The sequence below is a fragment of the Lissotriton helveticus genome, chromosome 10, assembly GCF_964261635.1.
Source record: "Lissotriton helveticus chromosome 10, aLisHel1.1, whole genome shotgun sequence".
Taxonomy (NCBI): Eukaryota; Metazoa; Chordata; class Amphibia; order Caudata; family Salamandridae; genus Lissotriton; species Lissotriton helveticus.
In genome coordinates, this window is record NC_136071.1 from 665,201,546 (window position 1) to 665,273,634 (window position 72,089).

At 47.0% G+C, this 72,089-nt stretch overlaps 1 protein-coding gene across 1 annotated transcript; it reads left to right on the forward strand.

Annotated features, from left to right (window-relative positions):
* The first annotated feature begins 32,242 nt into the window (after positions 1 to 32,242).
* On the forward strand, positions 32,243 to 39,965 carry LOC144785447 (uncharacterized). Its single transcript, XM_078664345.1, has 2 exons — positions 32,243 to 34,599; positions 38,551 to 39,965. The coding sequence occupies exons 1-2, from the start codon at positions 33,163 to 33,165 to the stop codon at positions 38,842 to 38,844; spliced, it is 1,731 nt and encodes a 576-aa protein (XP_078520471.1). The 5' UTR covers positions 32,243 to 33,162; the 3' UTR covers positions 38,845 to 39,965.
* The last annotated feature ends 32,124 nt before the right edge of the window (positions 39,966 to 72,089 follow it).

Genomic DNA, 72,089 nt, shown 5'->3' on the forward strand with positions numbered 1-72,089 from the left:
CTCCGCAATCTCCACTGACTCCCAGTCGAAAGAAGAATAACCTTCACACTCCTCACTAACGCATGCTAGGCCCTCCATAACACCGGAACCACATACCTCAACAACAGCCTCTCCTTCCACATACCCAAAAGACACCTCCGATCAGCTGATCTCTCTCTGGTCAACGTCCCAAGCATCTACAGGTCCACAACGGAGGAAAGCTCTTCTCCAACCTCGCAGCAAAGGGCTGAAATGGCCTCCACCTCCAGAAAGATCCCACATTGTCCCAGTTCAGGATTTGAGGAAGAACCTTAAGACCTGGCTCTTCGGATGACCCTAGATCTCAACAGGAACTTGCCTTCCTGCCCCCTTCCCCCCTTCCCCCCCGGTGCCTTGAGACCCTCACGGGTGAGTTGTTGCGCTTTACCAACCCTGATTGATTGATTGAGAGTGTGTTTGTCGCTCACTGTTCTGTTCGATAAAATGCAATAGATCTGTGCTGGCTGAACTTGGAAGTAAATGCAGAGCACCCATGCTTATCTTACTGGTGGATTTTTATTCATACCCTACTGGTATGCTCCTAACCACAAATCTTATTTTTAAAGTGACATCCTTTTAGGAACCCTCATAAAAAAGAGTTCACTGTAAAACAGCCCACACATAATACAATATCTGCATATCTCTCTGAAAATGATCTAAAATCCTTAAATGCTAATTGCATTCTTGAGTGTGTGGAATCGTTAAGTTGGAAAAACTGTGTTCAGTGTGATGTGCTCCATTTATTTACTCATAGATCAGTCTTATAAAAATGTTTTTGTCAGCTTTCAGCCATTTCAGAGAGTGATAGATTTCATTTTCCAGAGTTTGTACTTTTTGAAGACAGGGGAGGCGATGCTTCCCCCATGTAAATATAAAGTGTGCACTCGCTCGCTATTTACTCACAGAAATGTAAGTCTCAAACTAGTTCACCGCTCAGAATTGAGCACTTGTACCCGCCATTGCATAACTGAAAGTCAAGGTTTGCACCTGTAATTGGTAAATATACAAAATAGCATTAATGCTTAAAAACGTTTTGTGAGTCTAGTTAAATGATGTTTGAGTAGTTCCTAAAATGTGATGGATTAGATGGCAAAGCACAATTTATTCTCAACTGGTGTGGTTTAATTAGGGCTCACTTTTAGTGAGGTCTCGAAGCTCAACAATCTGATTTACATGTGATAAAGTCTACCAGTGCATACTGAGGATCAGGATCAGTTTCACTACAGTTGTGAAACAGTTGGAAGATCCACTTTTTTCACTTTTGATGGGGATCGAGTTGGGGAAAGAAGCACCAATCCAGGATTCCTTGGTCATGGCCCCTGGTTGTATGTAGTTTTGTTTTAGGCAAGTTCAAGGATACAGATTCTTGTTTTCTGTAGGCACCCATAGTTTGCCAATCTTCAGATTTGGGATTAGTGAAGGTTGCTCTGCCATCAGTTGTAGGCGAGCCAGAATAGCTCAGTGAACAGGTTTTATCTAAAGCATACTTCATTTTTAGATCTTGACCTTCAGTTCAGGGCAATATACAGTCTCTGGACCTAGAATGCCGGAGTTGTGCCTAATGGGGAGTTAGGTTTTGTACTTCTTTATGCCCTTTGGTAACAATAGTCCTCATTTACAATGCAAATGACCTGGTCCTTGCATTTATCAGGCGCCAGCGAAGCAATTCCAGGACTCTTTTACTTGGCCCCACTTTTGGATACTGAGGAAAAATATAGCTACTTGGTGGTGGATTTAATAACATTTGACGCAGCGCAACACAATGCAGCAAGACAACTTGCTGGCCTGCGTCAAATGGAGAGGGGAGGAATGCGCCATCAATCAATCAATCATATCATTTGTAAAGCGCACTACTCACCCGTGAGGGTCTCAAGGCGCTGGGGTGGGGGATGCTGCTACTGCTCAAAAAGCCAGGTCTTGAGGAGTTTTCTGAAGGTCAGTAGGTCTTGGGTCTGCCGTAGGTGGATGGGGAGGGTGTTCCATGTCTTGGCGGCGAGGTGGGAGAACGATCTGCCACCTGAGGTTGCTCTTCGGAAGCGGGGGACTGTAGGCAGGGCGAGGTCGGCGGAGCTGGCGAGTGGGGGTGTAGAAGCTGAGTCGTCTGTTGAGGTATGTTGGTCCGGTGTTGTGGAGTGCCTTGTGTGCGTGGTGAGGAGCTTGAAGGTTATCCTCTTGTTGACCGGGAGCTAGTGCAGGTCTCTCAGGTGGGGTGTGATGTGGCTGCAGCGAGGGATGTCGAGGATCAGGCGTGCAGAGGCGTTCTGGATGCGTTGGAGCCGTCTCAGGAGTTTGGCCGAGGCTCCTGCGTAGAGGGCGTTTCCATAGTCCAACCTGCCGCTGACAAGGGCCTGGGTGACTGTTCTTCTCGTTTCAGTGTGGATCCACTTGTAGATCCTACGGAGCATGCGGATGGTGTTGAAGCAGGAGGAGGAGACGGCGTTGGCCTGTTTAGTCATGGAGAGGGTGGAGTCGAGGATGACCCCTAGGTTGCGTGCGTGGTCGGTGGGTGTTGGAGCGGTTCCCAGTGCGGTCGGCCACCAGGAGTCGTCCCAGGCCGAAGGGTTGGATCCGAGGATGAGGACCTCCGTCTTGTCCGAGTTCAGCTTCAGTCGGCTGTTCCTCATCCATTCAGCAACGGCTTTCATTCCTTCGTGAAGGTTGGTTTTGGCGGTGTGGGGGTCCTTGGTGAGGGAGAGTATCAGCTGGGTGTCATCAGCATAGGAGAGGATGTTGAGGTCGTGGCGACGGGCGACGTGGGCGAGCGGTGCCATGTAGATGTTAAACAGGGTTGGGATGAGGGATGAGCCCTGGGGTACGCCACAGATGATCTCGGTGGCTTCGGAGCGGAAGCCATATCTACTAAGACATGGCACATTCCTGCTTGCTCTCTGCACTGGTGCACAACTGGCTACCAAGCTCCAATGCATGCATCCTTGTACAATGGTGCAAGGGTGACTTCATTGCAGGCAGAATTGTTTTTGTGCAGGAAGGGAATATCGAGCATAGAATCTCGAGTGGCCACAATATTTTGCCCAAAATATCTAAAACAAAACTATCAAGAAGGTAAGTGCATGTAGCTAAGTATAAATTTACTATTCTTAACTCCTCATCAACAAACCTTGATGATACATATTGTCCAGGTACATAGATACGAAAGTAGGTATGGAAAATCTATAGATACTTACCCGTCTATATTTTGGTCCTTAATATTTTGGTGGATATATCACGGCTACTCGTTATTCTATAGTCGATATTCCAGATACGCACCCATGTCATCAGTCGAACACTTGTCATCTTTATCTAGAAAATGTGTATTCCTTATCTGTGCTATGAGTGATTATGCTACCCTTAAGTGCCTCTGCTTTTACTTCGCAATTTTCTGTCAATGAATCCCAGATTGTATAACTCTACCTACAATATAGAAATGACTCCGTTTTGTGTGTTGTGTGTCATTCTTATTCCTTTCGATATTGCTGTGTTATTGACAAACTTATCCTCTTATTTGATGTCTTAGGAACTAGGGAGTCAGCCTGGCCCAAAGAAAAACCAGGAGAACTGGTGAATATTCAATGTGTTTGAAAAGCAGAAGGGCTGGGACCGGATCAACCGCCTGTCAGTCCTCGAGCTTGAATCTGCCCCAGCCTTCTGAGCACCAGCACTTCATCTTCTTCCTCACAGTCATGACAGCAGCAGTGCATGTCATGGTAAGGAAAGTGACACCTGCACTCGCACTTTAAAGTTAAAGAACTATTTTGCCTCCTTCCCTAGACCTGAGGATATACATACCTGATCTTTCCCCTTGTAGCATTACTTTCTATCGAGCTGCTTTACCTCATTTCTCAAACTGTGGTGCCAGATACTTTCTTCGGGTGTTTTATAGATCTTGTACAAACCCTGGAGGGTGTCATGGCCCATGACGAATAAATATAAGGACATTCTGGGTACACCTTTGAATGATGTTTACATACATCTATACAGCAGTCAAGCAGTTAATGCTCTTTCTTCTTCTTAATGGCCCTCTGCATATTAAGTGATGATTATTTGTGCACCTCTGGTGTAGCAGTTTCTTACATCAATCTTCAAAACTTCTTTATGGAAATGTTAAATGCTGCACTCCAGGATATGTTGAGCTTCCAGGGGCGGTCCGCCATACTTCCAAACTGGTTGCTCATGTTTGTATCGCTGTGATTTTATTGTCCTCTTTGTGTACTGGTGGTGGCAGTTAACCATTGGATCTATTTTCATCTATTTCAAATGGCTTTCTCTGGGAAGGTACAGATTGTCAGATTGTACAGGTGTCTTGGTCTAGGCTTGCTCCTGTCAGTGCTTAAATAGAGCAGGTGGTTCCTGGTGCTCAGCACTGGCACTTAATCGCCAACACCACCGCTATAGTTTCTTAAGCACCAGTTAAGGACAAACTCATTTTTGGTGAGGCACTGTCGTGTTCTGGTTGTGCGCCGGGAGGTACACCATACACAGGACGCATGTTAGTCTCACGTTTCTTTATTTACATCTTTCATTACTGTTGGGTAGCACCTCGTGCAGCTGCTGGTCAGCACATCCGTCCCCGTCCATGTCCTTGTCGTTGTCCCTTCCCCTTCCTGTCTCGTCACCGGATCTGGTGTCCGGTGACTTGGTCACTCTGCCTGAGGACCCACAGGGTCCTAATGCCCTACTGTTCGTCGCCCACACTGTCGGGTCACGACACCTCCCCCCTTGTTGCAAACAAATGTTCGTGACACATTTACCATAGTCCTCATTCACAGTTATATTGATGGGGGTGAGCGAGCAAGAGAGAGAGAGAGAGAGAGAGAGAGGGAGAGAGAGAGAGAGAGAGAGAGAGAGTACTTGTCATTCTACATTTCTTCAATGAGTCTCTGTTGTTTACTGCATGTTCTTCGTGAATCTAGTGTCTCCATCGCTTCCTTGTCCTCTATCTTCCACCGTCCATGTGGCTGCAGTTGTCGCTGCCATTTCTTCTTTCTCCGCCTTCTCTGTCCTTGAAATGCTATCTGTTTCTTGTTATTCGTTGTTGGTCGTAGGCAGCCATTGTCATCGATCCTTTCACTTTCGTCACCGCCAGTGACTCTTTGGAGAACTTGTTGTCTTATTATCAATCTTCTTTCTGTCTCAACACCTTTGGTCCTGGCCATGCGGTGCCTCTTGCCTTTGTTTCCTTGGTGGCGCCTGTCCACTCTGCTTATTGTATGTCTTTGTCTTTTCTCTTTTGCTGCGGTTTCTCCTGCGCCAAAGTCCTCTCGTGTTACTCTTTTTTACTCTTTTTTACCCATTTTGTTTCCTTTGTCTTTGTGTCTTTCCTTTTGTTTTCTTTTCTTTTATGTTCTCCTTTTCTCTCTTCTGTTTCTCTGAGTGGTCTTTGTCCCTCTTTTCTTTATTCTTTCTCTTTTCTGTCCTTTGTTTAGCCTTATCTCTGGCTTTCCTTTATCTTTACTTCTTTCTTATTTGTCCTTCTTTCTTTTCTTTATTTCTACTTGTTTGGCTTCTTCTGGGTCCTTCTTTCTTTTCTTTATTTCTACTTGTTTGGCCTCTTCTGGGCAGTCTTTTCTTCTTTATTTCCTTGTTTTCTTATATTTGCGTCTTTCCTGCGACTTATTTCTTATGTTTGTGTCTTTCCTTTTGTTTTCTTTTCTTCTCTTTCTCTTTTCTTCTTTTCTTTATTTCTACTTGTTTGGCCTCTACTGGGTCCTTCTTTCTTTTCTTTATTTCTACTTGTTTGGCCTCTTCTGGGCTTTCCTAGTCTTTTCTTCTTTATTTCCTTGTTTTCTTATATTTGCGTCTTTCCTGCGATTTATTTCTTATGTTTGTGTCTTTCCTTTTGTTTTCTTTTCTTCTCTTTCTCTTTTCTTCTTTTCTTTATTTTCTTGTCACTTCTCCTTTGCTCTTTCTTTGTCCTTGTGCGATCTTTGTCCTTTTGTTTCTCTTTGTTGTTCTGCTTTGCTTCCTTTCTTTTCCTTTCTTTTCTTTGTTGTTTCTCCTTTCTCGATTTGTCCTTTTGTTATTCTTTGGTTTTCTCTTTTCTTATTGCACCATCATTTTCCTTTGCCTTATTGCTCTTTTTCCACTTGTGTGCTCTTTTGCGCTTTATTTATCCTTTATTCTTCAATCAAAACATTTATTTTGCTTTGTTTCTCTTTTCAGACGTTTTCCGTGCTTATCTTCCTTTTCTGCTTTGTCTTCGTTTTCTTCCCGTCTTTTCTTCTTTATTCCTTTTTATTGCTCGCGTTCTCCTTAATTCACCTTCTTTTATGTTATTCTTCTTCTTTGCGTACGTTAAAGTTTTACTTTGGCACTTGCCTTTGCTCGTGCTTGTTGTGTTTCAGACCTGCATTTGCTTGTTTTTGTTATTTCTGTTGCATGTGCCAATGCTTGTTTTTTCTTCTGTTGCATTTACCAATGCTTGTTTGTTACAGCTGTTGTATTTGCCAAGGCTTGTTTGTTACTTGCCAATGCTTGTTTGTTGCTTGTCAGTGCTTATTTGTTACTTCTATTGCTTTGCCAATGTTTGTTTGTTATTTCTGTTGCATTTGCCAATGCTTGTTTGTTCCTTCTGTTGCATTTGCCAATGTTTGTTTGTTACTCCTGTTGCATTTACCAATGCTTGTTTGTTACAGCTGTTGTATTTGCCAATGTTTGTTTGTTACTTGCCAATGCTTGTTTGTTGCTTGTCAGTGCTTACTTGCTGTTTCAGGCTCTTTGCCTGACTTCAAAATGGCCGCCTATGATCCCTCGCAGGGGATTGGTCAATATTGCCTGACTTCAAGATGGCCGCCGGAAATCTCGTTTTCGGCGAGATTTCGGTCGTTTCTGCTCGTTTCTTCGGCGGGGGGGCAGTTAGGCGGCGATTTCACTCACCGGAGCCGTGGTCCACCGCTTGAGTCACCAATCAAGGTAGGGCAAGTTCCTTCACTTCTGCCGCCGAGGTGGGCACTCGGTAGGCGTTTTCTTTGGCCACACGTTTCCGCCGCCGAGGTGGGCACTCGGTAGGCGCTTTGTTTAACGCTATTCCGCCGCCGAGGTGGGCACTCAGTGGGCGTTTTTCGCAGCGCACTCGAGCCTCCCGACGTGGGGCGAGTTCCGGGCCAGTCGGTCGCCGGTTGCTGCTGTGGCTGTCCACACGCTTGGGGTTTCCTTCATCCCACCTTCGTCGCCAGTTGTCGTGTTCTGGTTGTGCGCCGGGAGGTACACCATACACAGGACGCATGTTAGTCTCACGTTTCTTTATTTACATCTTTCATTACTGTTGGGTAGCACCTCATGCAGCTGCTGGGCAGCACATCCGTCCCCGTCCATGTCCTTGTCGTTGTCCCTTCCCCTTCCTGTCTTGTCACCGGATCTGGTGTCCGGTGACTTGGTCACTCTGCCTGAGGACCCACAGGGTCCTAATGCCCTACTGTTCGTCGCCCACACTGTCGGGTCACGACAGGCACTGGGAGATTAAGTGATTTGCCCTGAATCACGGGATGGTGAGCGGATGCCGAGACTCTAACTTGGTTCCCAAGCGCCAAAGTCTGCAGCTCTGGCCATTCTGCCACATCCTCGCCCTACTTCCTGGTTTGTAGTTGGCTCTGTTTTAGGAGGCGTTACAGGAGAAATGGGCTGGTGCAAGATGCCTCCTGACGAGAGCCCCGGCACTTATATTTTTACAAATGAACCACTGTCCAGTGGTGAGGGCATCCTCTTGAAAGTGCCTGTACTTAATCTTGTGTGTAGTGAACCATAAGTGGCGGCTGTTCCCACTCTACTTTTCAGACACTTATAAAGGCATCTGTTACTGCTGTCTGTCAGGCAGCCACCTTCAAGCTGCCCTGAGTGACAGGCAGCAAACCTGTAGCAGCTACAATTAATCCTTGAACTGCCAGGCAGTCATTTTGTGGCTGTAGGAGTGACATTTCTCTATATTCAGTTTACAGCTGTAAGTGGAGGTTTCCATGGCAGGTAGTCAGCCTGTAGAGTATGTGTTCTAATATCAGGCGGTGGGTGAAACTGGACACTGTGTACGCAAAAGTTCAGTGAAAGACAACAAATCAACAGACAATTGTGTGAAGCATTTTCAGTGAGCCGTACTTTGTTGTAGGGAGGCCTCCTAATGCCAGAGAGTGAGTCTGAGGGTTTATTTGTCAGGAATTGATTTTGAAGAGGATGTGCTTACAGCTGTAAATAGCAGGAAACCAGTTCATAGTTGTCACGATTTCTGCTCCAAGTATTAGACACTTTGGGCCAGATGTAGGTAGCTTAATACCGGTCGGTAACGGCCAAAAATCGGTGATTTTCCCGTTACCGACCGATATTTAGCCCTTTCTAATGTAGGAGGCCGGTTTTAAGGATTCAGTAATTTACCGATTCCTTATTTTAAGGAATCAGTAAATTACCAAATCCTTAAAACCTATGTAGGTAGCACTCAAGTGAGTGAATTTTTGCTTTAAGGATTCATTATTTACTACCGACTACAAGTTGGTGGTAAATACCGAATACCTTTAAAAAAGCAATACGTTGCTTTTTTCAAAGTGCCATGTGGCAGACGCCACATGTGCACACATGCACGATTCAGGGATGCAACAGGGTGTCATTGTGCCACCCTGCCACCCTTGAATATGCTCCTGCTATTACCGATTCGGTAAATACCGAATCGGTAATAGTGAATGGCTTCCCATTCATTCCAGTGGGCCTCCAGGCCCATAGGAATGAATGGGAAGGTATTTCTTATTACCGAATCGGTATTACCGAATCAGTAATAAGAAATATTACCGAATCGGTAAATTTTACAGATTTATTACCCACATCATATTTACCGATTCCTAAATACTGAATCAGTACAATTCGGTATTTAGGAATCTGTAAAATGAGATTACCTACATCTACCCCAAAGAGTCTAATTTACAACCTATTAAATGTTGCTTACACGTATAAAATGCCTTTTGCCGATGTACAATATTTTATGAATTCACAAATGTTGGTTTTGTACTTGTAAATCTACTCACAGTGGAAGAGTGGTTGGGAGTGGCCATCTAGGACTTCGACAGCTGACGCCTGTGAGTTTGTGCACTCCCACAAACCTGGAAGTTTCTCAGCATCAGAAATTCCTCACCTTCTCCCACGTTGCAAAAAGTGGAAATTTACTCCCGATAAGGGAAGAAGTAAATCCCTTTTAATAGCCAGAAATGGGTCAGTGCATCACCAAAATTGGTAGTGATGTAAGGGAAGGAGTTCCCCAGAGGGGAGAGTATTTTGTCTGAGGAGAAACTGAAAAAAACTAAATAAAATGTTCATATATTTGTATGTGCAAATATAAATGTGTATATTTGATTCAAAAGCAGATATCGAATTTTCCAGGAGCACCTACTTTTGTAAACCTTTGTGAATTCCAACGTGTCATAAATCTGCATTTATATGAGACCCATGGGGCCTGATTTACAACTTTCCTTAGGAATCAAAACAGAGTGCGTGATGCTTTTTTCCATTCTGAATTACCTTGAGGTAATTCCCTGCAGCATAGTTTGTGAATATTAACCCAGATTATTTCTTTCTAAACTGCAATGAAAATTGAACACTATATTTAATCCTGTAATTCGTGTTGATCATATGTTTCAACAAAAGAAAACAGTTGCTGCTACCAGGGGGAGAGGATTTCACCACAACCCCAATCACTGGAAACATCAACAACTGCCCTACTGATAGCACCGCTTGTCAGTGACCACTTCCGGTGTCATTGCTGGATTGTGGCTCCAAAACGTGGCTGGCGAACAGGCAGAAAAAAACGATTCTGACCCAGCACCAATTCGTCAAGACACAGAATGTAATGGAGGTCAGTAGGTCAGGAATAATTGCCTTGGTCGGGTGACCAAACGTCCTGTCCTGGATTTCACCCCCCCCCCCACCCCACCCCCGGGCAGTCTTGGTTTTCAGAGGATTTTCCCAGTGTCCCGATGCTTCTGATAATTTTAAATAAATATCCTGTTTTTTAGGACAAAGGTCAGGTCAACTTGCGAATCAGAAGTGAAAGGTATGCTCTCCTTTCACATGCATCTCTAAAGTCTTAAGTAATTTAAGTGTTTTATTAGTTTCTGCCCAGAAGCACAGGAGGAGGTCTGCTGCCTGCTCCCAGCAGCAGAGAGACAGAGAAGGGAGGAGGGCAGGTTTGTGCAGGGTGGAGATCTTGTCATATATAATATTATGTAAACATAGCCTTTTAAATGTGTGTGTGTATAGATTTTGGCAGAAAGGTAGATGTTGGTCCAGGCATGTGCTTTTTTGTGATTATGTGTAAATCCATTCAGTAGTTGCAGAGTTATTAAAGAATTTGATATTTGTATATATAGGATCGCGGAGATGTGATTGTTATGTTATGTTATTTTAATCTTATAAGGCGCACAGCTACCCAAGGGTTTCCCGGCGCGGCCTGATAGGAACAAAATGAAAAAGAAAGTGCTCTACATATTAAACAACCAGGTTTTTTAAACACATACGAAAAATCTCATAAACAGTTTCAGTCCGAAGTGACGTAGGGAGGGAGTTCCGTAGAGAGGGACCTAGACAAGATAAGGACCGGACGCCCATACACAACAATCTGGTCCTAGACACCGTAAATTAAGCCTGAGTGGCAGAACGTAAGAGACGTGGTGGGAGGTAAGGATGAACTAAAGCATTTAAGTATTGGGGTGCCTTACCAACTTTGATTTTGAACATATAGCTCAGGGCTTTGAATTTAATACGATTCTCAACCCTGAGCCAATGAAGATCCCTAAGAGAATCTGAGATGGAAACTGTTTTAGGAACCTTACAATTGGATGTCAACACTTCAAACCTTGAAGTGGTGACAGCCATCTTGAGATTTGGCTTGAGCCGGGTCCCAGAAAAACATTAAAAAACAAGCATTTACAATGCAATGGTTTCGCCTTTGGAAAAGTTAGAGCTATTGGCATTGTCTCAGAGCCACACACACACCCACACACTAAGAGCCACACACACCCACACCCAGAGCCACACACACACCCACACACCCAGAGCTACACACACCCACACACCCAGAGCCACACACAAACCCACACACCCAGATCCACACACACACACTCAGCCACACACCCACACACCCAGAGCCACACACACCCACACACCCAGAGCCACAGAACAAGACGTTTGAAGCAGCACCGATATCCTGTTTTTAGAAACTTTATCGCTTGTTATTTTAAAAGTACAGCTAACATGTTGGCAACGTCATACCGGTACCCGACACCAATCCCGCTCGATCACAAATGACAAATACATTTACATTTATCCTTCATGTACTACATTTGCACCTCTGTATCCACGCTATTCCAGTTTAATCCAAAAAATGAACAGTAAAGTAACTATCGTGCACCGTTTGCCTTATTTGTGGCTCTTTCTATGTCCTATTGTAAAACACTTCTCCGTACGTTTGAAATACATTAGCATCGCCAAACAGGGAATGCTGGAGCCGTTTCCTGAATCTCAGTTAGATAAACATATACATCAGTCAAGGCTCTTTGAATTGGAAGCAAGGAGTTAGCTGAATTTTGCCACAAAGACAAACATCACTTGATAGACTTTCAGGTAGTGTGGTTTCCGCAGTCTACGGTTTAAATAAAAACTTCAACAACACTGGAGAATTCATTTAAAGAGAAGGCGAGTCTTGGCTGCTGCGTTGCATAATTTAGCTACACATCATGATAAAGGCCCTTTAAGGGGTGATTGTCTATGCTCGATGCATGGGCGGCATGGCTCCTAAACAGGCCCTACAAAAGGAAGCATGACTATGGTTCATGAAGGGCACACTTTCATTTATTAACATACATCACTGGACAGGACAGGGGGGCGAAGTGATGTTTCTATTGCAGCGTTTAGCTGAAGCACACGAACACATTTCAAGACATACTCTTTAAAAGGAACAATGAAGGTACATCACAGATGGCAGTGCTTGTTGAAAACACATGGAGGTCTCCTGACATCTTTAAAATGGAAGCATGGGGGTGCTTACCGCCTTGCACAATTTAGCTAACCTCTGAAAAAATGAAACAAGCCATGCAAGCATAAGGCGGGGTGTTGATCGTACATTTCACAGTTTAGAGAATAAATTAGCATAATGAGACGGACAATTTAAATGGAAGGGTGAACGTGTATTGTGCCATGCAGAGAACACCCTAACACGTGAACATCAGCAAACAGACCCTTTAGGCGAACAGAAGCTGCAAGAATTGGCTGCAATGAACACTTTTCTAGCTGAAGTTAAGGCGACAATAGTGAAGTGAAACACGGCAGACACAGAGGAACTGTTGTAATGAGAGGAGGGTAAAAGTGGAGACCATACAGTGTCTGTGACTAAAGAGCTGACAGGAAACATGCAGCTGTGCGCGCTTATCGGCTCTCCCAGGCTCGGCGTGTGGTTGGTGCTCACTCCTTCGCCCCCATCTGAGCGGAGCTCTGAAATATTTCTGCTCTGTCCTCAGATGTTTGTAGATGAGGCTTCCTGTGTGAGGTTGCGGAGACCGCGCACCGAAAACACCCATGGAGATGGTGCTGTCAAATAATAAAAAACATGAACTCGCCCCCGCCTTCTTTAATAACACACACTGGTCTTTCAACACATCACCTTGCGTCCTTCCTGGTCAGCCCATTTCTTTTGCACATCTCCATATCGTTTATATCCTGTAGTTGCTCCCCGCTTGTCCATAGCCCCAGCCATAGAACTCACCTCTCGTTCCCGTTCCTCAAACCCTTGACGCCCTCATTCCATATTTGTCCATGCAACCCCTGCTTTGCCCACCCCTTCAGACTTATTTTCACAAGCCCCCACTCCCTACTCACCCCTTCTCCTCTGCGCCGCCCGTCTCTTTCAGCGCTCTGAGGTAGCTTCAAGGCGCAGTGCCTACGGCCATTAAGTACGATAAATAAACCCTCTCCGCTCAGAGCGAGAACAGCCCCCACAGGAAACGACGGCACGGAGCCCCTCCCCCTCCCAGGACTGCAGCTTCCATCTTGGAAAGGTAGTCTGGGAAACAGCGTTCGAGGCTAAAGGGACCTCGCTGGGCGCTACTATACACACATGCCCCTACTGCGTGCGTCCACAGGACGACACTTTTGTATCCACCAACGCGCAACGTGGGGTTTCTACAAGGCGTTTGTGCTGCACTTGAGAACCACCATGATATAAAGCTGTTTTCTACACTTCTATGTGTTATTGAGCTCAGAAGAGGGGGAAAGGCACACTGTTTTTTTAAACAAATGTGTCAAAGCAGGTATAAATACACTTTTGTAGGGAGTAAACAAAATGCGCTTATATAGTTTGTTAAATAGCCTACGAGCGGTTCATGCAGGGAGGAGGGTGGGAGAGGACACGGTCGGCGGGAGGAGGGCGGGAGAGGACACGGACGGCGGGAGGAGGGCGGGAGAGGACACGGTCGGCGGGAGGAGGGCGGGAGAGGACACGGAGGGCGGGAGGAGGGCGGGAGAGGACACGGAGGGCGGGAGAGGACACGGACGGCGGGAGGAGGGCGGGAGAGGACACGGACGGCGGGAGGGAGGCGGAAAACGTGCACAGGACAGCGAGGGGGCGGGGAGGCACACGGAGGGGGCGGGAGGGGAGGGAACGGGAAAAAACGTAACTCCGCCCTGGGAAAAAATCTCGGGAACGCCCCCGAATCTGGTCCGGCCTTGACGGACAGATCCGGCACTCAATGGCTAGCCTCCATTTATGGAGCTAGCCAATGAGAGCCGGGGGACGTTCCCGAAGTGCTTAGTGTCGACATAGGATTTCACCTGCGCTGAAAAGCTGCGCAGAGCGCAGCCTTTCGGCAGGCGAAACCCAAAAAGAAGGGGGGTAGGATAGGAATACCCTGACCCCTAGGCCTCTTGGGAGGTCCAACAGGGAACCCGCACGGCAAAAAAACATTTTGTTTTGTTTCATTTTTGGCGGGAGCTATGTTGAATCTGCAGATCCTATATGAAAATAAACAAGGACCCCCTGATTTGGATCAATTTCCTGGGTCAGGGCAAAACAGTATATGTGAGTAAAATACCCAGGCAAATCCTCAATTGAACACTAGGACATGAACAGTGACATTAACTCCCCAAAAATGTTTGAGAAAATAATCAGAAAAAGTTTTTGCACATTAAGTGGATTTTAATTTCTATTATAAAACATGATTCAATGATAAAAAAAGGTTTTAAGTACATTTGTATCGATACATGATAAAATATTCCAGCATTATACCATATGCGTGAATTTAGACATGAGTAGGTACATATATATTACAATAAAAAGATGGTTTCCTGTCTATGCGTTTCGACACAACTGTGTCTTCCTCAGGACTGTACCATCATATTTCTATAGATACCAACACTTGGTACCGGAATAAAAGCCAATATGAGGCAGATTATACGGCAATGGATCCCAGGGTAAAGTGAGAGTTGATAGGTTCTCCAAAGATGATATTCTGAGATCAGCAGCTTTGTCACGTTTAAAAACAAATATTTCCTCCTGTTTTGGTGACAGTTATTGTGAGCCGGCTGCGTATGGTTCCCGGCGTCCTTATTTGTATATCGTAGTTAGCACCCTCTCTCTCAGTCGGCTAGCTTGGCTCGGCTTCAGAAGTTAATCTACGTAGCCTTGCTGCATGTAGTTTCCAGCGTCTTTGGATGCGTGAATTGCAGGGCTGAGCACGGACCGGTGGCAAATGGATCCCGGCGGTTTCTTGAAATTCGGCAAAGAAAATTAAAATCCACTTAATGTGCAAAAACGTTTTTCTGATTATTTTCTCAAAAAAATTTTGGGAGTTAATGTCACTGTTCATGTCCTAGTGTTCAATTGAGGATTTGCCTGGGTATTTTACTCACATATACTGAATCTGCAGATCCTGCCACAAATGTAAAAAATTAAAACGCATAGCCTCCTGTGCTTTTTTAGTAATTACCCCCCAGTTGGGCTACCTTTATAACTCCGGCCAAGCCACAGCAAACGCTCTGCTACCAGCAAGCGAGAGCTCAGGAATGCTCTCACTTGCTGGAAGCAGAGCAGAATTGTTTTCAGACACAGGGAGCTGCATGTTTAGCAGCTACCTATGTGTGAAAGCAATGCTGGCTCCCGCAGAAGGTGGGGAGCCGGCTGGGACCGTGGGGACCTTCAGGCTCCCCATGGTCCCAGTGGAGAGTGGGTGCTCTGGGGCACCCACAGAAAAGTAGCCAGGCCCTGGGGGATAGGGTCGGCCTGGGGAGCGGGGCCATGCAGCCCCCTCCCCATTTGTAAATAGCCGGGCCCCGGGACCAAATTCAGCCATGGGAGGGGGGTCCCTCCGAAAGTAGTATTAAAATATTTTTTAAAAAGCCAGGCGCTGGCGGATGGCCTTCCCGGGCCGAAATTGGCCCAGGGAGGGGAGCAGTGCATCTCTCATGGCATCATCCACAGAACTAATCACACACCCACTCACACCCCCATACAACCTCTCGTACACTCACTCAAACGCACACACAACCACTCACATGCCCATTCCCAGACCCATACTAGTACTCATTAACCCACTTACTCCTCCATGGAGCCACTCACGCACCCACTCCCTCATATAGCCACTCAACCATTCATGTACCCATACAGCCACTCATACAACCAGTCACTCAGCCTCACAGCCATTCACACAGCCACACACTTACCCATACAGCTACTCACGCACAGACTTATTCATCTATACAGCCACTTACACAACCATACAGGCTCTCAACACAGACACTCACCCACCCATACATATAATTCCACACTCATTCCTACGACCATGCAAGCACTCTCATGTCTGCTCACTCACCCATACAGTCATTCACACCGAAAATCATTATCCAATACAACCCTTCACACACCAACTCACTTAACAAATACTCACTGAAACAGCCACATAGTTTGCCATACAGCGACTTAAACACCCAGTCACTCACTCATACAGTCATTCAGACACCCACTCACTCACCCATACAGTCCCTCACACATCCAGTCACTCACTCATATACCCACTGACACATCCACTCACTCAGCAACATAGTCATTCACACACCCACACAGCTACCCACATAGATACTTATACACCCATACAGCCAGTCACACAACCAGTCATACACCTATACAGCCACTCACTCACCCACAAACACGCTCACTCACACACCAATGCAAACACTCAGATACCCACTCACTTACCAATACAACCACTGGCACAGTCACTCACACACCTACAGACCTAGCCAGAAATCCACACACTCACCCATAGTCACTCATGCATGCACCCACACACCCATAAATCTACTCACACACTGATAAAGACAGTCGCACACCCACTCAGATCACACATGTTAGTACAACTAGTATACTAATCAAACTTTTGTAGTACGTTAGTATATATGTTTAAAACCCATAAACTCTTAAAACCACTTTCACACACCTGATGTCATCAGTGATGTCACTGACTATGTCATGAGTGATGTAATATATAATATTAGTTGTATATACTAGTTCTCACACTTTTCAAATGAGGCCCCAGTTGTGAGCAATAGTTGAGAGTGCAGGCCATTCTTGGAATTCAGTAGAAATGAGTTGGCTAAACCATCAGTCATAAACACAACAAAGTACACCTGGGGGTCACAAAAATAAGGTCAAACCAGAGTGGATCAAAACACCAATGCTACACCAAAGACACCATTGGAGACATTGTCCATGTGAGTGAAATGCAGACCACGTTGAGGCTCAAGGGCGTCTGGAGAAATGATTTCCATCAGAAGCCACACTGTACCGCCCTATTTCTCATCACTTGGATTCTCCTCACCCAGGAGACAGAACGGCCGGTCAAATGTTACCGTAGCCGAAGTGTGTGAGATAAGGGGTGTTTGAGTGGTACGTAAGAAGAGATTAAACGTGGCAGCTGTAAAGGCAGTGTTATAGAAATAAAGAGGTGATAAGTGAAAGAAAAAAGTAAAATTAGGTGATTCGGTGGACAAACAACATTTATTAGTGTCCCCCAATCCCTAAGGATTAAAAAGCAAGTGTGAGTGCAGGTTTCAAATAATCACCGCGCTCAATATTGGTCAACATGTTTCTGCATTATTCTGAACCTAGTTTCAAAATGCATTCTTCAGGACCGAGAAATAAAAACACTGCTACTAGAATTAAAGAAGTTAAAACTATATCACCTGACCTTCAGGTGTATACTCAACCGTATACCAAATGTGATGGTTGAGAGGCTTCACCCCACCTGGCTACAGCGCAGGTTTGAGGAGCACCGCTCTGTCCGTCGATGTCTCCTGGCAGTCTACTGTACTGCTTGGGGGGGCCAAGCAGTACAGTAGACTGCCAGGAGACATCGACGGACAGAGCGGTAACACTGCCTTTACAGCTGCCACGTTTAATCTCTTCTTACGTACCACTCAAACACCCCTTATCTCACACACTTCGGCTACGGTAACATTTGACCGGCCGTTCTGTCTCCTGGGTGGGGAGAATCCAAGTGATGAGAAATAGGGCGGTACAGTGTGGCTTCTGATGGAAATCATTTCTCCAGACGCCCTTGAGCCTCAACGTGGTCTGCATTTCACTCACATGGACAATGTCTCCAATGGTGTCTTTGGTGTAGCATTGGTGTTTTGATCCACTCTGGTTTGACCTTATTTTTGTGACCCCCAGGTGTACTTTGTTGTGTTTATACTGTATTGTGGGGCATGCACCTGGCTGGTCGGTAAACTTGCCCTTAGACCCTATTCCCATTGTTTGTTGTGTGCGTAAACCATCAGTCAGGCAATAGAATGTCTGAATGCTTTAAAGGGGGAGACCATCCATCCAATGATCTTTGAACATGCATATAGCATAAAGCAACTGTTTGTCAGATAGTCTATTGAATTGTATTGCAGCATTATATAGCACTCACTACCCCAAATAAGGCACTGAAGCACTTACCATATGGACAGCACGCTATGCCATATTAGGTGTGTGGTTTGAAGGGTATCCCCTTTATTTTTGATCCAATGTGGGAAGTGTTTCCATGTCCCACATGATTACAGTCTGCTTAGTTAGTTACTGAATTGGGTTGTTGAACGTGATATTTTTTTCTAAGTTTACGTACTGAGCAGGCAAGCTGGGAGGGAGAAGTGGTGGGGTGCTCTGCTGTGATTTAGGACTATCATCCCATATCTGAATGTCATTGTGAGACGGAGTTGTAAAAAAGTGGTCATTTTATGTGTATCTAGTTGGGATCTGCAGTGGTAGACTAGATTAGGGACCTCCAACTGTCCAGCAGTATATGGCAGAACTCTTCAGTTAGTCCATGTCTGTTTGAACAATTTGTGAAGGCTGGTTTATGGACTAGTACAGTTCTAGGTGATTGACAAACCCCATTGTAAATGTGCCTTATGTTGCGTGTAAGAGAATTAAGGAGTAGAAGAGAGATATTGTGCAGCCTGTATGGGCTAAAATGAGCTGCCAACCATGAGTGCTATGGTATTAGTGTGGGCCGTAAGGGTTATATTTGAATTGACGTTTCTATATAACCAGTTTACTGTTGCAAGCATGCCTGCAAAGTTTAATGTATTTCTGAGGCCAAGAAGGTAATTTATTCAGTTCTATAGAACTGCACATTTTCTGCACTGTATAGTATACTTAGCCTCGTTTTGATGAATGGCACCACAAAGGTTGAATCATAGAAAGTAGTGAAGGCAGCGTTTGTTTGTATTTCTGTATCTGGTCTTCATGGACTTTTCATATTCTTTCTTGTGGCCCGGTCCAGCCATTTGCTCATTAGGTAGTTTCGTTCAAGTAACAGTTTCAGTCGTTCTCACATTGCCATTGACTTGCATTGTGAAAAAAATGTGGGCTTAAAATGTATATATTTCTGCATTTTATGTTCCAACTGGATATTGGGTTGAAGTCCAGGTCTGTTGAAATGACAATTGTTGCGCACTGTTTTGCTTGCATGCTAACAATTTCTGCATTAAACAAGTTACACTTTTAGGCTTCTCCAAAGTGTTGTGTTTTATTTTACAGAAGTAGACAAAATGTGATGGTTTGGTAAGCCTGCATTAATCTCAGCCACTGGTAATTACTTGGGTTTGCATCTTAATCCATCGATATTTTGCACACCTTGCCATCTCAGTTTGGACCCAGGTATGTGCAAATCAGTCTTGACTCTGCTATAATGGGGGTAGTCCAGCCCAAACTGCCAAGCCAGGTCCTTACTGAACCTGAACACAAGCAACACAGGACCGGTTTTGCCCATTTTACGGGCTCATCAGCTGGGTATAACTTGGTTCTAATGACACAGTGTGCATGGACCCGTCAGGGCATACCCACTCAGGGCGACATACTGAAGTATACAAAAAAGTGATAGAATGGAATGCTTGAATTAATTTCAGCCACTGGAATTACTTGGGCCGTATCCCAATCCATCGTTATTTTGCACACCATGCCACTTAAATTGGACCCAACTATATGCAAATCAGTATTAGCACCACTCCAATGGGAGCAGTCCTGCCCGAACTGCCAGGCCAGGTCTACCCTGAAGAGAAACAAAAGCAACCCAGGACCAGTTTTGCCCTTTTTATGGGCTCATCAGCCAGGAATCGTTTGGTTCCAGTCACACATTGTGCAGGGGACCCACGTCTGGGCATACTTATCCCACTTAGGGTGAAGTACTGAAGAATATAAAAAGTGATGGATTGGAATGCTTGAATAAATCTCAGCCACTGGTCATTTCTAGGGCCGCATCCCAATCCATCGCTATTTTGTAAACCATGCCACCTCAGATTGGACCCAGCTATATGGAAATCAATCTTGACCCTGCTCCAAATGTGAGCAGTCCTGCCTGAACTGCCAAGATAAGTCCTCCCTGAACCAGAACACAAGCAAACCAGAACTAGTTTTGCCATTTTAATGAGCTTATCATCCAGGTATAGCTTGGTTCCAGTGACACAGTGTGCACGGGAACCACGTCTGGGCATACCCGTCCCACTTAGGGCGACATACTGAAGTATACAAAAAGTGATGTATTGGAATGCTTGAAGTAATCTCAGCCATTGGAAATTACTTGAGGCCGCATTGCAAATCGTCGTTATTCTTGCACGTCAGGCCACCTCAGTTTGGGCCCAGACATACGCAAGGCAGTCTTGACCCTGGTCCAATGGGAGAAGTCCAGCCCAAATTGCCAAGCCAGGTCGTCCCTGAACTGGAACACAAGCAACCCAAGACCAGTTTTGCTCTTTTTATGGGCTCATCAGCTGGTTGTAGCTTGGTTCAACTGACACAGTGTGCACGTGCCCCACATCTGGGCATACTCGTTCCACTTGGGGAAATATACTGAAGAATACACAAAGTGATGGGTTGGAATGCTTGAATTAATCTCAGCCAATGGTAATTACTTTGGTCGCATCCCAATCCATTGTTATTTTGCAAACAATACAAACTCAATTTGGAGCCACCAATATGCAAATCAGTCTTGACCCTGCTCCAATGGGAGCAGACCCGCCTGCACAGCCAAGCTAAGTCCTCCCTGAACCAGAACTCAAGCAACCCAGGACTAGTTTTGACACTTTAATGAGCTTATCAGCCAGGTATAGCTTGATTCCAGTGATACAGTGTGCACAGGACGCACGTCTGGGTATATCCGTCCCTTTTAAGGCGACATACTGAAGTATACAAAAAGTGATGGTTTGGAATACTTGAATTAGTCTCAGCCACTGAAAATTACTCGAGGCCACATCCCAATTCATTGTTATTTTGCACTCCAGGCCATCTTACTTTGGGCCCAGCTATAGGTAAGTCAGTCTTGACCCTGCTCCAATGGGAGCACTCCAGCCCGAATTGCCAAGCTAGGCCCTCCCTGAACTGGAACACAAGCATCCTGGGACCAGTTTTGCTCTTTTCATGGGCTCATCAGCTGGTTGGTAATTACTCAGGCCGCACGCAACCCAATCCATTGTTATTTTGCACACCATACAAACTCAGTTTAGACCCAGCTATATGAAAATCAGTCTTGATCATGCTCCAATGGGTGCAGCCTATCCTGAACTGCCAAGCCTGGTCCTCTCTGAACCCAAACACAAGCAACCCAGGATCGTTTTCACCCTCTTTAGGGGCTCACCAGCTGGGTATAGGTTAGGGTGACATATTGAAGTATAAAAAAGTGATTGATTGCAATGCTTGAATTAATCTGTTTTGTTTTGACTGATACAATGGTGGTTATTTAGGAAGTTTTAAATAAAGGAAGCCGGTTTCACGAAGTTGGATGTGTACCAACTAATGACATGTTTATGCCGTACAGTGTTTCTGTTCATGGATATATTATTGTAGGAAATTGGGCTAATGGTTGAGGGGGGTGAAATCCTACTCAAGCAGCAACCACATCCCAAAACACAATACAAGAAAAATCCCACACTGATATTAAAAAACAACTGGGTATAGTTAAATACATTATTTGAGACTAAAATGACAACAATCCAATCAGTAGAACCAGAGGCATGCAATTTCAATTTTTTCTGTAAAAATAGTGCATAGAAACACAAAGTGCCAACTGTGGCTATCTGGTCAAGCTGGACCGAGACAGAGTCACAAGCTCAGGATGTCCACGATGGATCGTGGGCCGGATAGGGGGACCAAGTTAGGCCATTGAACAAAAACAAAATACCTTACATCCTGGTTTGCGGAGCAGTGCAAGATCCCCCATCGAGAATGTGTAATTCAGCAGTGGTTCCAAGGAAGATGCAGTGTTGCGATGACGAGTCCTGTGTCATCATCGAGAATGCCGTCAACATGGGGCTTGCAATGCAAAGGGCTGCATTGAGGATGCAGCGAGCAGCGGCAGTTCCAAGGAACTGGCAGGGCTGTGATGCAAGGTCCTGTGTCGGGGATACATTGCCCAGCGACGGTTCCGATGCGGCTGTGAAGAGATGTGTCATGCTGCATCAGTTCTCCTCACAGGACCACAGCTGGGTGGGCAGAGCACCTTCAGGCTCACTTCCAAGGTTCCAAGACTTGGGTGGCACCACTTGTGAGGTAGGATTCACAGCAGGCAGAGCCCATGTGCTGGGTTCAAGGTGGTTGGAGTCTTTTATATCCCGGAGGCTCTGAACAAAAGGCCAGCCAACTAGCCTTTGAAGTGACTCTGGTGGTCCTGGGTTCAAGATACAGGTCCAGTTTAGGGTTGTATGGAATTTTTAATTCTGCCATTGGAATTAGAGGAATTTAGTAATTCTGCAATAATCATGTAACATGGAATTACTAATAAATTCCTTTCAGCATTGTGATTGTTTTTTGAACAAGACAGGAATAGGGAGCAGTCCCTCTATGTTTAAAACCACTGCAGATTATACTTTAAACTGCTGTGATTTTAAAAAATATATATTTTTATTGAAAAGTTGCATGACAGACAACACATCTGTTTCTTATACAATACCTTTGCAAGTTACATTTAGCACCGTACTTAGAATCGAGGCAGAAACAACATACATATTAAACAGTGTATTCCCCGTCCCTTCATCTCCGTAGTTCCAATTCCGCCACAGGCGACACACAAATCTCCCCTCTATACGAATTCCACGGGACCATTTCCTATCCCACTTCTTCGGGCACCCCCTGGCTACAAACACTTCCTTCTCAGCTACCATGCATCTGTCAAACTCTTTCTGCCAGATCGACACTACCGGCGGCGTCACTCTGCCCGAGGTCCTCGCTATATCCCTCTTAAGTAATGTGAAGCCCAGCGTCACGAACTGCTGCTCCGTTTCAGTAAGGTCTGTATCTGTTAAGCAAGCCCAAGCGGGGTGTCAAAGTGAGCATTTTCCCCAGTGCAGATCTCATATGGGCTGCGGCTCTGTCCCATAGTCTCCTCACCAGCGGGCAGTCCCATATCATATGGTAAAAGGTGGCCGACTGTCGACAGCCCTATAGACACAAGTCATCTGGTCGAGTCCCAATTTTCACTAGCGTTTTCCTCGTCAGGGATGAACGATGTAAAATATGAAGTTGAATTAGCCGAAATCTAAGTGTGATGGCAGCCTCTCTCGAGGCCATCAGCGCCTGTCTACAATCCTCCTCATCAATCGGCCAAACTGCAGTGATTTAAACATACAGGGACTGCAGAGTAGCAGTTCTTCCTGCAGAGTAGCACACCGTTCTTCTGAGACTTCCATAGGACAAGAGATATACTGAAGAGTTGGGTCTGAGGGTCCATTATTTATACTTTGTGCTCACTTAGAAGTACGAGAAGTTTCTACAGGCCACCACCTCCAGTGGCACTTGTAATTAACTGCCTCCCTGCCCAGGCCCCAGCTTGTGTGGGGTCACAAAAGACTGTCAAACCCTTTGTGCCTGTGTGCTCAGGCAGAGGTTTGTGATGTGCAAGTGTAGTAGGTGACAGCTTTGCCTCCTATCAAGTCAGAGATGGCCCATGCTACCCACACCTATTCGACCTTTTTCTCACTGTCTGGGAGCAATACACAAAGGCCAACTACAACTACAACTAGTCATGTGACCTAGGATAAAGTCTGCAGGCACTAAATGGTAAGGACAAGAAAATGCCAACTTTCTAAAAGCTGTCTTTTCATGAGCGTGACTTGAAATCCAACATTTTTATTAAAGAGGGTGTTAAATTACAAATCTTATCCTACACCAAACTCAACATCCTGCCTGACCCCAATTGAAAGTTGCTACCAAACAAATGATGGTCGAAATGCTGATTAAATCATACATTCACCTCCAGTCAATAGATCTGGGTTAAATCCATCGTTCTTTGTCCCATCAGGCACAGGTTCAAGACTGATTTGCATATGGCTGGGTTCAAAGTGGAATGGCATGGTGAGCAAAAAAACTATGGATTTATGCCCAGATCTCTGTACTGGGGTGAATGTATGACATTGTTCTGCATTCTGTCCATCAATTGTTGTTTTTGCATTTGTCACACCGAGTGGGACTGGAATGCCCAGGCGTGGGTCCCGTGCTCTCCATGCCACTGGAGTCAAGCTATCCTGGCTGAAGAGGGGTGAAAGCCCGAAACCGGTCCTAGGATGCTTGTTTCCAGTCCAGGGAGGACCTGGCTTGGCAGTTTGGGCTGGACTGTTCCCTTTGGGCAAAGGGTCAAGACTGATTTGCATATGGCAGGGTTCAAACTGGAATGGCACGATGAGCAAAAAAACTATGGATTTAGGCCCAGATCTCTGTACTGGGGTGAATGTATGACATTGTTCTGCATTCTGTCTATCAATTGTTGTTTTTGCATTTGCCCAATTGAAAGTTAGCACTTATTAAATGTAAGAAGGTGACTCAATGTTATTCTCTTGGAGTGGTAGGCCTTGCAATAGTGAAAAACGAATTTATTTATTAAAAAGAAAGGTTTAGGCCTGGCAAAAGGCTTATTTTACCAGGTCAAAATGCCAGTTTAAACTGCACACAGGCTGCAAAGGCAGGACTGAGACATGTTTAAAGAGCTACTGAAGTGGGAGACACCGCTTGTTGCATTTAATTTACAGGCCCTAGGAACATGTAGTATGACTTTACAAGAAACTTACAAGTAAATTAAGTGTGCCAAATAAGTGTAAGCCAATTTTACCATTTAAAGGATCAAGTGCAAGCACTTTTGCACCAGTTAGCAGTGGAAAAGTGTGCAGAGTCCTAAAAGTAAAACAAATGGGTTCAGAAGATAGGTGGGTAAAGACAAAATGATTGGTAGTGACCCTGCAGAAAAGGCCGAGTCCAACAATTATGAAAATAGCAAGATGGTTGTAAAAAGCATGCCCCTGCATCACACCGAAAAGGAACTTGGGATGGGGCCTGAAATTCCTGTACAATCACGCTACACATAATACGAAATTAGATTAGTTAACCCATGCACCAGAGTGGGGTGGGGAAGGAAGAACAAGATTTTATGATCTTCAGTTGTAGCCATCACCAGTGTATTTTATCTCGGGGATGTCCCATCCCTACTTTTCCAGAAATTCCATGAAGACCTCATAAGGTCCTTTTTGGCCAGAGCCCCGAAAATTGGAAATGCACTTCCAGTTCACATCCTTAGAAATATTCAACAAGGACCTAAGAAGGACCTTTTCAAGAGGTTCCTGTTTCTTCCAGAGGAAAATTAGGAGTACCTTTTTTAAAGAATCTCCAGCCTCTCCCATCACTCTTGACTGCCTTTCCGTTCCTTCTGCTCTCTATACCATCTTCTAGAGTCGAATCAAGATTTCTCAATCTTTCTGAACTTAAACACTATAAGATCAATCAATCAATCAGAGCATTTATAGAGCGCGCTACTCACCCGTGAGGGTCTCAAGGCGAAAAGGGGGGGGCTGCTACTGTTCGAGAGCCAAGACTTGCTGCTGCTACTGCTCGAAGAGCCAGGTCTTGAGGTGTTTCCTGAAGGTGAGATGGTCCTGGGTCGTTCGTAGGTGTGTGGGGAGAGAGTTCCATGTTTTGGCTGCTAGGTAGGAGAACGATCTTCCTCCGGTGGTGGTTCTGCGAATCCGTGGGACGGTGGCGAGGGCGAGGCTGGAGGAGCGGAGTTGGCCTGTGGAGTGTAGAACGAGAGGCGGTTGTTGAGGTATTCGGGTCCTATGTCGTGGAGTGCTTTGTGTGCATGGGTGAGGAGCCTGAACGTGATCCTCTTGTTGACGGGGAGCCAGTGCAGGTTTCTCAGGTGGGCGGATATGCGGCTGTGGCGGGGGATGTCGAGGATGAGTCGTGCGGAGGCGTTTTATATGCGTTGTAGTCGGTTCTGAAGTTTGGCGGTGGTTCCTGCGTATAGAGCGCTTCGTAGTCCAGTCGGCTGGTGACGAGGGCCTGGGTGACGGTCTTTCTGGTTTCGGTGGGGATCCATCTGAAGATTTTTCGGAGCAAGCGCAGGGTGTTGAAGCAGGAGGACGAGACAGCGTTGACTTGCTTGGTCATCGTGAGGGATATGTCTAGGATGAATCTCAGGTTGCGTGCGTGGTACGCTGGTGCTGGGGCGGAGCCCAGTGCTGTGGGCCACCAGGAGTCGTCCCAGGCGGAGGGGGATTGTCCGAGGATGAGGATCTCTGTTTTGTCTGAGTTCAGTTTCAGGCGGCTGAGTCTCATCCATTCTGCGACGTCCTTCATTCCTTCCTGGAGGTTGGTTTTGGCGGTCGTTGGGTCTTTGGTGAGGGAGAGTATCAGCTGGGTGTCGTCGGCATAGGAGATGATGTTGATGTTGTGTTTGCGTGTGATGGCGGCGAGGGGGCTCATGTAGATGTTGAAGAGGGTTGGGCTGAGTGAGGAGCCCTGGGGTACGCCGCAGATGATCCTGGTGGCTTCTGATCGGAAGGGAGGGAGGCGAACTCTCTGGGTTATGTTGGACAGGAACGTGGTGATCCAGTCCAGGGCCTTTCCTTTGATCCCGGTGTTGGAGAGGCGGGTTATTAGGGTGCGGTGGCAGACGGTATCGAAGGCTGCCGAGAGGTCCAGGAGAATGAGGGCGGTTGTTTCCCCATTGTCCATCATGGTCCTGATGTCGTCGGTGGCTGCAATGAGGGCAGTCTCGGTGCTGTGGTTGGCTCGAAATCCGGACTGGGACGGGTCGAGCAGGTGGTTAGCCTCGAGGAAAGCAGTCAGCTGTTTGTTTACGGTCTTGTCGATGACTTTGGCCGAGAAGGGTAGTAGAGAGATGGGGTGGAAGTTCTTGAGGTCTTTGGGGTCCGCCGTGGGTTTCTTCAGAAGGGCGTTGATTTCTGCGTGTTTCCAGCTCTCCGGGAAGTCAGCTGACGTGAACGAGCTGTTGATGACGTTCCGGAGATGGGGTGCGATGATGGTGTCAGCTTTGTTGAAGATATGATGGGGGCAAGGGTCGGAGTGGGAGCCGGAGTGGATGGAGTTCATGACGCTGGTGGTGTCTTCAGTGCTGGTAGGGGTCCAGTCGCTGAGGATGGAGGTGATGGTCGTTGGTTTGGTGGCTGCAGGCGGCGTCTGGGGTCCAAAGCTGTCGTGTATATCTGTGATCTTGCGGTGGAAGAACGTGGCGAGGGAGTTGCAGAGTTCTTGTGATGGTGTGACGTCGTTGTTGCTGGCGCTGGGGTTGGAAAGCTCTTTGCTGTTGCGGGTGTTGTTGTCTAGTCGCTCTTTGAATGAAGACCTTTTGGTGGTTCGGATAAGCTGGTGGTGCTCGCGGGTGGCGTTCCCTAGGGCTGTCATGCTCTCTGTGGTCCGTTCGTGGCACCAGGTTTTTTCAAGGGTTCGACAGGATTTTTTGGATTCTTTAAGTGCGTCTGTGAACCATGGGGTTTTCCTGTTGCCGGTCAGGCCTGGGGGGTTCTTCAGTGATGCGAGGTCATCAGCGCAGTTGGTGATCCACTGTGCGAGGTTGCGAGCTGCGTCGTTGGCGTCGATGGTGTTGGCTGGTGGGTTCTGGCTTAGTGATGAGAGCAGTTGGTCTGTAGTGATTTTGCTCCAGCATCTGCGGGGGATCTGTTGTGTGCGGTGGTAGGATGTGTTCTTTTTGAAGGTGAAGTGGATACATCTGTGGTCGGTCCAGTGTAGTTCTGTGGAGTGGCTGAAGGAGACGTGGTTGCTGGTGGAGAAGATGGGGTCGAGCATGTGGCCGGCGAGGTGGGTGGGTGTGTCAACCAGTTGTTTGAGTCCGAGGTTGGCCAGGTTGTTGAGCAGGGTGGTGGTGTTGTTGTTGCTGTTCTTCTCCAAGTGGAAGTTCATGTCCCCTAGGAGGATGTATTCTGGTAAGGCTAGGGCGTGCGGGCTGATGAAATCGGTGATGGTTTCGCTGAATTGTGTGCGTGGTCCTGGGGGTCTGTAGACGAGCGCTCCTCTGAGGGTGGTCTTGGGGTCGGTGTGAATCTGGAAGTGTAGGTGTTCGGCAGCGAGGAGCGTGTCTTCGGTGGCGGTTGTGATGCCGATGGTGTTCTTGTGGACGATGGCGATTCCTCCTCCGGTTTGTTTGACGCGGTCCTTCCGAGTGATCTTGTAGCCGTCCGGGATGGCTGTGGCGATGTCGGGGGCCGAGGAGGCGTTCATCCAGGTTTCCGTGAGGAACGCGACGTCTGGTGCTGTTGTGTCGAGGAGGTCCCACAGTTCGATGGCGTGCTTGTGGACGGAGCGGGTGTTGAGGAGGATGCACTTGAGGTGGTTGTTGTTGTTGTTGTTGGGTTTGGAGGGTGTTGGGCGGGTTCGGAGGCAGGTGAATTTGCAGGCTTGACAGGTGAAGGGTCCGTGGGTGCGCTTCGGGTGGCTCGGTAGCAGGCGGGTGGTAGTTCGGTGTTGAGTGCGTGGAGGTCCGCGGAGTCGTATCTCAGTCGCGTCTTCTGGATCTGGTGGGGGCCAGGGTTTCTGGCGCTGGGCGCGGTCCAGGCGTGGACGGGCGCAGACGGGCTTGCCTTTGGCGCGCCAGCGGGTCGCCCACTGCGCGCGTCCGCTGCACGGCCGAGCAGCGGCTGCCATTAAGTGGGGGGGAGGAGGGGTTAGCTGGGAGGCGGGAGGGCAGGACAGCCAATGGGCACGGGGGCGGGGCTGCACGGGAGTCAGCGGCGGGAAACGGGGGGAGTAGTGTAGCGAGGGGTAAAGAGTAAAGGGAAACAGGGACGACAGGCACACAGGGGTACAGAAATGAGAAGGGCAACAGGCACTGGCACACGGGGGTACAGAAATGAGAAGGGCAGCAGGCACTGGCACACGGGGTACAGAAATGAAAAGAGCAGCAGGCACTGGCACACAGGGGTACAAAAATGAAAAGGGCAGCAGGCACTGGCACACGGGGCTACAAAAATGAAAAGGGCAGCAGACACACAGGGAGCGTCTCCCAGGAGGGGACCTGGAGCGGGGCAAGGCGGGAAGTCGGCGCAGGTCAGCAGAGGAGCGAGGCAGCAGGGCAGGCGGCTGGCAGGAGGAGGTCACAGGCACAGGTGGCGCTGCAGCGGTGGGTAAAGCGACCTACCCGGAGGGTCAAGATCTGCTCGAACATTGAATTTATACACTGTCACCAAATTATTCTGCTTGAAACTGGCTATTAAACAGATGTCTGCTGTTCACAAGTTGGAATTCACAATTTCCTTGCTACTCATTTATCCACGTATTCTGTAAAGCACTCTGCCGCCCTGGAATAGGGTCCTTGAAGCTCTATACTAACAAGCATTGGTAGAGCCAATAGATTTTATTTTTGAGAACGATTGACCTTATCAATGTTTTTTTAGCCATGCTGTACAGCATCCTCAATGCTGTGCAGCACGGCTAAATAAGAAAAGAATCTTTGACGTGAATAGCTGTATCATTTTGCAGGTGTGTGCACCACACATGCACACCTACAAAATTACCTGTGTGAGTTTTTTCTTTTTATTTGCGTATGCAAATTGTATAGGCAAATAAAAGGAAAAAATGAGCAAAAACACTTTTTTAAAGGGTGAATGGAGTGTAGCAACACAGAGGACGTAGGTGGGGTGAACTACACAGAGGGCATGGGTGGGGGAGTGGTGCAGGGAGTTGGGGAGGAGAAGCAATGGTCAACAGAGAAGGAGGACACCGTTTTTGAGAAACATCATGGAAGCTGGAGGGGGTTGGAAGCAACACAGAGGGCAGGAATGGTGAGGAGAAGAAACGTGCAACAGAAAAAGAGGGAGTGGGTCGGACAAAGCAACAAAATGGGCATAGGGAGGACCAGGGCACAAGTCGTAAAAAAAGAAGTGGGGGATGCTGTCACCGGAAGTGATGTCACGACGGAATTGACGTCACGAAAGGTGCCGAGCTCCTCGTCCCAGAGAGGCCAAAGAGTGAAGTCCAGCTGTTTGTCAGGGGGGACGGCGTCCCTCGGTAAAATAAGTGGGGGACACCATCCACCCGCGTGGTACCCCGACTCTTTCCCTGGGGAGGACTGAAGCAACACAGAGAGTGGGGTTGGAGAGGAGAAGCACTGAGCAAGAGAGCCTTGTGAAGCGGGAGTGTGAGAAGCACATATGCAAGAAAGTAACGGGGAGGAAAAGAGAGTAAGCGCAACACGGAGGGGGTGAGGAGAAACACACTGGTGACAGAAAGCAACACAAGTGCAAGGGGGGATAAGTACATAAGTGAGGATGCTGGAAAACTCATGCACATTGGTTGAATGCTTAACCAAAAGGAAAAAGCAGGTATGGGAAAGAAAGCAGTGGAAGAATAGAAGAAGGCCAATCATAAGAGAGGCTATACCCCAATGGGCGGGACAAACACAAAATTGACAAGCTGGAACACGAATAAGAAGCAAGCAAATGAGAATCACAAGAAAGCCAATCAAAGGTAAGCAATGGGCAAGCTCTAAGTCCCTTTATGCTTTTGGTAAGCCCATGACATGACATTGGCAACCAGACAGCTAACCTGCAATGCACTTTTAAAAATACTTTTGTTCCAGAGTTTCTGCTGATGTGGAAGAGTATTATTTTGTATTACATGTGTTATACATCTGGAAATTTGAGGGAAACTGTTGCATTAGTGCTGTTACAAATAAAGACATCTATGTAGCCACAGACAGCACAGGTATGGCCAGGGAAATAGTACACCACAGTATCATAACCCTTTCCAAGCGGAGCAATGCTCAAAGTGCACCAGGGTAGCCCTGACCAAAAACACTTTTTGCATGCAGACACACAGCCACTCCAATGATGTTCATAGTGTTGTGCCGAGGTAGTATGTGTAGCGCTTTCCTACCAATTGCAAGGCCCACAGCCCTTTATTACATCCGAGGACTTCCTGTTTGGTGTAATATTACCTGTTATACTGTGGCATAGTGCAGCGCCTATCAGTGCCCCTGTTATCCAGTCCCTTGCTGTTTAATGCTCCTTTTATCTTATTTTCTGGAGAGCTGTTAAACAAATTAATGTTGTGTTCTAGAACATTCTTTCACATACAAAAGTAAAGTGCGACACCGATGAATAGCATATAATTGCTTTACATTTTAGTCCACACCTTTGCTGTTCTTTTCAACAAGCATCCAATTCCTTACTCTTATGATACTCCTATTATTATGATTATTACTGGCAGAAACAGTAGCAGTTATGGTAGTTTTACTAGTATTGTCCTAATTTTGACCCACACCAATTGCAGCACTAGACTGCTTCGGGGCGCTCAGCAGCGCATAGGAAGGTGCCATTCCTGGGGCTAGGACAGAGAAGCCCATGCATCCAAAAGTGCACACTGGATTGTAGCAAAGTTAAAGTTTGTTTGATCAGGAGGCACACCGTGACATTTCTGGGAATGGTTTGGTAGGCCTGCCTTGCATCTGTGTCCACTCTGTGGGACACTGGGAATTCCTATTCTGTGGCTGTTGTTCTGCTTCCAGTGACACACATGTTGGACAATGGAATTACAGAGCTTAATTTGTCAGGAGGCCACCACAGATCGTACCACCCATTGCCACTGCCAGCACTGCCAATGACAGTACCAACACAACTACTAACCATCACACTGCTACAAGTGTGACTTTTCAGACAGTTCGAAGCCCCTAAAGCTATAAGAATGGCTTGGGCAGCTGGTATTAGTTTGTTTTCGTGTATATTGAATTAATAAACAACTGTTGTTCTGCTCATCTTTTAATTACACAAACAGCGCCACGATGTGGCAGCTGTTGTAAGTTGTGGTTTTGACAATTAAGTGCTGGTACCGAGCACCGGAAACCTCCAGCTCAAATTAAACACTGAGACAGACAGATCTATTGAGATGCAGGTCAATTTCAGGACTGATCCATAATGGCAGGGCATTTGTTTTAATTCGCCTATGTGTAGGCCTGGCCCAGAGGGTGAGTGTGGGGTCGCTAAATACCTCTTCATATTGCCAATTTGCTGCTCGATGCGCATAGATGGCTCTATTGAGACAGGTCAATTCCAGGTGTGATCAAAAATGGGAGGTGATCACTTCTTTGTGTCATGTGTGCACATTGTGTAAAATCATCACAATCCTAAAATGCATACATCTGGAATAGCTCTATGTGAAAATAAAGAAAACCGGTACTACCATGCTTTGGTCTGACTGTAAGGGCACTTGTGCCGTTCATTAGGTTTGTCGTGTATTGTGTTATGTGTTAGCAGTCTAGTAGCTGGGTGGGAGGAGCTAGGGGGTTAGGGAAAGGAAGAGGCGGAGCAGGGACAGGAGGAGGGCAGTTAGAGTAGGGACAGGGTGAGAGCTGGACATAGATAATAAAGGCTCCAGTTAAAGCATAACCAGCATCTGTGGTTATTTGTAGCACGATGCTACAACTGGCGACGAAGGTGGGATCGGCATGACTGTAGCCTACAGAACCTCGTAAGAGTGCCCTGTCCTGTGCAGCGTCGAAAAAAGAATCCGCTGCCGTGTAGTGCTGCTACCTGAGGAAAGAGGTCAGCAGCCGGTGACCCTGCCCCTCCAGCGACTGTGGGGAGCCCAGAGGGAGCCACTGCCACGAGCGCTGAAACGCTCGAAAAGAAAGAAGCCGTTCGCGCCGAAAGCGCGAGTCCCGCCGGATGCGTGCAACTTGGCACCCTTGAAAGAACAGGAGTCGGGAGCCCACTCCGACCCTGTCCCGCACCCCAGAACGAGATAAAGGTTCCCCGACGTGGAGGACGCCGTCCCCGAGAACCTGGTGACAAGCGCTGCTGAGCGCACTGGAGTTGGAGCCCGGGTGCCGTCGGAGATCAGAAAACCTCACGCCCGATGCGTGAGTTTCGGCGTGCTAGCGGCGAAGAAGAGCGGGAGCGGGAAAAGTAAGGCGGGAGCTCACCCCAACCTCACCTGGTAGCTGCCGCGGCCAAAGAAAAGTGAATCCTGATGTGTGCTGCCCCGAAGTCGCCGGCCGGTGAGTCCAGAGTGAACTGGAACTGAATGAATCAGGAGAGAAAGCCTCTTGTGTGACTGCAGTGACGGCGGCCATCTTAAAGTCAGGCGCTCTTCAGGACAGACCCCTTGATTGTCATAGAGCGGCCATTTTAAAGTCAGGCAAAACACTGAGAAGAAGAAAAAAAGCCAGATAAAGCGCAAATAAGAGAAAATAAAGCACGACAAGCCACCGACGCCACAATAAAAGTGTAACACAAGTAAACAAGCATGAGCCAAACCAATCAAACAGACACTCAGAAGAAAACTGCGCTGAAGTCCGAGGTCGAACAGTGCCAAAGTAGCCAGAAGCATCCAGTACAGCATTTTGCGGTCCCACGATGTCGACATCACAGCGAAGAAATGAGGTCAAGCCCCTCTTCGCAGGAGGGTCACATTTGAGGGCCCCAGAGCCAGTCACGCTAACGACAGGTGGAAGCATGGGCCCCAAGTGGCAGGAATGGCTCGAAGACTTCGAGGACTACCTTGAAGGGTCCAAAGTGACCGTTGAAAAGGACAAGCTGATAGCTCTCCAGAATCTGGCTGGGCGTGAAATAAGTAAACTTATCAAAGATCTCCCTGCCGCAGATACCGGAACGTATGACAAAGTACGCGACGCACTGAACAAGAGATTCCTCCATAAAAAGAACGTGGACTATGAGCGCCATGCTTTTCATCAGGCACGTCAAGGGAAAGACGAGGCAATGAGCACATTCATCACTCGCCTGCGGCGACTATCGAGGCACTGCGAGTTCGACAATTTTTCAACCGAGGCCACCATCAAGTCGCAGATCATAGAGGGGTGCCACTCAGAATTCCTCAGGAGACGACTGCTGAGAAAGCCGCAAGAACTGGACGACATTGAGGAACTGACTCGCGTCTACGATCAGGCTGAGGAGCATGCCGCCACCATTGAATCTGGGCGCAAAGTGAGCAATGAGCAAGCTCATCGAGTTCAAGACCGTGGTGGCGGGCGAAGACGCTCGAGAGACAATCATTGGACCTCGCGACCGTCGTCTCGCTCGAGGCGCTCAGATCACAGGAGGCGGGAAACTGGCCGGAGAGAGAAGAGACCAGAGAGAGCACGGAGGTGCTACAGGTGCGGATATGACTATCCTCACGTGGACGTCTGCCCAGCCATGGGCCAGCGGTGCAGAAAATGTGGTCGGACGAACCATTTCGAGGCGATGTGCGGCGAGTACAACAAAGAGAGGCGAAGTGGAACTGGGAGGTCGTCCCGATCGGGCACCAGAAAGCACCACATTAGAGCCGTCCATGACAAAGACACGGGGTCCTCCAGCTCGACACATTCCTGCAGGGAGTCACACAGATCGCGATGGGAGCGCAGATCTCCGTCCCGGGGCTCCAGATCTTCATCTCGAGACTCCGAATACACGACTCACCATGCAAACATGATCGCAGACCCAGATCAATTGAAGAAGTATCCTCGGTTACACATTAAAGTAGGAAATCATCACACTAAATTTGTAATGGACAGCGGAGCTTCGCTGAACTACATCCCCGTCACTGAGTATGAGAGGATGCGCCCCAAGCCGACGCTTGCTCATGCACCTGTACGGGTCTACACCTGGATGTCAAAGAAGCCGCTGCAATGTCTTGGCAAATTCCCGACTACACTTGCACATGACAATGTCACTATTGATGCGGTCATTCATGTCATCAAGGGCCCCGAAGCTGACTGCTTGCTCAGCCTGCCGACTGCGGAACGTCTCCGTCTTGTGGAGATCCTCTTCAAAGTCTGTGATGACCAGAACGGAGTACAGTGGCAAGACCAACCGACACCACCAATCACAATGGAAACCAGGAGCATAACATCCAGGGGGAGAAGAGCCTGATTGTCAATCTCTCCAAGAAAGTACTCTCACCTGTGGAGAACAGCATTTTGGAAAAGGGACTCGGATTCGTCCCGACCCCTACCCCAGACAGCTTCCAGGAGATGATTGAGATTAAACAACTATTTAGGAAAGTACGTCTCCGTGCCTTCTTTGACAACAAACCTGAACCCATCAGCGATGACACTGGACTGAGAAAACCGTCCACTTTCATTCCCACCGATGGGATGGTCCCCCCGGAGGTCCTGACTTTTGAGCGAGCAGTCTTGACTAGTCTGAAGAACAAACCATTAGTCAAACAGTTCCACAACCTCACGTCCAAAGAAAGACAAGCATCCATCAATCTGGGACAGGATGAATCCATCGTCATAAAACAGGCAGACAAGGGGGGAGCAACAGTTATCCAAGATTATGAGGACTACGACCGAGAATGCAGACGACAATTGTCCAATACCACGCACTATCGACCCCTCATTGAGGACCCTACCAAACGGCTGACAACAACTATCATGAGCCTCATAATTGAGGGAGAAACGAACAAATGGATTACCAAGAAAGAGGCGGACTTCCTTACCACCACAGAACCGATCACGCCTTATTTCTATACCCTCCCTAAAATTCACAAGGGTACTACCCGGGTCCCGGGAAGACCTATAGTCTCCGGGATTGGGTCACTCCTGGAGCCACTATCCCAATTTTGCGATGCCTTCCTGCAGCCCCTGGTGAAGCAAATTCCTTCTTATCTGCAGGATACCAGAGACGTCCTTCGCCTCATTGATGAAGTGGATGGCAGAGAAGATGTTGACCTCCTCTTAACTTTAGATGTAGAGGCCTTATACACTAACATCCCTCAACAAGCCACCCTAGAAGCCGTGGATTCCACATTACGACTGGAAGAATGGTCCTCTCCTACCCCCATTACTTTCATCATGGAACTAGCCCACATAGCCCTCACAGAAAACTTTTTCAGATACGAGTCACAACTCTACCACCAGATCTGCGGGACATCTATGGGTTCTACCTTCGCGCCGAGCCTGGCCTGTATGTATATGGCAACTTTCGAAAAGAATCACATCTACCCACCCGAACAGAACCCGTTCCGGGAACACCTCACCCTTTGGCGTCGTTATATTGACGACATTTTAATATTCTGGAAAGGTGATCGTACGACCTGTGAGGCCTTCTGTACGTGGATTAATCTACAAGACCCCTTTCTTAAATTCACAGGCACTATTTCCGAGACATCTGTCCCCTTTTTAGACCTGACCATCAAGTTGGACCCCACAGAAATTACTGCCACTCTCTTCAAAAAAGAGACTGACCGGAACAGCCTGCTCCTGTATAATAGCCACCATACTAGATCTCTGAGAGACAACCTGCCCTTCGGGCAATTTCTACGGCTTCGCAGGAACTGCACGTCAGTAGCGGACTATAAACAAGAAGCTAATATCCTACAACATAAGCTCCAGGATAGGGGGTACCCGACACAACTCCTCAAGAAATTATCAAAAAGAGCCCTCAATAACAACAGAGACTCGCTCTTGGAAACCTACACCAAGGAGAAGGATGACTTGATTACTTGCGTTACGTCCTATACAAGAAATTCCACATTCATAAAGAAGACTGTGAATTCACATTGGGGAATCCTAAACACAGCGGGCCTTGATCTACCTCGGCCACGTTTTGCTTTCAAAAGGACAGCCAACCTTAAGGACACTCTTATCCATACCCGCCCTAAAAAGTGTAGCACACGCCCTTTGAAAACCCTGTGGGATTTGCCCCCTGTCATGGGCCATTACCGGTGTGGATCCTGTGTGGTATGCCCTCAGACCCTCCAGGGCAAAACTCTAGAACTTCCCAATGACTTCACTTGGCACCGCAATAAGCATACGAACTGCAACAGTGCTAAATGCATTTATATGCTTTTGTGCCCATGTAAATTGCTCTACATCGGGATGACGATGCGCACTGTCAAACTACGCGTCATGGAGCATAACAGTAACATCCGATGTAAGAGGACACACACTAGGCTGTACGAACACTGCAAACAACGAGATCACTTGGCTGAAGATATGCAATGGACTATCCTTGAATGCCACCCATCTATTAATCAACAGTCACTATTCAGAATGGAACAGCGGTGGGTGCACCGCCTTCAAACTGACGTCCATGGTCTTAACGATTCTGTCCCTTGGAATGTGCTGGTCAGATGAACCGAACTTAGGCTATCTCGTAATTAATCTTGACATTCACTTCTCCTTTTTATGAGCCTGAGTGCTCTCTGTTCTAACCCCACCTGGGACCGAGTGCACTCATCCATTAACGAAATTCCCCACTCTAAGATGGCGCTCTACTTTGGCTGCGTCTAGGCGGTCTTCTTTGACCGTCCTTTATCTCCACACGACGCTCTGCCGCGCTGCCTAGCAACACACCCCAGACACGCCCACTCACGGCGCTCGCGGTTACCTGCATTTAAACCTCGCGGACAAACACCGATCCACCGGCTGTCCTGCGACTCCGCCACTGTGGGATGGGTAGGTGTTGACCAGCCTAATGCCTCGAGCAATCTAGGTAAGTTGTGGGGGACGAGCACAATGGGTGCCCGATTGACTCATTACTCATTGTTACTCATTAGCATTGTGCGACCCTGACGGTGTAATCACCTCAGTGATCACACTAACTACGACCACAAAACATACCCTGTCTACCTTTCATTCAGGAAATCCCTCGCTGCTCAGGCCTCCCCAAGGACAGTCTGTGGGGCCCGTCTACCAGGGATTGAGGGTAAGGAACCTCCGAGAATCACCCCCTGGTGACCTCGCTATTACTATCCCAGTGAAACACGTTTGGCTCCGTTTTCTCTGTTTTCTCAGATTTCCTTTTCACGATTACACTACCGCTTAGCTTGAACACACAAATGAGTGACTTAGCATGGAGTGTAAATAACGGTGCCTATTGAACCAATATATTCATAGCATTTCCAACTATGGTATACACCACACCCCCGCCCCCCTTGCCTTACCATTCTCTCTCTCTCTTCCATCGCTTTTTTGTCACTAGTATGTGTATGTACACGCCTTGAACCGTAGTAGATGTTACAGCTTGCTTCTACATGTAAGGTTCCGACTGATTGCACCCAGGACTGATTGTGTGCATTTTTCTTTTAACATCTAGGGCGTGGACTCGCGCAGGATTGCCTCCTGCCCTGATATACAGGTTGTATACGAAATTCCCTACAACTAGGTAGAAATTTCGCGCTAGTTGATGAGCATCTATAGGTCCTGAAGAATTGCCTTACGGCATGAAACATGTTGACCGCACCATAGGCGAGGGTCGAACGAGGCCAAATTACCTGACTCTTTGTGCTTCGCAACCCCTCCCTTTACCAATTTTAATTAGGCAGTGAGCCATATCATTAAAGTTTTCTCAAATGGACCCCACTGACCTATTTTAATCTTCTACTCACGCTCACTACTGCACTCCCCAGGTCCCTCACACGCATGCACCCATTGGCCAGGAATAAAAGAACTCCGCTAAAAGAGTAGCACTACGTGCTACCCGGCAGGCATTGCACCGCCAGCCTGCCGCTGGAGCAGGAGGCCAATGATGACACAATACAGTCATTAGGTCGGATGGCAACAGTTGTCCAGCCTTTTAATTGTGTGAGGCATCCTCAATTCCGCTAAGGGTTTACCTGATTCCCTGCTGTACAATTCTATCCTATCTAGAGAGAGTACTCACCCCTTTCCCTCCCTTACTAAACTCACCCCCTTGGGGAACTCTGTACACGCTCTTGTTACCCACTTGTAGGACACGTACATTGGACCCCGGTAAACATTGTCCTTGATTGTCCCCCTTGATTGCTAACATGACCAGAACATCGTCAACCGTTTTCCTCGCCTTTTCATTGGGCTGGGGAAGCTAAAGGACCGTCAGATACACCTGCACGTCAACAAACACATCAGACCTGTTGCTCAGCACCCCCGGCGTGTTCCTTTCCACCTTCAAAAGGCTGTCGAAGAAGAGATCAATGACCTCCTGTCTGCCGACATCATTGAACGCACGGACGGTCCGACCCCGTGGGTTTCGCCAGTGGTCGTTGTACCAAAAAAGGGCACCACCAGCAAAGTAAGACTGTGTGTCGACACGGAATACCCAACACTGCGATAGAACGTGAACGCCATCCAGGGCCACTTCTATGTGACATGACCTCGGCTTTGAACGGAGCCAAGGTATTCTCTAAATTGGACTTAAACAAGGGCTATCACCAGCTGGAGCTGGATGCCCAGTCACGCCCCATCACAACTTTTGCTACACACCTAGGACTCTTTAGATATAAGAGACTAAGCTTTGGTGTATCATCAGGTGCCGAAATTTTCCAAGAGGCTATTCGACAGGTCATCCAAAACATCCCCAATACGCTCAATTACAGCGACGACATCCTTGTGTATGGCTCCGACACCCGGGAGCACGACATTGCACTCAACCGTGTCTGTCATGCCCTGCTTGATGCGAACTTGACCCTGAACAAGGACAAGTGCGAATTTCATCAATCAACATTAAAGTTCTTCGGTCATATCTTCTCAGAAGCAGGAATGAAACCTGATCCGGAAAAAGTGGCAACCTTGAACAACGCCAAGTGTCCTCAGGACGTCAGTGATCTAAGATCTTTCCTGGGAATGGCCAGCTATTGCGCCCGGTATATCCGGGACTACGCGACCATCAGCCACCCGCTCCGCACCTTGACCAAGCAAGGACAACCCTTTGAATGGACTCCTCAGTGTGAGCAAGCATTCACAGAGATCAAGCGGGCCGTGGAGTCAGCCGATAACCTTTCTTACTTCAACCCCAGACGCATGACTGAAGTCACCGTAGATGCTAGCCCTGTAGGGTTGGGGGCCATTCTGGCACAATATGACAATGACTCTGACCAGAGATGTATAGTTGCCTGTGCCAGCCACAGCCTGTCCGATCCTGAGAAGGCGTACTCTCAGCCCGAGAAGGAGAGCCTTGCAGTGGTTTGGGCATGTGAACATTTTCATGTCTTCCTCTACGGCAAGCACTTTACCCTGACCACTGATCACCAGGCGCTAGTCACCATCTACGGCAACCCCCGATCTAAAATGCCCCCCAGAATTGAGAGGTGGGGCCTGAGGCTTCAGGAGTATACCTTCACGATCGTACACAAGCCGGGAAAGTCTGAAAACCCGGCAGACTACATGTCTCGGCATCCGCCTGCATCAACCAATTCTCATCCTTCAATTGCAGAGGAATATATCCATTTCGTAGCTGACCAGGCACTACCTCCTGCCATTCCAATGGATGTAATCCGAGACGCCACTGTGCAGGACGCCGTCCTACAAAAGGTACTCCGCAAGATTCGAACCAACAGGTGGAGACATGACCCTCAGGATGAAGACAGTGAGCTGGACACCAAACAAGAGCTACAAGCATTCCGGCACGTCCATGAGGAACTGTCAGTGACCTCCGACGGAATCATACTGCGGGGACAGCGAATTGTGATCCCCAGTAATCTACAGCAAGGTGTCATCGATCTTGCCCATGAAGGCCACCGGGGAGTCGTGTCCACGAAGCGAGCACTCAGGGAACGTGTGTGGTTTCCCCTACTCGACCAAATGGTGGAATCCACCCTGAAAGGCTGCCACCCGTGCCAACTGACAAGCAAAGGTGATCCCCCGGCCCCATTGCAAATGACCCCCTTACCGGCTGGAGTATGGCAAGAAATTGCTGTGGACTTCTATGGACCATTACCTTCCGGCAAGTATGTGATAGTCATAATCGACGAGTACTCTCGTTTCCCATTCGCACAGTTTGTGCTCTTCACTGGTGCCTCCAGTACTCTTAAGGTGCTGGATGAATTATTTGCAACCTGGGGTGTCCCTAGAGAGGTGAAGACAGACAATGGTCCCCCCTTCAATGGACATGAGTTTGATGCATATGCCCGACACTTGGACTTCCATCATAGGAAAGTCACACCCCTTTGGCCACAAGCAAACGGCACCGTTGAATGCTTCATGGCCATGATCAAGAAAACATTTCAGCAGGCCTGTTCCGAAAAGAAGGACCTACAGATCGCCCTCAACGAGGTCCTCAGAGCCTACAGGACAACTCCCCACTCGACCACTGGCAAGTGTCCTGCCACGCTGATGTTAGGTCGCCCCATGAGAAACCGAATTCCAACCTGGGATGGAGCACTGCGAGCTATATCACCCACCCACAACCATCTAGAGATGACAGACACGGACAAGCGAAACAAGGACAAGATGAAGTTGTATGCCAACGCCAAGCGAAGAGCAAGGTCACCCTCTGTACATGAAGGAGACTACGTACTAGTGAAACAAGACCAACAGAAGAAAACGGACTGTCGTTTTCGCGATGAACCACTACTGGTCACTCGACAGAAAGGCACTATGCTGACGGCGGAGTCTGACCACCGTAGAATTACGAGAAACGTGTCTCACTTTAAGAAGTGCTCCTGAGACTCGACCGGATTGTTGCTCGACCCCCCTGCGTCACTAGATCCTGAAACCCCTGAACGGGACGCTCTAGAGGATCTGGGACAATTGGGTGTACCCCAGACTGAAGAGAACACTGATGAAGTGAACGCAAGGCCGCGCCGCAATGTCCAGCGACCAAAGAGACTCATTGAAGAGATATGATTGAATATGTCGTTAGTTTTGTTAAGAAAGGGGGAGATGTTATGTGTTAGCAGTCTAGTAGCTGGGTGGGAGGAGCTAGGGGGTTAGGGAAAGGAAGAGGTGGAGCAGGGACAGGAGGAGGGCAGTTAGAGTAGGGACAGGGTGAGAGCTGGACATAGATAATAAAGGCTCCAGTTAAAGCATAACCAGCGTCTGTGGTTATTTGTAGCACGATGCTACATATTGTATGCATGCTTTGAGTGGCTTTGGTTCAGCCTTCTAAAGGATTTGCCATCTGGCCCATAAACCTTCAGTCATTGTCTTGCAAAATTGTCACTCAAGCTTGAAGAACCCAAAGGAGTACTCCATTCTCACGTATTGCCTGCATGGGTCTATTCTTCTACCTGCACTGGAGTGCACAAGACACCAGGGGTGGCTCCTCTGTTATGACGTAGGAGCGTCGCCCCGCTGAAAAATAAAATGATAATAAAATCACTTTATTATCATTTTATTTTTCATTACTCCCAGCCGAGGTTAGGGTGGGAGCGGGGCCACCCTGCCGAGTGTCATGCTACAGGGAACAGTGTTTTGGTTTTTTTCAGAGTTTGATTTAGCGCGAACTTGACCCAAAGGTATTGGGTATCAGAGCGCTTTACACAAGCCGAAGTTGTGTTACATGAGGACACATTCATTTTTGCTAGCCACGGGAAATGAAGTGATTTGCCCAGAATCACAGGATGTTGCGCGTCCTTGCCGAGATTTGAATGCGGTTCCCCAGATTTGAGGTCGACCGCCCGAGCCGTTAGTCCAACTTCTCTACCCCACTTGTGAGTGTGCATGTCCGTTTGGCTGGCTGTCTCATGCAAGCCAAACAGATATGCTAACTCAGGTTTCTCCAACCCAGCTCTGTTGCAACATCCGAGTTGGAGAAAAGCCCCAGGTTCCCTGGGCCTGAGCGAGCGTCAAGTCAGCCAGCTCAGGCCAATCACGGCGCTGCTCTCATGCTGGTATTACTAGCATGAGAGCAGAGTCATGATTGCCCCCTGGGAGCCTATGCAGCGTGACAAGGGTCAGAAGGGGAGCACAGAGGCGGCGTGCGCAGGAGATGGTAAGATCGGGGCCGATTCACAGAACTAACTTACGACAAAATCCTAAATTTACTACTTTTGGTATTCACAGAATGGCATTTAGTAGTCTTAAATTAGGATTGTGTTCTAAATTAGGATTTTGTCTTAAATTAGGATTTTGTGTTAAATTAAACTTAAGACAAACTTAAGTTAAACTTAAGTTTAATTTAAGACAAAATCCTAATTTAAGACAAAATCCTAATTTAAAACAAAATCCTAATTTAGGACAAAATCCTAATTTAAGACAAAATCCTAATTTAGGACAAAATCCTACCTTAAGACAAAATCCTAACTTAAGACAAAATTCTAATTTAAGACTACTAAAAGCCTTCTGTGAATACCAAAAGTAGTTTGTTTAGAATTTTGTCGTAAGTAAGTTCTGTTAATCGTGCCCTGTCTTTTTTATTGATTATTTTCCCCTCGCCCCAGTCTCCATCCTGACGTTCGCTGTGCCACACCACCCCAAAATCGGAGCAGCCGCCACTACAAGGGACTACTTTACATTTGAAAAGTAGACTCCGTCAACAAACCTTTGATTGTTTATCTAATCTATGCCTTGCACATCAGGATTTTTTTTTGTTTTTGTCAGCATTCACGTGCCAAAGTTTAACCTACTGGTTTTTCCAATGCTTGTTTTATTATGACTGTCTCAACCTATCACTCCCTCCCAACTTAGCTCGCTCACATATATGTGTAGGTGACATGTGGTCTATAGTCTCTCCCTCTTGTGTCTACCAAAATTCGTGGCTCTGGTCTTCTTGGTGTTTTTGCACACTGTGTCTGTTTTTGGTTGTTTAATAAGTAGAGACTGTTCCATAATTCAGTCTGGGCTGGGTGTTGACCCTGGGGTGATTTTTATTGCCAGTCGAAGTTTGACGTTGTCTGTGTTACTAGTGTTTTTCCTGTGCTTGTTTACTGCCGCATCAATGTGTTTTTTCCAAATGAAAATTTAGGATAACCTCCCTTTTCACTTTACGCTGCTGGACAAAGGTTTCCCTGTTTGTTTAACAATCATCTGAACTTTGAACGCTATTTGATCCGAGAGTCGAAAATCAAGTCTTCTTGTGGTGGGCTGACTTTTTAAGGAGTTTTTAACACTGAGGCATGTTTCCCGGGGTGGGCCGAGCAGCAGCAATGCGAATTTGAGTTTTTACATTCCAGCTATTAATGTGTTCAGCATGTCACTGGCACGAGGCGTGCATTCCTTTCAGGTTATTCCATTGCTTCACTGATCCATTTCACTTGCAGAAGGAATGCACTCTGTAGGCTGAAAGGCACGTGGAGACCCGGGCTTCATGGACAGGGCTGCGCGTTGTCGTGTTTGCTTTCTTGCGGCATGCAGTAATTACTCAGGACACTGGTGAAGTTACAAAGGTACTTCTTTTATTTGTCGTGTTGAGCAGTTCGTCTGGACACGTCCGTCCGTGTCGTCTTCCTACTGTCCACTACCCCTTTCCTGTCCGGAGACAGGAAGTGGTGTCCGGTGACCTGGTCACCACCCTGTGACCCCCAGGGTCCTAGTGTCCACTGTCCATAGTCTGTCATGGTCATCACATCTCCCCCTTTGTTACAACAAAATGCAAGTACTTTCCCCATGCACACATCTTGGCGATATTGTCCACACAGAGTAAGAGGGAGGGAGATAGAGAGAGAGAGAGAGAGAGAGAGAGAGAGAGAGAGAGAGAGAGAGAGAGAGAGAGAGAGAGAGAGAGAGAGAGAGAAAGAGAGAGAGAGAGAGTCTCTATATTTCCTCTATCAGTCTCTTTGTCTTTTTGCACTCCCTTCTTGATCTTTGTTCTCCGCTCTGTTCTGGCCCTCCATCTTCTTCTTTGTATGTTGTCACCTCTCCGTTTGTTCCTTGCTCTCTTTCCTCCACTTCCGGGGTTGTTATCGCTCTTTCTCCTTCTTCCGTTTTGAACTCCTTGAAGTGGGAGCTGTTTCTTGTTATCTTCCGACGGTCTGAGACCGCCGTCACCATTGAACCATTCACTCCAGTCACTACCAGCGGATCTTTTGAAAAAGGGCTGTCTGATTTTCTTTGCTGGTTTTGCTTCACTATCACTAGGTCTCCTTCTTTTAATTGGTGTTCAGCTGCATGTCTCTTTTTGTCAGCATATTCTTTCATTTTCTTTTTCTCCTTGTCGTCCTTTTCTGCGATCTCCTGTCTGTTGGTGTCTGCCATGGCTTCTCTCTGTGGGAGCCTTGTTTTGCTTTTTCTTCCCAACACCAGTTCTGCTGGACATTTGCCCGTGGTGCTGTGAGGGGTGTTCCTATAGTCTCGTAGTACTTGGCACAGCGCCTGTCCAATCGAAATCTGTGTCAGTTTTGCTCGCTGGATTGCTTTTTTGATGGTCCCCATGAATCGTTCTGCCATCCCATTTGCTTGTGGCCACAGTGGAGTTATTTTCCTGTGCTTGATCCCCAAGTAGTCCATGAATCTACGGAATTCTTCACCTGAGAATGGGGGACCATTGTCAGTTTTCAGTGTTTCTGGCGAGCCCCACGCAGCAAATATGTCATCCAGCACTGGTAAAGTGGCATTTGCCGATGTCGATGACACTTCCCTCACTACCGGGAATCTTGAAAATTCATCAATGACTACCAGCAGGTACCTTCCAGTCTCCAGTGGTCCATAGAAGTCTGCCGCTAGTTCAGTCCAGACAGCTACTGGTAGTTCTGACATCCTGAGCGGTGTGGGTTTACTGGAGGATCCAGTGACTTGACATGTGTGGCATTGTGACACTTCTTCCTCCACCATGCTGTCCAGTCCTGGGAACCACACTCTTTCTCTCAACATCTTCTTTGTCGCTACTATTCCTCTGTGTGATTCATGTGCTATCTTGATTGTTCTCTTCCTTAGTCGATGTGGTATTACAATCCTTGAACCTCTCATCAGGACTCCATTCTCGGTTTCCGACAGTTCTTCGCCTATCTTTTTGAACGCCAACAGTTCTTCTTTGTCAACCCCTTCTTCTGTGACGGTATTGCTGTTGATGTGTCTCCATCTCTGTAGCCTCACTATCGTTCCTATTGTCTTCATTGTCGGGTCCCTTTTTGTCTCTCGCTCCAGTTCCTCGCTTGTTATTGACGCTGGAGTGTTTTGTTTCACGATGAAGTTCAGGTATTCCTCCGCCATTGTGGTACCACCATTTCGATACGGGAGCGGGTGTCGCGACATGTAGTCGGCTGGGTTTTGGTCTTTGCCTGGCTTGTGTATTATTTTGAAGTCATAGTCCATCAGTCTTATTCCCCACCTCTCTATTCTTGGTGGTATTTTCGCTTTTGGGTTGCCATAGATAGTCACTAGCGCTTGATGGTCTGTCACTATCGTGAATCGTTTCCCATAGACGAACATGTGGTAGTGCTCACATGCCCATACTACCGCCAGGCTCTCCTTCTCTGGTTGAGAGTATGCTCTCTCAACATCGGACAGGCTTTTGCTTCCGTACGCTACTACTTGTCTAGGCGAATCCTTCCCAGGTTGGTGTTGTGCCAGAATTGCGCCCAGGCCTACCGGGCTGGCGTCTACTGTTAGTTCTGTGCATAGATTCGGGTCGAAGTATGCTAAATGGTCCACTGCCGTCACTGACGCTCTTATTTCTTCAAACGCTTTTGTGCATTCTGCTGTCCATTTGAATGGGTGTCCTTGTTTTGTCAGTTCTCTCAATGGTGTGCTCACCGTTGCGAAATCTTTTATGTACCTCGCGCAGTAACTGGCGAGGCCAAGGAATGAGCGCACGTCGGCAACGTCCTTTGGTTCACTCGTCTTCTCGAGCGTGTCTATCTTGCTCCGGTCTGGCCTCATCCCTTTTCTTGAGAATATGTGCCCGAAGAACACTAGTTCTTCTCTTCCCAGCTCACATTTCTTCTCATTTACTGTCAGGCCCACCTCTACTAGCCGTGAGCAGACTTCTCTCAGTGCCGTGTCATGTTCTCCATCTGACTTCCCAAAGACCAGAATGTCATCGCTGTAGTTTAAACTGTTTGTTATCGGTCTTATTATCTGCCGGATCGTTTCTTGGAATATTTCTGCTGCTGACGATATTCCAAAGCTCAGCCTTTTGTAGCGAAACAGTCCGAGGTGCGTTGAGAATGTAGTTATGTATCTGGATTGTTCATCCAGCTCCAGTTGATGATATCCTTTGCACAGGTCGAGTTTGGAAAATTTTCTCATCCCTGTCAGACAGCTTATCATGTCGTCCAGATGTGGCCCTGGGTGCCTTTCTCTTTCGATGGCTGTGTTTGGAACTCTCATGTCCACACAGATTCTTATCTGCTTACTGTCTTTCTTCGGTACAGCCACTATTGGGGACACCCATGGCGTTGGTCCTTCTGCGGGCTCAATGATGTCCTGTGCCAGTAAGGCCTTGATTTCCTCCTCCACTTGAGGTTGTAGGTGAATTGGTACCCTTCGGTGGTTCTGTGCAACTGGCCTGACAGCTTCATTTATGTGTAATGTTATCTGTTTTCCTTTTAACTTCCCTAGTCCTTCCGTTAGTTTCGGGAATTCCTGTAGTATGCTCTCTTTTTCTGACATGTGATACATCATTTTCAGGAGTCCCATTACTTTTGCCGTTACATTGCTTATTAGACATGGCGCTGGGATGTCTCCTCGTAACACATGGATTTCTTCTACCACCGTCGTGCCTTTGTGCGTCATTGTGTCCGTGAATTTTCCCATGTTGGTTACAGGATTTTGTGCGCCCCATGTAAATACTCTTACGCTTGATGGTTGTAGTGGCGGCTTCTTCTTCATCTTGTCATATTCTGTGGCACACATGATGTTGCACGTGGCTCCGCTGTCTAGTACAAATTGTGTTTTATGGGGCCCTACGTCAATTGTCACCCAATCCGTTTTCTTTATTGATTTCCTGTCTAGTAGCCTGATGTATTCCTCTTCATGCCCTTCATCTGTGGTCATGAGATATAGGCGTTCCACTTTCCTTGTTTTTTCTTCCTCCTCCTCTTCTTCTCCTGATTCCCTCGACGAGCTCCTCTCCGTCGCTTCCATGTGCCGCACATGTTTTGTTGTTGTTGTTCGTGGCTTTCCTGGTCTGCCACGTTCACCTTTGAATTGTCCACCTTGGCACATGGTAGCAAAGTGGTTGCTTCTGTTGCATTTTCTGCACGTTTGACCAAATGCTGGGCATGGTCCTCTGTGAGGGAATTCCAGGCCGCACCTGTAGCATTGGGAGCTTTGTTTCTTCGCCACCTGCTCCTTATGTCCTCCTCTCCAGTTCCCTTTCCTGCCGGTGTCAGCCATTCTGTGTATTTGTTCTCCCTTTCTGTCCATCTGTTTCGCCTGTATCATCGCTCTTGCTTCTGCCCTTGCAAGATCCAGAATTTTCTCTACAGTGGTCGGTTCTTTTAGTAGCCTTGTGCGAAATTCCGTGTCCCGGCATCCTTCTATCAGCTTGAGACGAAGTGCCTGTTCGTTGTCGTATTCTTGAAATGCGCAGTGTGCTACTAGTTTTCTCAGCCTCGTTGCGAAGTCATCCATTGACTCGTCTGGTTGCTGATATGCCATGTGAAAAGAATATCTCTCAAAGTCGACGTTTCTTTGCGGGTCGAATTTGGCCGTCAGACACTTTTTTAGCTTCTCATAAGTTTCCAGTTCACCCTGTGGCAGTGTTATGAGGAGGTCATCTATCTCATCCCCCGCGAGATTTAAGAATAGATCTAGTTGTTTTTCCTTCACCACGTCCGTTGCCTTCATGTATCGTTCAAATTTCATGATCCACTTTTCCCACCGGATGCCCACTTGTGGCTCCGATACACTGAAAGGCACTGGTACGCGGTACTGTGCACTCGGTGATTTTGTGTCTGGCATTTTCTTCACTCTCTTTTCTTTCTAGTTCCTTTATTTATTTATCTATTTATTTCTTTATTTATTTTCAATTTGTATTTTCTTATACTGTGGTGACAATATTGTCCCTTTTTCTGTTTTTTTTTGCTGCACAGGACACAACTTCGCTTTGCCTGTGCTTTCTTTCTTCTTTTTCCTTGCAATCAGCGCTTTTTCTCTTGTTTTCGATATTTTTCTGACTTTAAGATGGCCGCCCGATTTTCCTGCTCGCTGATTGGCCCTCGCGCCTGACCCCAAGATGGCCGCCGAGACTCTCGCGAGACTTCTAAGCCAATCCGAGCGCTGCCTGACTTCAAAATGGCCGCCGCGCTTGTATCTCGTTTCTATTGGCTCTCACGCCTGTTCTTAATATGGCCGCCGAGACTCTCGAGAGAGCTCGCGCTGGCCGTTCAGCCCTTCGAATTTTCCGCGCTCTTCCCACTGGCGCTTACCGGCTGTTGTTGCTTCTTTCCTTTGCGGCGGTCGGGGTGGGCTCCCACGTCGCTACTTCTTTCAGGACGGCGCTTCACTCTTCCCTCTTCCTTTTCGCCGCAACGCGATCCAGGGTGGGCTCCTGGTTTCAAATCGCGATTCCTGCACGCAGGGATCGGATCCTTCGTCGCCAGATGTCGTGTTTGCTTTCTTGCGGCATGCAGTAATTACTCAGGACACTGGTGAAGTTACAAAGGTACTTCTTTTATTTGTCGTGTTGAGCAGTTCGTCTGGACACGTCCGTCCGTGTCGTCTTCCTACTGTCCACTACCCCTTTCCTGTCCGGAGACAGGAAGTGGTGTCCGGTGACCTGGTCACCACCCTGTGACCCCCAGGGTCCTAGTGTCCTCTGTCCATAGTCTGTCATGGTCATCACACGCGTGCTTCTGGAAAAGGGTGCAAACAATAAGGACGGTTTCTGCATGGAACGGCTCACTATTCACTATAGACGCCTACAAGTAGTATCTTGTGTTTTTTAGGTCGAGCCTGGGCAGCGCATGCGCTGCTCTGCGAGGCATGCTGTATTCAAGTATGAACTTGAAGCTCTGCCCACTATCCGCCCATATTTTTCATTGGCTTGTGACATTGTCCGTTGTAAATGCTGGATTCTGATTTGTTAATAGGCTTGTTAGTCCCTCCTTAGTACTGCCTTGTCTTCGTTTGTAACCTCCCATGAGGACTGGCCCTTTTACTGCTGTTATTACTCAGTGTTTCTAATTTAGTTTGTAAGCACTATTTTCCTTCATCAGTTTCTCCGTCTGCAGGCACGACATGCTTTCCTGCAACATTTAGCGTTCCATGCGATCTTTCACTTTCCAAGCAGCCCGGGACAATGGCGGCCACATATTTGAAAAGAAATAGGTCTCGCATTTACAAGAGTATTAGCTATTGGCATTGTAAATGACAATGCCTTTTAGTTAAGTGTTAATTATCAAAACAGATACATAAAAGGCATTTGTCATTTACAATCCCAATAGCTTAAACTCTCACAAATGCGAGACCTATTGCATTGCAAATGCTTGTTTGTACAGCACTAAGTTCCGAGCTTCCAAATAACAAATTTACTATTTCTCATTTTAATGGTACTCATTGTATCCACCTCTGAAGGACTTAGATGCCAAGATCCCAGTTTCGTGTGTGATGTGCTCCTCCTATTCTGATTTTTTTATTTTTAAATCTGTGACTTGTAGTTTATTGCATTATAAAAACAGAACTACAATTCTCAGAATTCAGATTTTTTTTAAACCCTGGACTGCAGCAGTATATCATACATAGACCTTGGCAGCTATTCGGAGGGCTGAGTCTGCCTTACTGGTATTCCTCTCAAGACCTTCAGAACAAGGACAATTGCAGCAGCAGGCCAGGACTGGCCGTTGCGGGCACCGGGCAATCCCCCGGTGCGCGCGCAAGGGTTGGGGCTGGTTTTGGGCCCCTGGAGGCCGTTTTTGTTAAACCGGCCCTGGCAAAGAACGCGGTCGACCGAGCATTTTGCCAGGGCCGGTTTTGGTTCAGTAGAATGTTCCAGAGAGAAAATGAATATAAATGTTATATTGTACTAAACCATCAGGTACTCTTACTAGAGACTGTCTTCGGAAGAGAAAATAGGACAGATTGCACATATTGAATACATTCGCAGGACAGCAGTGCGATGTTGCACTGATCGGTTAGTGCAAAAAGGCCGTGGCACCTGCTGGCTAGTGTAAATGTGATTTTTATTTCAACAGTCTGTCAGGGGAAGTGTTGTCTTTGCACTGGTCTGTGTGCAAAATTGCATTGTCTTTTGTAATCAGATGTTTGACATATCACTAAGGGCCTGATTTAGTTCTGGCGGCCGGGTACATCTTATTACAAGCCTTAGGCTATATGTACAGGATATAATGCACTCCTAATAAGTAAGAAAGGATACCTGTTACGTTTGTGACGGAGTAAACTGTCTGCCAAACTGTAATTCAGACCCTAAATCATCAAAGTTTCAAAGCACTGCTAACATAACTGGGGCATTTAGTGCTCATGTTCAGCCCAGAACTGGCGTCTTGTAGCTAATGACAGACAATAGATGTTTATAGTTACCCACCATACTCATTTTATTGACTTTGGAAGGATAAAATGCTGAGAACACCCGCCAGCAAACAAACTTGTGCCCAGGATATCAAAGATAATTGGTCATTAGTCCTACGAGCTACCCAAGCCAGCTCATAACTGACGTTGGTATTACTCCGCTAAGAGGTACAAATCAGATCAACATCAGAAGGATGACAGGCTGGTCCAGCAACTCTGCAATTTGGACCTGTGTACAACAAGTTGCACTTGGTTCTGTACAGTACGTGCATTAACTTTCTGTGCCACTCTTCAGCCCGCTTCGAGCAATATACTGGCGTCCCTTGGCACAAAACAAATAATTTCTTTTTTGAAAGTGGGTGTGTGTGTGTGATCCAAGATAAAATCAGGTCTCATCTTGTTAACTTAACATTGATGAATCAGATTGCTTGGTTGATCTGTGCATTCTGGAGAGATTGTGTCCTACTTAGCCTAAAACATTCCATTTTTATTCTATGGAAGTCACACAAATTGCAGATTTTCCTAGCCAGTTGGTGAAGGAGAGTCCTGATTTTATAAAAGACAAAGGAGAGTCTTCTCTCTTGTAATATAATTCAGAAGATGGTGGTGAATATTGGGTTGGGAAGGGAGAGATGCAGCTATATTTTTGTCTATTATGCATTTCTGTAATTCAGAGCATTTATACACTTGCTATGTCTTGGTTGTGTGCACGGAAGCAGCATGTGTGAACTCCATTTAGAATTGCATAAGACAATGGGAATGATACACAACTGCTGCATCGCGTACAAATAGCTGAAAAGCACACTCGAGGAAGGAGATAACCATGTGTCACATGAATAACGAGATGCACCAATGCTGGCCAGGTACATGACAGCGTGGCATTACAAGCGTAAGATGCAGTAACGTGATTTTACAAACATGACCGTTCCATTCTACTGACCAATTTAATACTCCTTCCTAGTCCCTTTTCCTCATATTTTTAGGTCTCGACCTCTGCCAATGCGCTTGCGCATTGCAGATGTCGAGACATATAGAGGTGCAACAGGAAAGCTTACCAAGAGGGCTTTGGCAGGCAGATTACGCACTGTGCATGTGCCGGTGCATGCGCTTGCCATTTGCTCCCCGAGCCGCCTCGCATCATCGCATCAGACCCGCAACAGCAATGCCGAGAGCTTCACACTTCAAAGGTTCCCTCCCACCCTTCCGACTTCAGGCATTCAAGCGTGAAGCTTCCCCAGCGCGCGCTCGGCAAGCTTTAATTACCCCAACATGCCTCCCTCGTGTTTCTTGTCTTTCCTTCTGCTGAATAATCTACGGCACGTTTAATTTGCATTTTGTTATAACCAGCAGCCTCGAGAATTTCAGCATCCTTAATTTTATTTGTTTTTTGATAATTGAATTTAAATGGTAGACCTAGATTTCCCACTTGTATAGAACTTTTGCTCCATGTTTAGTTTCGTGGAGAGTCTCGAATCTGTTTGTTCACAAGAGCAAACTAATTGTAATAACTATGACAAGCATTCTAAACATTCTCATTCAGGAATAAAGCAAACACGCTGTTAAAGCACTTTAAATGTGTTGCACGGATGTATGACGGTACGACGCGTACCGTCACAACGCACCCCTTTACACCGCGTCCCTTACAACGCAAGTCGTTACCACGACTTGCGTTTGGGGCGCGGATTTCGAATAGTATAATTTACTATTCTAACACCAGTCCCCGTGGACACTAGGGAAGGTGTTGGGATAGTAAATTTACTATTTTTAATCCTTTAGCGCCCTCCAGCGCAAGCCGTGGTAACGACTTGCGTTGTAAGGGACGCGTTGTAAAGGCCACGCGGAGTAAAATCCGCGTGGTAATGGATGTTTCCCGTGTTGCACGGCTTCCCCTTATCAATGTGAACCTTGGACGGTACCTGCATGTTACTTACGCACGTGGCTTACAGCGCATCTAGAATGAGTCTGTAGGAAGTAGGCCAATGCCGGCCTTAAAATAGCAACGGAGGCCGAGTCCTGTCGATGAACAGAGCTATTTAGGTAAATCCTCGCGTCCCGGTGGGGGTAGGTAGCCCCATCACCAATCTAAAAGTCTGTGGAGCGCTCGGAAGGTGCTTGTTTACATTCATCCTTGGATATCCAAGCCCACGGTGTTAGGCTGCTACTCCAGCAGTCCTGCAAAAATGGCTGCCCCAGTGCTGACACACAAGGGGCTACACTATGAATTGTAAAATTAAAGCCCGTCACCAGACTCGCCTGTTTTTCACTGCAAAAGGTAAAATAAAATCCTTTTTCTGTAACATGATTTTCTGTTGCTTTCAGTGATCTCCATGTAAGTAGCACTTGTGATGACCTGAGCCCTTTTGCAGATTGTACTGAACGTTGCCACACATTAACACTAGCATTTCCTGTATGTTTCAGATATAGCGAAAAGTTCAGAATCAAACTGTTTACTTTGAGATGCCGTCCGTTTCTGGCTCAACAAGAATTTAAGAACTGTCCATGTGTGAGAATTTGTAATAAATGCATCTGGCACAGGAGAAATATAGCATCTTTTTAATGTCCAAGCCAGGCATCTGAAGCTTCCCCAGTTCCCTCCCACCCTTCCGACTTCAGGCATTCAAGCGTGAAGCTTCCCAGCTTTAATTACCCCAACATTCCTCCCTCGTGTTTCTTGTCTTTCCTTGCCTCATTTCTCCTTCTTTTCTCTATTTGATCCAGCCTCTTCTCTTCCTTTCCCTCCCCTCACTATTAATCTTTATTTCTCATCCATATTTATGTTTCCTCTTCCTTTTGCTCCTCCTTATGTCACTCTTATTTCCCGCCTATCCCTCTTTGTGCCTCAGTTCCACCTTCTTCTCTTTCGTTTCCCTTTCTTCTTCTCTCTTTCCCATCTCTCTGTCAGAGTCCCTTTCTTCTGTGCCAGGCCTCTCTTCCTCCTATACTTTTCTTCCTCTGAGCCCCATTCATTTTACTCCTCTCCTTGTTGCCCTTGTCCTCCCCTGATATCCCTCTTCACTTCTAAAAAATGTAATCTAATCATTTAAAGTGCTCCAATGCCTTTGGGTCAAATTCACACGATGTAATACTGCAAAATAGAACCCTCCAGTGGATGGCCAGTTCACATTCAACCCTTTCCCTCTCGCGCTTTCTTCTATGCGCCCTAAAGCCCTTCCCCAAGCTCTATTATAAAGGCCTCCAGATCTGCAGAACCCTTCCCTCGGTTTGTCCCACCCACCGTTTCTCCCCCACCCCCGGTCACCTACGGTGACCATTTGCTACCAGACACTTCGTGCACGCCGCGCTCCGCCTCTGCTGCCACTTCAACTCACCAGGCTGCATACCCCCTCGCCCCTCACTCACCAATATCCCTTCCACCCTTCCTTTGATGTTTGCAGCGAGTTCTTACAGACAGGGCTGGACTGGCTACCGGGCAGTTTGGAATGCTGCTGAGCTGGGGGCTGATTTCGTTCATGGAGACCTGCGTGTGCTAAACGAAATTCGTTTTGCATTAATTATTTCGAAGCACACACAGGTCTCCACGAACGAAATCAGCCCCCACCGCAGTGAAATCAGCCAGCAGCTCAGCAGCATTCCAAACTGCCCGGTAGCCAGTCCGACCCTGCTTACAGGCTAATGGACCTCCCCCAGATCAGAGCGCGCATCGCTTGTTTTCATCTATTCTCTCACTTTACTTTCCAACCCCTTTCCCACTCGCCCATACGTTTTCTTGCTCTCACACCTCCTCCTCCTGTTTGTTGTCTCATAGATTCCCTTCCCTTTCTCATTGTTGCTCTTTTTCCCCTCCTCGCTTCAGTGATCTTTCTACCTCATCATTCTGCATTTCCAAGCCAACCCTTCTTTCACCCCTCTTCTCTCCTTTCTCTTTCCTACCCTCGATCTATCCTCCTTATTAGCTTCCCACAGCATCACTCAACGCCACAGCATCACTCAGCACCACTCAACGCCACAGCACCACTCAATGCCACAGAACCACTCAACACCACAGCACCACTCAACACCACAGCACAACTCAACGCCACAGCATCACTCAACGCCACAGCATCACTCAGCGCCACAGAATCACTCGGCACCACTGAATGCCACAGAACCCCTCAACGCCACAGCACCCCTCAACGCCACAGCACCACTCAATGCCACAACACCACTCAACGCCACAGCACCACTCAGCGCACAGCATCACTCAATGCCACAGCATCACTCAACGCCACAGCATTACTCAACGCCACAGCATCCCTCAATGCCACAGCATCACTCAACGCCACAGCATCACTCAGCACCACTCAACGCCACAGCACCACTCAACACCACAGCACCACTCAACACCACAGCACCACTCAATGCGACAGCATCACTCAACGCCACAGCATCACTCAATGCCACAGCATCACTCAATGCCACAGCATCACTCAGTACCACTGAATGCCACAGCACCACTCAATGCCACAGCGCCACTCAATGCCACAGCACCATTCAATGCCACAGCACCACTCAATGCCACAGCACCACTCAATGCCACAGCACCACTCAATGCCACAGCATCACTCAACGCCACAGCATCACTCAACGCCACAGCATCACTCAGTGCCACAGAATCACTCAGCACCACTGAATGCCACAGCACCCCTCAATGCCACAGCACCACTCTATGCCACAGCACCACTCAATGCCACAGCACCACTCAGCGCACAGCATCACTCAATGCCACAGCATCACTCAACGCCACAGCATTACTCAATGCCACAGCATCACTCAATGCCACAGCATCACTCAACGCCACAGCATCACTCAGCACCACTCAACACCACAGCACCACTCAACGCCACAGCATCACTCAACGCCACAGCATCACTCAACGCCACAGCAACACTCAGTACCACTGAATGCCACAGCACCACTCAACGCCACAGCGCCACTCAATGCCACAGCACCACTCAATGCCACAGCACCACTCAATGCCACAGACCACTCAACACCACAGCACCACTCAACGCCACAGCATCACTCAATGCCACAGCATCACTCAACGCCACAGCATCACTCAGCACCACTGAATGCAACAGCACCCCTCAACACCACAGCACCACTCTATGCCACAGCACCACTCTATGCCACAGCACCACTCAATACCACAGCACCACTCAGCAGACAGCATCACTCAACGCCACAGCATCACTCAATGCCACAGCATCACTCAATGCCACAGCATCACTCAGTACCACTGAATGCCACAGCACCACTCAATGCCACAGCGCCACTCAATGCCACAGCACCATTCAATGCCACAGCACCACTCAATGCCACAGCACCACTCAATGCCACAGCACCACTCAATGCCACAGCATCACTCAACGCCACAGCATCACTCAACGCCACAGCATCACTCAGTGCCACAGAATCACTCAGCACCACTGAATGCCACAGCACCCCTCAATGCCACAGCACCACTCTATGCCACAGCACCACTCAATGCCACAGCACCACTCAGCGCACAGCATCACTCAATGCCACAGCATCACTCAACGCCACAGCATTACTCAATGCCACAGCATCACTCAATGCCACAGCATCACTCAACGCCACAGCATCACTCAGCACCACTCAACACCACAGCACCACTCAACGCCACAGCATCACTCAACGCCACAGCATCACTCAACGCCACAGCAACACTCAGTACCACTGAATGCCACAGCACCACTCAACGCCACAGCGCCACTCAATGCCACAGCACCACTCAATGCCACAGCACCACTCAATGCCACAGACCACTCAACACCACAGCACCACTCAACGCCACAGCATCACTCAATGCCACAGCATCACTCAACGCCACAGCATCACTCAGCACCACTGAATGCAACAGCACCCCTCAACACCACAGCACCACTCTATGCCACAGCACCACTCTATGCCACAGCACCACTCAATACCACAGCACCACTCAGCGCACAGCATCCCTCAACGCCACAGCATCACTCAACACCACAGCATCACTCAACGCCACAGCATTACTCAATGCCACAGCATCACTCAATGCCACAGCATCACTCAGCACCACTCAACGCCACAGCACCACTCAACGCCACAGAACCACTCAACACCACAGCACCACTCAACACCACAGCACCACTCAATGCCACAGCATCACTCAACGCCACAGCATCACTCAGCGCCACAGAATCACTCAGCACCACTGAATGCCACAGCACCCCTCAATGCCACAGCACCACTCAATGCCACAACACCACTCAATACCACAGCACCACTCAGCGCACAGCATCCCGCAACGCCACAGCATGACTCAATGCCACAGCATTACTCAACACCACAGCATCACTCAATGCCAAAGCATCACTCAACGCCACAGCATCACTCAGCACCACCACGCCACAGCACCACTCAATGCCACAGCGCCACTCAACGCCACAGCACCACTCAACACCACAGCACCATTCAACACCACAGCACCACTCAACGCCACAGCATCACTCAATGCCACAGCATCACTTAGCGCCACAGAATCACTCAGCACCACTGAATGCCACAGCACCCCACAACGCCACAGCACCACTCAATGCCACAGCACTACTCAATGCCACAACACCACTCAACGCCACAGCACCACTCAGCGCACAGCATCCCTCAACGCCACAGCATCACTCAACGCCACAGCATTACTCAATGCCACAACATCACTCAATGCCACAACATCACTCAATGCCACAACATCACTCAATGCCACAGCATCACTCAGCACCACTCAACGCCACAGCACAACTCAATGCCACAGCACCACTTAATGCCACAGCACCACTCAACACCACCGCACCACTCAACACCACAGCATCACTCAACGCCACAGCATCACTCAACGCCACAGCATCACTCAGCACCACCGAATCACTGAGCACAACTGAATGCCACAGCACCCCTCAACACCACAGCACCACTCAATGCCACAGCACCACTCAACGCCACAGCACCACTCAGCACACAGCATCCCTCAACGCCACAGCATCACTTAACGTCACAGCATCACTCAACGTCACAGCATTACTCAGCGCCACAGCATCACTCAATGCCACAGCATCACTCAACGCCACAGCATCACTCAGCACCACTCAACGCTATAGCACCACTGAATGCCACAGCATCACTCAGCACCACTGAATGCCACAGCATCACTCAGCACCACTGAACTCCACAGCATCACTCAGCACCACTGAAGGCCACAGCATCACTCAGCACCACTGAAGGCCACAGCATTACTCAGCACCACTGAACGCCACAGCATCACTCTGTGCAACCATTCAACAACTGGTTCTAATATGTTCTCTCAATGTTTCAAGCTTTATTACAAATGTCCCAAAAAAATGTTAATATTTCACTGCTGTTCTTGGATTTTCATCACAATAAAATACACTGAACATAATCTTCCCAAAGGTTATTTACAAAAGTTTAAGCTATTTCCATTATAAATTACAATAACTTTTATTTAAGTATTAATTATTTAAAAAAATAAAAGCCATTGTTATTTGTAATATTAATACATCTAAGTCATGTAAATACAACACATATTGCATTCCAAATACTATAGGTGTCACGTTTGCGAAAGTTAAAACTATTGGCATTGTAAATGGCAAAGCTATTAATTTCGCAATTTTCAAAACCAACACATAAATAAAATATTTGTCATTTACAATAGCTCAAACTTTCCTAATGCGATACCTATTGCATTGCAAATGCTTGTTTTCAATTGTCATTTTATTAAAGGAACTTATCCCCAGCACTGGATTTTACAAAGGAAAGCTGGGACACAGGGACAAAATTGTGTAATTTTAGCACAATGTAGCGAAACAACCACAGTTGATGTGCTGCGTTGCACTAGCGGGAGACAGCATCACAAATCTATATCTATTAATACATGGCACTGCTGCTCTCTTCTCTAGTGCTGGCATATAAGGCTCCTTTGCATGATGTGCATGATGTCTAGCATAGGTTTGATATAGGTTAGTTGCAAAATACTATGAGTAGACTAACGTCTCATTTTTCATACATTAGATGTGTGTTGTACAGTGAAGCACACGTGCCACTTGTAAAACGTTAGGGGAAACAACACATTTCTCCTTGTTAATGCAGCCTCAAAGAGGCTGTATATTTTTTGGCGCAAAGCCCTGTCTATAAATGTTAGTAGGTGGCACACAGCACTCATGAGAAGCCCACTTGATGCAAAATAAAACAAAGCATCACAGAGCCCTATTGGGTTACCTTCAGGACAACTTTCCAGTGCAAAAATATGTTTACACTGTAAAGTAAATACTCTGTGCCAGTTTGCGTCACTTTGCTTGATGTTGCACCAGCGCAAAGACTTTATAATTCTGCCTCCCAGTCTTCCCCAAAAAAATTCTCATTCTCCCCCTCTTTGCCCCGTAGCAAGCATGCCCCCCTTTCCGACAACCAGACCATTCCTGAGAGCCATTTTAATGATAGCCTCAACTAGCAAGGAAATCAGTAAAAGCAGAAGGCTCAAACAATGATAATTTGGTTGTCTTAACTGTAAACTCTAAATCAGGCTATTTATCTTTTCAAAACAATGGGTAATTTTTTTATATGATACACAACACAGATAAAAGGTCATAGTACCTATATGACAAACCGTTTTATATCACTCATACTGCAAGCAGCTACAATATAGCATTAGAGCCCAATGTAGTGGGCTGTACCGGCCATTAAAGGCCCGCTACAACGTTTCGGCTCGGGCCTTTAACAAGTGATCGGGCCTTTAATGGCTGGTAGAGCCCGCTACAGAGGGCTCTAAGGGTATTAGAACATTCCGCCCCTAGAGGGCAGAATATTTTAATTTGTAAAACAAAGGCCTCACGGAGGCCAAGGGGGTTGAAATCCTGTTGGGCTCTGTGAGGCCTTTGTTCACAGCAACAGCTTTGAACAAACATTGGAATGTTGGTGCTCTGGGCTTATACCAGCCATTAGAAGCCTGGAGCACTCCATTGTCTTCAATGGGGCGCTCAACATTCCTATGTTCTAATTTACATTCCATTGAAGTCTTTGGCCAGTGTTATAGATTGAGCCACCAATCACAGGTCCTCAGCAGTCACTGGAAAGGTTCGGTCCTCAAAGCTTGAGACTGGTCAGTGTTTCTCAATAACTATAAATGCCAGACAGCTCTTACAAATGTATCAAGTGTGCCATGATATGTCTGCCATGTGCCCTAGTTTCTCAGCAGCCTGGGGTGCATGGAGGCAGAGGGTTAGTTTCACCCTGCTGAGGACTATCCAACAGTAATTAAAAACCCCAAATCCCACACCCCAGTGTTTGCTGGGGCTCAAAACTCACAAATTGAACTGGGTTCTGGCAGGTAAACGTAACTAAAAGATTCAAGTGTCCAGTTAAGTGCATCACTGGAGATCTGGTGGCCAATGAGTGCACAGCACTATACACAATTCAAAAGGGCATAGTGACAGCTTCAACTAGTCAGAGAGTTAATGTGTGTTGGGGAGAGCTGATGGTGCTTGGTGTGACAAACATTAGGGGTATAATTCTCATAAACTTCTGGTTGAGAATACGATTTTTCAGTAGTTGGGGTCCTACCCAACTAGCAACTGACTGTATGCTGCTGCACTTACAAGCTACTTTATGTCTGGAATCATACATAAAGTACAGGTATCAGAGCATCCAAGGCAATGCTAATTTTGGGCCGTGGTTGGGAGTAGGGGAGGAATGGGGGTTGGGGTACTGGCTATCAATTTAAGGGTTTGAGATATATTTTCTATCATCCCACTTTAACCTAGAACAAGGGAGAGAAAAGCAGAAAAGGCAGGTAGGAGGAAGAGAATCTTGGGAAAATAATGACAAAGAGAACACACCGGGATTTTAAAAAAGTGCAAGAAATACATAAAGAGACATGAAGCTTATGGAGGCGAAAGAATCAAGCATGAGATGGAATCTAGACTAGGCAGCCGTGGTGTTCACCAACCTCAGCATTTGAAGTAGCGTCGTTGGCTGGCTGGGTCTCCCTTATTGTTATTATTTATTTACTTATCTATTTATTATAAATTGGGCAGTAGTCCCTGTTTGCCAGAGATTTTGCTCTTTTGCACAGGTATAGACTGACCGGTGGTAAATACAACTCAGCCAGAAACACAACTGGGCTTTGCAGTGGAAACTAGATAAAAGGAGTTAGCCCACAAAGATAACATGGAGGACAGCCTCCAACTTCGGTTGCAGCACTCGTGCCCTTACAGAGCATAACACACACACACAACACAACACCTGGGCACCCAAGCATGTGATAAATAGCAATCACCCTACACATACCTCCAACCGCAGATGTGCTATTTCACCAAAGAATGGGAACATGTGCAAACTGTACCTCAAGTGTAGTTTGTATTATCGAACTGCAGCTGTCCATGGTGGATAACAGTGGCGTCTTTTTGTGGGCAGCTTCATACCACACTTTTGCCATTTCTAAGCACTGTAATGAACAAGTGTTACGATCAGAAGCAGCCCGTGCAGGTAAGAGCGATGGCGCGTTGTCAGGCCCGGACTCGCCATAGCGGGCACCGGGCAATCCCCCGGTGCGCCGCGCGGGTCGGGCCGGTTTTGGGCCCCTGGGGGCCGTTTTTGTTACAGGGCCGTTTTTGCTGCAAAATTGGCCATGTACCAAAATCGGCCGAAAACCGGCTCCGGCAAAGAGATCGGCGGCACCTCTAACCACCCCCCCCCCCGAATGAGGAGGGGGGTATAGCCGAGCACTGTGCCAGGGCCGGTTGTGGTTCCCAGTCCGGCCCTGCGCGGGGTTAGGGGGGTAGTCGACAGACAACGAGGGAAAATCAAGTTTTAAAAAAAGAATACCACTTACTTTGTGCTTGCCTTATGGCCGAGAGCAAGGTAAGTTGTTTTCTTTTTTTTTACATTTTATTTTCCCTCGTCGTCGTCTGTCAACACCCTTCCCACCCTGCCCCACCGCTCTTGCATGCACGGGCCGCTCCTGGTTTCGATTACTCAATTTACCAGACTTCAGGAGGGTGAATGGCTGAATTCACCTTGCCAGAATTCATACTTATGACCTGCCCTTCGCTGTTTGATTTTTAGAAGAAAATGTTCAACTCTTTCAGCTTTTCCTCCGATTCTTAACAAAGCACACTTATCCACACAGTATTAAAAGCGTAGAAATGTGCTTATATATGTAATTCCGACCTCCTTGTCACACACTGTTGAATGAACTTCACCGCCATGTCAGCAACCTCTACCTAAAATCATGAAAACACAATCTAACAATAAATCAAATTAAGCAATCTTTACAACATATCTGTGAATCAAACAGTAATAACATGTGAATTTAAATATAACTAAAAGCGTCTAATTTTGGAAATAATGCACAAAAATCTAATTAAAATTATGTACTGCTGACAGCTAAGCAAAGGCAGTCCTGAGCCATTAAAATTGGGTAACATCTATTTCCAAACGTAACACGTTGAATGGAGTTGAATGAGAACTACATATTTCAAAATACTGTTGCCATAGGGAGCCTCCTCACCTGCTCTGTTTTATTTCTCAACTCGGAAAAACGTCACACTCTGCATTGCGTTATATAGATCATTCATTGCCCCACATTGTTTTCTTCTTAGCATAAAAACAATGAGTCACTCGTGTAACCTTTCACCTACAACTGATCCTTTGAAAACGCATTGTACAAAAACATTTTGATGTACACTGATCATTTCAAAGTTCAGGTTTTGCCAGAGGAATGTTATCTGAGTGGAAAGATACTGTAAAACTGTGCTTAAGTTATAAAAAAATAAAATTGCAGGGAAACAACGTTTTTTTTATTTTATGAGCTTGCCCAGGTGCTGTCAAATGCCAGTGGTTGCTGAACACCAAGGCTTCCCACAATGGATCCCACCATAGCAACCTACAGCAGACAAATACCTCAATAGCTACAAAACAAAGCATATTATTGAAAAAGTGAGAAACACAATACTGTTCAGTAGTGCTCTGCTGAAGGCACGGTCATATTTTCTATAAAAATGGTTAATGTACAATTCTCTCTTATACACAATTGCAACCTAGCACACTAATCTACAATGACAACAAATGTAGATATTGTGACACAAAATACCAATAAATGAGATTTGTGTTTAGACAAGACAAAATTGAATACACATGTGTAAGTGGTGCTTTCACACTCCCTCACCAAGAACAGTGTGCATTTGTGAGGCGGTAGTGAGGGTGTTAAAGAGTATGAGGGACCAATAAAATACAGCAGGAAGCAAGGCTTATGATCGTATATATTGTGGGGCCTGTGTCCTGTCTGGTTAACGAGAAGAGGACTTTGGAATTTCAGTACAGTTAAGGAGGTTACGTCAGGCCACTGCTGTATATTAATCTGCTACTTCTCTAAAGTACTCTTCCACTGAACGCGCCATATGTGTGTTTTCTGTCTCAGGCCTTCCTTGTATTTAACGTCAACACGTTTCGAAAGTTGGTGACTGGATTTTAGGGTCTTAGACAAGACAGGGTTGCCTAGAAGCTCTAAACAGAGAGCTGGCCCTTGTCCCAGCTCCCACTCCGACAGTTCTCCTGTCCAGCTTGCCCACAGTCCACTACCCTCTGCTGCCTGTCTACCTGCTGCCCTCTGTGACTCCTCTGCTTGTTTCTTGCTCTGTTTTGCCTTTTCTGCCTTTTTTCCTGCCCTCTGTTTCAACGGCAAGCCCTCCATTAGGGCGGAGGAGCACCGCCCCCCTCCCCCCACTGCCACCACCCTTAAATAAAAGATAACTAAACGGGTTTTAAACCTTTTTTACTATCTTTTCATTTTAATCCCCCTGGACCCGCCCCCAGGACTCTGCGAGTCTTGGGGGTGGGTCCAGGGGGATGACACTGCTGGTGGGGAAGTGATGGGCAGCCGCGGTCGGTAGGGGAGTACCTGCCGGGGTGGTGACGTGGGAAAGGGGAGGGGCAGGGTGGGGGTTAGTAATGTATGGATAATGGAGGTTTGCAGGTAAGTAAACATTTAAATAAATCAAACGAATTTTGTTGCGAGCACTGCATCCCCAAATGCAATGCAGTGCGCACAACGAAATTCGTTTGATTTATTTAAATGTTTACTTACCTGCAAACCTCCATTATCCATACATTACTAACCCCCACCCTGCCCCTCCCCCTCCCCACATCACCGCCCCGGCAGGTACTCCCCTACCGACCACGGCTGGTGGTGGGCACTGTTACAGTGCGCATGACGGTTTGGCTGGCTGTCTCAGACCAGCCAAACCGTTGTGCGCAGTAAATCTCTCTCCAGCCCCAGCTGTGTTGCTGGAATTGGAGAGAGAAGGCACAAGCTCCCGGTGTGCCTGGGAGCGCAAGCGGCCAGTGCTCAGGCCAATTCTGACACTGCTTTCATGTAGTGTCAGGATTGGCTGCAGCGCAGTCTGGGAGCCTGTGCCCAGAAGAAGACTGAAAGAGCGTGATGCGGCGGGTGACGTTCAGGTAAATTCTTTTTTTTCTTTCTTTGTCCTCAAACAACCAACCTCCCCCCCCCCCCCCCCCCCACCAAATCCCCCTCTGGCCTGCCACGCCACTTTGTCTGGGGACGGGCCAATACTGCTCTGTTTTGTCTTATTTCTGCACGTTTTTCTGCCCTCTGTTTTGCCTTTTCAGCTCGTTTTTCTGCCCTCCGATTTACTTTCACTGCTCATTTTTCTGCCCTGTTTTTCCCTCTTCTGTTAATTTTTCTGCCCTCTGTTTTGCCTTTACTACTTGTTTATCTGCCATTTGTTTTGCCTTTTCTGCTTGATTTTCTGCCCTCTGTTTTGCCTTTCTGCTCGGTTTTCTGTTTTCTGTTTTGCCTTTTCTGCTCATTTTTAGGCCCTCTGTTTTGCCTTTTCTGTTTGGTTTTTTCTCCCTTCCATTTTGCCATGCCTGATCATTTTTCCGCCCCCTGTTGTGCCTTTTTTTTGCATGTTTCTTTGTAGTGTAGTTCCTATTTTCCCAATAGGCTCTGCGCATTGGAATAGTACCTACAGCAGTAAAGGCCTAGGCCAGACGTTAACTAGGTCTACTACTGTCGATACTAGACTTAATTTTTGGGTTTGCCAGCTAAGCTCAGAGTTCGCTAGAAACTTTCTCGAATGTTCAAGGAAGGAATTAACTCCCCCGATTAGACAAGAAGGGATTTAGTTTCTGACAACCATAGAACATGACAACTTTGCTCTCCCCTAATCAAGAGTCAATCTCGAGAGTCGTGTGAGCACAAGGCAATTATTTTACTCAGTCAGTACGTGCATTCTTAGTCTAATCAGAATGTAGAGAAAAGGAAGAGACGGGCGTGTTCAATAAAAGGTGTTATTTATTGATCAGTCTCTTTTCTCATACATGAGAAATGGATCGATATTATGGCAATACTTATAGTTAAGTAAAGTGCATACATTAGAAGCAATAGTATAAAATAATACTGTAAAAACATTGATATGGTTTCTGAGCCATATGATGTTTAAAATGATTAAAATATATTTACATACACATATACATTTGACTAAACGTGCTCAACTGGTGTTTCTAAATACGCCTACCCCGTGTACCTGACCTAAGTCTAATGCGTGGGCGGGAATAGAAAGTTACAGTTTAAGTTAAGTTTGTTTTTGCCAAGTGAATAACTAAAGAATTCTCTGTGAGGGGTTATTCAGTTCTGTACCTGGAATTTAGGATGAATGAGGAATGGTATCTCTTTCTCTGCTCTCGATATTCCAGGCTGCCTGCGAGGGCTGCCCAGAAACGCCGGTGCTGGGTCTCTCGGCTTGAGATAGCAGCGCGTCTCTCAGCGCGTCAGGAAGGCGGGGCTGCTGCCAGCGGGGTCTGCTTCTGCTCTCGGCTTCGGCAAGTATGGCTGCTCCGTCTTGTCACCACGCGTGTGTTTGCATAGGGCAAGGTCGGCAATATTTATACCTTAAAGGTGCCGAGATTGACGTAAGGATGGACATAGGTACGTCAATAAAGATGTCATACGACTTGCTCGTTAGCACATTCTTTTGCAAAAGTTCTCTGTGAAATCAAAACAATGGCCGCACGGATTTTCCAGGTTGTCATAGGTTTGATTTGTTATGAGAACGTCGTATGCCTTATCAGGGGCTGGAGGAATGTCGCTTGTCTAATTAGATCTCAAGCGTTATGACCTAATCAGATAACACGTTCCTGTGCCGTAGTGTGACTGCGTCAGATAACGGTATCTGCATCATGGGGGTTTTCTTGCCTCATGGGCTGACTGTTAGTTAACTTGATAGTTAGTTTAACCAGAATAGGGTCAGGAATAGGGGGACTGATTCAGAACCTATAGAAATACACAACATCTTCCCTCTTCCAGCCATTTCCCCAAGACATGCCTTTTCGATGGAGACCTCGCACCCCAGTGCCCAGGTACCTCCAGGGGTGACAGTGCTGCACCCTACAAATTCTGATTGATTGATAAATATATGGAGGGTGTAAGTCAAACTTGTGGTCAATTCAGGTGGATGGAAATAGGGAGCTAATAACGTTTTTACTTCCAATAGTATACTTTGCTCCCAAATGCGAAAAACATAACACAAAACAGAAGAACATTACTCATTGAAACACCTTTGCCTGATTTGTTGTATACTTTTGGTAGTTTTCAAGAAATTTGCATTTAAAAGTGTTTCAGACTGGGCATGAAAAAGTTAAATTATAAAGATATATGGACCATTAATCTGGGAAGGTCCACGGATCTCAGTTTGCATACCCCTATGGGCCCAAAACTAACAAGCATTTACAATGCAATGGTTTCGCCTTTGGAAAAGTTAGAGTTATTGGCATTGTAAATGACAAAATTTTTATTTATGTGTTGGCTTTGAAAACAGATAAATAAATGGCATTGTCATTTACATTGCTATTAGCTTAATCTCTGCAGTCACTCCGTACTCTCTTGCACTCCCTAGCACTTCCTACTCACTCTGCACTCTGTAGCACTCCCTACTCACTCTGCACTCCCTATACACTCTGCACTCCCAATGCACTCTGCACTCCCAATGCACTCTGCACTCCCAATGCACGCTGCACTCCCTATGCACTCTGCACTCCCCATGCTCTCTGCACTCCCCATGCTCTCTGCACTCCCCATGCTCTCTGCACTCCCCATGCTCTCTGCACTCCCCATGCTCTCTGCACACTCCCCACTCTGCACACTCCCCACTCTGCACACTCCCCACTCTGCACACTCCCCACTCTGCACACTCCCCACTCTGCACACTCCCTACTCTGCACACTCCCTACTCTACACACTCACTAATCTGCACACTCACTACTCTGCACACTCACTACTCTGCACACTCACTACTCTGCACTTTGCACTCACTACTTTGAGTATGTAGAGTGAGTGTGCAGAGTAGTGAGGGCAGAGTGCACTTTGCACTCACTACTCTGCACACTCACTGTACACACTCACTCTGCATTTATATTGTGCACTTTGCACACTCACTCTGCATTCACACTTTGCACTCATACTGTACACACTCACTCTGCACACTTTGTGTTATATCACTAACTGGCTGTCCGAGGTTAACATTTTTTAAATTACACTAAATGTCAGGCGCACCATCCTGGCGAGCGCCTGACGTGCCAAAATATGCCCTATTACCGGACTTGTTGTGACCGACACTGCCCCATTGCAGACAAAGTCTAAAACGAAAAATATCCCCAGACCAGTAGCTCCTGAGCATTCAGGCCGGGCTCCGTGACTCTCTGCCCCCAAGTGCTTCTGACATGCCTTCCTCGGCTTGGGCCAGTGTTACAAGAACTAGTGCTATTAACAGAGCTGTGTTCCTGATAACGTGCCACTCGCCGTAAAGAAAGCGTTTTGACGCCTGGCCAGCGGCAGCAATCGCTACATAAATCCAATTACAATATTTATTTATTTTTATTTATTTTTAAACATCGGTATGACTTGCTCATGAATTTACCCCGCTATTCGGCCCAGATCACGGGGTGTCTGAGGCTCTATACGTTATGTCCTTTCAGTTTTAGCAAGTAGGAACCCCGGATCGCTAATGTAAAACCTGTAAGGCCGAAGTGACCCTCGCGACCTCTAGGAGCTGGCACCGGCAGTTTAGCACGCTTAATATCCTCTGTTGCTAAAATTACACAATTAACATAGTTTACCCGTTTTAGAATAAAAGTATTGTAGTGCTTTCTTTCATTTACTAAAAGTCTAATTTAAAGCAATAATCCTTTCGGACTCTGGGGAAATATATACGCTTGTTGCGCTGCCCTTTGGCGCGAACCCAGGTCTCCCAGACCACAGTCAACCGCTCTACCAACTACGCTGATTCATATAGTGCAAACTCGACCCGGTGTCCCAGAGCGCTTTACAGAGTACCAGTTACATTACACCCGAACACAATAATTTCGGTGGGGAGATTAAGGTATTTGCCCAGAATCACGAGATGTTGCCGAGGATCGATCCTTGTTCCCCAGTCTGGCGGTATCATACCCCGGGCTTCTCGCGACCGCGCTTCCTCATTTATTTTATTTTTTTTATCATTCATCGCTAAATACTTGAACACTGCTCTCTTATAGCCCGTAGGCCAACTCGCACCCCATCCCGCCACGCGGGTCGGAACGAAAAGCCCCTCCCTCCACCTACCGAATAACGCTGCCCTCGCTCTGCCCGCGATATCGCTGCTCATGTTCTCACCCATGACTTAAAAACAGCAAGCGCCTATCATCTTCTTACTCTGGATAATTAACCGTGCTTTTTCCAGCATATATTTTGATTCTTGCTGAAAATAGGAAAATATCTCTACAATTAAATCGCTTCACCGGGGCCCGAACCCGAGGCTCCCGGCACCATAAACCTGTGCTCCAAACGCTACGCTATGGCCTCTCACCCGTTTGCACTCCAAAGCCGCCAGGCCTGACTCCACCGCACGATAACTATTTCCCGGCTAGCGAACGGACAGCAGGAGGGGGGGGCGGGAACGGCGCACGATCAGCGGGAGGGGGCGGGGGGGGCGGGAACGGCGCACGGTCAGCGGGAGGGGGCGGGAACGGGCACTCACCTGGACTTCTTCCGGCGGCGGTCGGCCGCGGAATGGGAAGAAAACAAACGGACTACAAAAAAAAATAAACCCCGCCCACGGCCGCGATGACGACATCGCAGAGGCGGAGAGGGAAAAAATCTCGGGAACGCCCACGAATCTGGTCCGGCCATGACGGACAGATCTCTGTTCCAATGGCTAGCCTCCATTTATGGAGCTAGCCAATGGAAGCAGAGGCGGGACTAAGCCCCACACTGTAGGGACATAAGATTTCTCCTGGGCGGAGCTAGGAGCTCCGGCCCCAGGCGAAACCTAAAAACCTGTTCAAACCTGATTGGACAAGGTAGGTTTTTTCCCCAATAGCCATGTTGTGTCTGTAAAATCCACAGACAGGTTTACAGGCCTGAAGTTCTCTGCTTGGTGGCTGCACAGAGACAAATCTGCTGCTGACACTTTTAAAGAACTCAGCACTTTTGACCTGGAGCCCTGAAAAACAGATTGAAAAAAAGAGATGGGTGACAGTCACTGACACCAAGATGAGGCGGTGAGATACACCAACTGATTCCTTTCCTAAAAAAAGAACAAAGACCCTCACTCGCCGAAGTAAAATTCTTAATCACCAGGCAACTCCTCACACTTGAGCTCTTAAAAGAAGGAGTAAATTATGTCTAGCCACTATGAAGTGATCCATGTGACCAGGATGTACGGATTTAAAAATTGCCTGGTCATGCTAAGTACACTCCTTATCCTACGGCATGTTTAAAAAAGGCTGTGTACGAAGAGCATAACATGGTGGAGGCATGACAGAGATAGATAGATAGATAGATAGATAGATAGATAGATAGATAGATAGATAGATAGATAGATAGATAGATAGATAGATAGATAGATGGATGGATGGATGGATGGATGGATGGATGGATGGATGGATGGATGGATGGATGGATGGATGGATGGATGGATGGATGGATGGATGGATGGATGGATGGATGGATGGATAGATAGATAGATAGATAGATAGATAGATAGATAGATAGATAGATAGATAGATAGATAGATAGATAGATAGATAGATAGATAGATAGATAGATAGATAGATAGATAGATAGATAGATAGATAGATAGATAGATAGATAGATAGATAGATAGATAGATAGATAGATAGATAGATAGATAGATAGATAGATAGATTTATTTATTTTGGGACACGTTGTCTTTGTTCACATCAATGGATTTAACTGAAATAAGGCACCTGAAAACAATTATATGTAATGAAAAGACCAGGCTTGGAGCTTTGCATCCTTGATGGCATGGAGTTATGTGGTCAGTTTGTCGGGGAAAAAACAACAAACTTGTGAAATCTCAACAAACAAATCTCAACTAAAACTCATTAATTGTCCCCATGGACTCATAGACATTCATTGTGGGTATCCTGAAAATCTGAGCTGATTTTACTATACTGTGGTTTGCTGTGTCCAGTTCTACACATGACATGCAAGCATTTCAGTTCACTGGCAACTCTTGTAAGATGCGCCTTTTTCGCCGCCATTCCAACGGAGTCGCTGTAGTGTAAAAGTATGAAAGTAGTTCCAAGCCCACACGCAAATGAAACATGTGATCCTGCATGCCAAGAATCAGATCACTGTGAGGACAGCAAGATTAGCACCACCTGCTTGAAGAGCCATGGAGAGCAGCCAGCTTTTTCCCATGACACCTCCTTCTATCCTGCTTCAGGCTAGGATACTTTCCAGTCCAGTCCTCCCAGTGGCCTGCTAGCTCCTGTTCCTGATACAACATCTGAACTATCCATTATTTATTTCACTGCTATCTGTGCTACGTAAGCAGGCTTTTGAGCTGGTGCTGCCTGGGAGGGCTTTTGGCTGGTAGCAGGATACACAGGGACAGACTGACCATTAACTCAAGCAAAGATAAACAAGATGGGTCAGGCTGCGTTGCTGGTTTGCTGCTGCTTCACTGTAGGTGTTCACATATATCATTATCAGCATTTCTAAAAGCAGCATGCACTAGCAAAGCCAGTAGGTCTCGCCTTGTTGACATATTGGCTTCACCAGCGTTTCTTGCTGACCCTATGAAAATGAAAGCATTTTTTAAGACCCACGAGGGATGAATGGGAGCAACGGAAGAGTGGTTGAGGCAGGTGAAGGGGAAGTAACCAGGGAGGGGTAATTGAGTGGGGAGGGAGATGCATGCAAGAGAGAGCAAGAAAACACATTGTATTCTCATGGAGTGATTAATGAAAAAGAAAAATGTAGTTCCCTAAAAGTGAGTTGAGGAAGGATACGTGGCAGCCAATCAAAAGGATTATAAAGAGACTAAGCTCCAGGGGATGGACAACTACAAGATAAGGAAGACAAGCCATTGAAAAAGAAAGAAGCAAATGAGTGACAATGAAGCAATAGACAGCTCTCTGCCCACTGTAAGTTTTGGTATGATCCGAAAGAGGCTTTCACCTATCAAGACCTAAAAATGTGTTTAAAAAGCAGCTGTGTTAAGGAAGGACAGCTTGTATGCAGCACATTCCTCAAGTTACTAAGCTGGCACCTCAAAGATATCTCTCTACTATTCAAGTTCACAGTGAGTGAATATTTTGAAGCATAACTCATTGATGCTGTATACCATAAAGATTTAAACTGAACACACCGAATAAAGTTCAGGGGGGTATTTTATTATTATGACTGTTTCTTAAGGTGGGAAATTTAGGGTTAGGGATAAGGGGCCATTCTCCGGGGTTGCTTCGCACTAGTTTTCTGTTTCCCATCCAATTTTTCACTTTTTTCATCAACATGTTTGTACTCTAGCCCTGCTGTGATCCTCATATGTTTTTTGATGTATGATCATTTATTCTGGAAAATGTTCCTATGTAACTTTTCACCTCCTCCCTCCTTGCACATATCCCTTGACTCCCTGCCTATCACATGACCCCTGTTTCTGTATATCCCCCCGATTTATTGCTATCATTTTGTCAACCGATCTTTCTGTATTACTCTTTGAACCTGTAAAGCGCTCTGATACCCTCACGGGTCAAGTTCGCGCTCTATAAAACTTTAAAATAAATAAATAATTTTGAGCTTCTGATGCAATTTTCTCCCCCCAACCTCTCCCAATGTTGTTTGTCGTGGCACTTTTTGCT

Coding starts and splice junctions, on each gene's coding strand:
- LOC144785447 (XM_078664345.1), top strand. CDS start 33,163: ATGTCGACATCACAGCGAAGAAATGAGGTCAAGCCCCTCTTCGCAGGA. Junction 34,600..38,550: donor TCTGTGATGACCAGAACGGA/GTACAGTGGCAA, acceptor TAACATGACCAG/AACATCGTCAACCGTTTTCC.